We start from the raw sequence: 72,089 nt of genomic DNA, 5'->3' as shown, positions 1-72,089 counted from the left end.
CCACTTATGACCAAATTTAAAAATATTATCTTCTAGATTCACAAAACAAGTTCTAAGATTCACAAAACAATATCTGAGATTCACAAAATAAGAAAAAGAGCAATTAGGTGATTTCAACAATTTATGACCAAGTTTCGGAATATTATCTTCTAATTTCACAAAACAAGCTCTAAGATTCACAAAACAATGTCTGAGATTCACAAAATAAGAAAAAGAGCAATTAGGAGATTTCAACCACTTATGACCAAGTTTCAAAATATTATCTTCTAGTTTCACAAAATAAGCTCTAAGATTCACAAAACAAAGTCTGAAATTCACAAAAAAAAAAAAAAGAGCAAAATAGGTAATTTCAACCATTTATGACCAAGTTTCGAAATATTATCTTCTAGTTTCACAAAATAAGCTCTAAGATTCACAAAACAATGTCTAAGATTCACAAAATAAGAAAAAGAGCAATTAGGTGATTTCAACCACTTATGACCAAGTTTCGGAATATTATCTTCTAGTTTTACAAAACAAGCTCTAAGATTCACAAAACAATGTCTGAGATTCACAAAATAAGAAAAAGAGCAATTAGGTGATTTCAACCATTTATGACCAAGTTTCGAAATATTATCATCTAGTTTCACAAAACAAGGTCCGAGATTCACAAAAAAGAGCAAAAGACGTAATTTCAACCATTTATAAATAATTTTTATAATATTGCCTTTTAGCTTCACAAAATATGCTGTAAAATTTACAAAATAAAATCGATGATTCACAAAATAAGAAAAAGAGCAAAATAGGTGATTTCAACCACTTACGACCAAGTTTCGGAATATTATCTTCTAGTTTCAAAAAACAAGCTCTAAGATTCACATAACAAGGTCTGAGATTCACAAAATAAGAAAAAGAGCAATTAGGTGATTTCAACCATTTGTGACCAACTTTCGGAACATTATCTTCAAGTTTCACAATATAAGCTCTAAGATTCACAAAACAAAGTCTGAGATTCACAAAAAAAAAAAGAGCAAAATAGGTAATTTCAACCATCTATGACCAAGTTTCGAAATATTATCTTCTAATTTCACAAAACAAGCTATAAGATTCACAAAACAATGTCTGAGATTCACAAAATAAGAAAAAGAGCAATTAGGTGATTTCAACCACTTACGACCAAGTTTAAAAATATTATCTTCTAGGTTCACAAAACATGATTTAAGATTCACAAAACAATGTCTGAAATTCACAAAATAAGAAAAAGAGTAATTAGGTGATTTCAACCATTTATGACCAAGTTTCGGAATATTATCTTCCGGTTTCATAAAACAAGCTCTAAGACTCACAAAACAATGTCTGAGATTCACAAAATAAAAAAAAAGAGCAATTAGGTGATTTCACCCACTTATGAACAAGTTTCGGAATATTATCTTCTAATTTCACAAAACAAGTTCTAAGATTCACAAAACAATGTCTGACAATTAGGTGATTTCAACCATTTGTTAAAAATTTCGTAATATTATCTTCTAGTTTCACAAAACAAGCTCTAAAATTTACTAAATAATGTCTGAGATTCACAAAATAAGAAAAAGAGCAATTAGGTGATTTCAACCACTTATGACCAAGTTTAAGAATATTATCTTCTAGATTCACAAAACAAGTTCTAAGATTCACAAAACAATATCTGAGATTCACAAAATAAGAAAAAGAGCAATTAGGTGATTTCAACAATTTATGACCAAGTTTCGGAATATTATCTTCTAATTTCACAAAACAAGCTCTAAGATTCACAAAACAATGTCTGAGATTCACAAAATAAGAAAAAGAGCAATTAGGTGATTTCAACCACTTATGACCAAGTTTTAAAATATTATCTTCTAGTTTCACAAAATAAGCTCTAAAATTTACAAAACAATATCTGAGATTCACAAAATAAGAAAAAGAGCAATTAGGTGATTTCAACCATTTATGACCAAGTTTCGAAATATTATCTTCTAGTTTCACAAAACAAGCTCTAAAATTCACTAAATAATGTCTGAGACTCACAAAATAAGAAAAAGAGCAATTAGGTGATTTCAACCACTTATGACCAAGTTTAAGAATATTATCTTCTAGTTTCACAAAACAAGCTGTAAGATTCACAAAACAATGTCTGAGATTCACAAAAGTGGAAATTTCAACCATTTATGAATAATTTTTATAATATTGCCTTTCGGTTTCACAAAATATGATGTAAAATTCACAAAATAAGATATATGATTCACAAAATACGAAAAAGAGTAAAATAGGTGATTTCAACCACTTACGACCAAGTTTCGGAATATTATCTTCTAGTTTCTCAAAACAAGTTCTAAGATTTACAAAATAAGATTTGAGATTCACAAAATAAGAGAAAGAGCAATTAGGTGATTTCAACCATTTGTGACCAAGTTTCGGAATATTATCTTCTAGTTTCAAAAAACAAGCTCTAAGATTCACATAACAAGGTCTGAGATTCACAAAATAAGAAAAAGAGCAATTAGGTGATTTCAACCATTTGTGACCAAGTTTCGGAACATTATCTTCAAGTTTCACAAAATAAGCTCTAAGATTCACAAAACAAAGTCTGAGATTCACAAAAAAAAAAGCAAAATAGGTAATTTCAACCATTTATGACCAAGTTTCGAAATATTATCTTCTAATTTCACAAAACAAGCTATAAGATTCACAAAACAATGTCTGAGATTCACAAAATAAGAAAAAGAGCAATTAGGTGATTTCAACCACTTACGACCAAGTTTATAAATATTATCTTCTAGATTCACAAAACATGATTTAAGATTCACAAAACAATGTCTGAAATTCACAAAATAAGAAAAAGAGTAATTAGGTGATTTCAACCATTTATGACCAAGTTTCGGAATATTATCTTCCGGTTTCATAAAACAAGCTCTAAGACTCACAAAACAATGTCTGAGATTCATAAAATAAAAAAAAGAGCAATTAGGTGATTTCACCCACTTATGAATAAGGTTCGGAATATTATCTTCTAGTTTCACAAAACAAGCTCTAAGATTCAAAAAACAATGTCTCACAATTAGGTGATTTCAACCATTTATGAAAGATTTCGTAATATTATCTTCTTGTTTCACAAAACAAGCTCTAAAATTTACTAAATAATGTCTGAGATTCACAAAATAAGAAAAAGAGCAATTAGGTGATTTCAACCACTTATGACCAAGTTTAAAAATATTATCTTCTAGATTCACAAAACAAGTTCTAAGATTCACAAAACAATATCTGAGATTCACAAAATAAGAAAAAGAGCAATTAGGTGATTTCAACAATTTATGACCAAGTTTCGGAATATTATCTTCTAATTTCACAAAACAAGCTCTAAGATTCACAAAACAATGTCTGAGATTCACAAAATAAGAAAAAGAGCAATTAGGTGATTTCAACCACTTATGACCAAGTTTCAAAATATTATCTTCTAGTTTCACAAAATAAGCTCTAAAATTTACAAAACAATATCTGAGATTCACAAAATAAGAAAAAGAGCAATTAGGTGATTTCAACCATTTATGACCAAGTTTCGGAATATTATCTTCTAGTTTCACAAAACAAGCTCTAAAATTCACTAAATAATGTCTGATACTCACAAAATAAGAAAAAGAGCAATTAGGTGATTTCAACCACTTATGACCAAGTTTAAGAATATTATCTTCTAGTTTTACAAAACAAGCTGTAAGATTTACAAAACAATGTCTGAGATTCACAAAAGTGGTAATTTCAACCATTTATGAATAATTTTTATAATATTGCCTTTCGGTTTCACAAAATATGATGTAAAATTAACAAAATAAGATATATGATTCACAAAATACGAAAAAGAGTAAAATAGGTGATTTCAACCACTTACGACCAAGTTTCGGAATATTATCTTCTAGCTTCTCAAAACAAGTTCTAAGATTTACAAAATAAGGTTTGAGATTCACAAAATAAGAGAAAGAGCAATTAGGTGATTTCAACCATTTGTGACCAAGTTTTGGAACATTATCTTCTAGTTTCACAAAATAAGCTCTAAAATTTACAAAACAAAGTCTGAGATTCACAAAAAAAAGAGCAAAATAGGTAATTTTAACCATTTATGACCAAGTTTCGAAATATTATCTTCTAATTTCACAAAACAAGCTCTAAGATTCACAAAACAATGTCTGAGATTCACAAAATAAGAAAAAGAGCAATTAGGTGATTTCAACCACTTATGACCAAGTTTAAGAATATTATCTTCTAGGTTCACAAAATAAGTTCTAAGATTCACAAAATAATGTCTGAGATTCACAAAATAAGAAAAAGAGCAATTAGGTTATTTCAACCATTTATGACCAAGTTTCGAAATATTATCTTTCGGTTTCACAATGTCTAAGATTCACAAAATAAGAAAAAGAGCAATTAGGTGATTTCAACCACTTATGACCAAGTTTAGGAATATTATTTTTTAGTTTCACAAAACAAGATCTAAGATTAACAAAACAATGTCTGATACTCACAAAATAAGAAAAAGAGCAATTAGGTGATTTCAACCATTTATGACAAGTTTCGGAATATTATCTTCTAGTTCACAATACAAGCTGTAAAATTCACTAAACAATGTCTGCGATTCACAAAATAAGAAAAAGAGCAATTAGAGCTTGTTTTCAACCACTTATGACCAAGTTTAAGAATATTATCTTCTAGGTTCACAAAACAAGATCTAAGATTCACAAAATAATGTCTGAGATTAACAAAATAAGAAAATGAGCAATTAGGTGATTTCAACCACTTATGACCAAGTTTAAGAATATTATCTTCTAGGTTCACAAAATAAGGTCTAAGATTCACAAAACAATGTCTGAGATTCACAAAATAAGAAAAAGAGCAATTAGGTTATTTTAACCATTTATGACCAAGTTTCGGAATATTATCTTTCGGTTTCACAAAACAAGCTCTAAGATTCACAAAACAATGTCTAAGATTCACAAAATAAGAAAAAGAGCAATTAGGTGATTTCAACCACTTATGACCAAGTTTAGGAATATTATTTTTTAGTTTCGCAAAACAAGATCTAAGATTCACAAAACAATGTCTGAGATTCACAAAATAAGAAAAAGAGCAATTAGGTGATTTCAACCATTTATGACAAGTTTCGGAATATTATCTTCTAGTTCACAATACAAGCTGTAAAATTCACTAAACAATGTCTGCGATTCACAAAATAAGAAAAAGAGCAATTAGAGCTTGTTTTCAACCACTGGTGACCAAGTTTAAGAATATTATCTTCTAGGTTCACAAAACAAGTTCTAAGATTCACAAAATAATGTCTGAGATTCACAAAATAAGAAAATGAGCAATTAGGTGATTTCAACCATTTATGACCAAGTTTCGGAATATTATATTCCGATTTCACAAAACAAGCTCTAAGATTTACAAAACAATGTCTGAGATTCACAAAATAAGAAAAAGAGCAATTAGGTGATTTCAACCACTTATGAACAAGTTTCGGAATATTATCTTTTAGTTTAACAAAACAAGCTCTAAGATTCACAAAACAATGTGTGAGATTCACAAAATAAGAAAAAGAGCAATTAGGTGATTTCAACCATTTATGACCAAGTTTCGGAATATTATCTTCTAGTTCACAATACAAGCTGTAAAATTCACTAAACAATGTCTGTGATTCACAAAATAAGAAAAAGAGCAATTAGAGCTTGTTTTCAACCACTTGTGACCAAGTTTAAGAATATTATCTTCTAGGTTCACAAAACAAGCTCTAAGATTCACCAAATAATGTCTGAGATTCACAAAATAAGAAAATGAGCAATTAGGTGATTTCAACCATTTATGACCAAGTTTCGGAATATTATATTACGATTTCACAAAACAAGCTCTAAGATTTACAAAACAATGTCTGAGATTCACAAAATAAGAAAAAGAGCAATTAGGTGATTTCAACCACTTATGAACAAGTTTCGGAATATTATCTTTTAGTTTAACAAAACAAGCTCTAAGATTCACAAAACAATGTGTGAGATTCACAAAATAAGAAAAAGAGCAATTAGGTGATTTCAACCATTTATGACAAGTTTCGGAATATTATCTTCTAGTTCACAATACAAGCTGTAAAATTCACTAAACAATGTCTGCGATTCACAAAATAAGAAAAAGAGCAATTAGAGCTTGTTTTCAACCACTTGTGACCAAGTTTAAGAATATTATCTTCTAGGTTCACAAAACAAGCTCTAAGATTCACAAAATAATGTCTGAGATTCACAAAATAAGAAAATGAGCAATTAGGTGATTTCAACCATTTATGACCAAGTTTCGGAATATTATATTCCGATTTCACAAAACAAGCTCTAAGATTTACAAAACAATGTCTGAGATTCACAAAATAAGAAAAAGAGCAATTAGGTGATTTCAACCACTTATGAACAAGTTTCGGAATATTATCTTCTAGTTTCCCAAAACAAGCTCTAAAATTTACTAAACAATGTCTGAGATTCACAAAATAAGAAAAAGAGCAATTAGGTGATTTCAACCATTTATGACCAAGTTTAAGAATATTATCTTCTAGTTTCACAAAATAAGCTCTAAGATTCACAAAATAATGTCTGAGATTCACAAAAAAGAGCAAAATGATATCCAAACGATGTTTTAATCCTAAAATTATTTGAGTTCAGCTCATATGAATCACCGATTAAAAACGTTAAAGACAAGTAATATTATGGTGAAAATTTTACGACAAGAGATTTTTCTATCAAAGGAACTACAACTGATTACAAAAACCCAAGTTATGGGCATTGTTCAAGGTGTACCTATGTAATCGTCACATGTAAACTAGTAGAGATATACGGCATAACGCAATCAGTTATACATCACTCTCCATATTCTGCTTTCTCTCCCCAATTCTTGTTCTATTGAAACTAAGCATTTATTACATCATAATGGTGACTACATGCTACCAACCATAGTTGTTACACAACAGCTACTTTTTATACTAGAAATACAAATACGTATTGGGAATACCAATACATATCTTTCTATTCTTTTTTCATTTGCTCTTCATTAACGAATATCTTATCATATATTCATCAATAAGGTGCAAAACAAAGAACAAAAAAAAAACAAGAATGGTATCTCTAATACACATATGTATTTTCGTATTTAGTATTGAACCTTTCAAAGATTCGAATACATATCTTTCTATTATTTTTTCTTGTACTATAGAGAGACAGTAAAGTATTATAATTTTTGTGCGTTTATTTTAGATAGAGAAAATATTTGGGCTAAATGAAAAGTTAGGAATGACCCCAAATTTCCAGCCCAATGAACATTGAAAATCAGTCCAATGAAGGAATTTGGTGAGGTCGGCCGCCTCGCCATAATTAACGGCCTCACCGGATCCGGCTATATATATATATATATATATATATATATATATATATATATATATATATATATATATATATATATATATATATATATATATATATATATATATAAAGCGAGTAATTATCTCAGAAAAATAAGACTACCATTAAAAAAAAGTTCGAGAAATATATGATGTATGAGATCAGTATAAATTAATACAGGAAACATGTGGCGTATAAGGACTTGGAAAGGAGGAAAAAAAAAATAAAGTACATTTTTTTTAAATTTAATTTTGTTAGTTTTGAGAAATAAAAGTAGAATCATCAATTTGATACTTCTACTTTTGATGATCAATTTTAACTTTCGAACTTTTTAAGAACCATTTCCATCATCTCTAATACTAGCGTTAACTGTTCATTATAATAAAATATATTTATAATTTTACAAATAATTTATAATTTTAAAACTCTTTTTTATTCTATATATGTACTACGAAAAAAAAGTTTATCTCTAACTTTTCCTATGCAAAAGAAAAAAAAAATATTTCTAGTAGTGTAACATGTTATTTTTTAAAATTCATTCAAATCTTTCATGTGAGCGTATATCAAGGAATGCATGAAATATAGGGCTGTCCTAAGTGTAAGGATTAATCAAAAAAACATTTCCTCAAAACACCCTAAAAATAGCATAAGCATTTAAGCTACTAACGACCATCATATTTCAAAATCAACGAAAAAATGAAAACACCTGAAACCAACTAAAAAGTAAAATTGTAATCATTAGCGCAGATAGAATGTTTATACTTTCTTTTTTATCTATTCCTCATTATTAATTTCTTAAAATTAGATTAACTTGAAATCTTTGATTCTTGACCTTTTACGAGCATTTACATTTATCGTTTATAAAAAATATTGAAAATTGCCAAGGAAATAGAGTTGGGAGAGCAAAGGGTAGGAGACGCATTTGCGTCCCCTGTCCAATTGCCTTACTCTCATGCATATAAAGACATAAAAAATGAACGTATGGAGGCTCCGGTAATGGGTTTTCGCCACGTCGATGATAAATGCCCTACGGCTGAGCTCCACTCAGCACCATCGGGTATTTTAATGGCGGGGGCTGACGAAGGAGAGGGTGACTATCCACCTATAAGGACCTTTGAAGATTTTAGGTACTTATGGTGGATTGAGTCTACAAAGTTGTGGGTCATTGCTGGCCCAATTGCATTTAATATACTTTGTAATTATGGTATCAATTCTTTCACCAATATCTTTGTTGGTCATATTGGAGATGTTGAGCTCTCTGCTGTGGCTATTTCTCTTTCTGTCTTTGGAAGCTTTGTATTTGGTTTCATGGTGAGTTTTTCATTTACATTCCATTTGTCTTCCATTTTCAACTATGAATAATATTTGAACTTATTTCTTAGAAATGCGTAGACTTGATAAAACTAATTTGATTAAAATGAGATGATCTAAGTAACACGACCCAAGTTTGATTCAAACCTAAAAGAACAATCCAAAGTGCATTCCAAAATTATGGATATGAGAAAAAACAAAAACAAAAAAACATTGACAACGATGACCCGAAATTGATCTTTAAGACGTTAATAAAAAGGTCGACCCATATTTGAAATGATCTAGATTTATAAATACATGTGAATCCTCTTTGTTCCGGGTGTAATTCCGGAGCAGGATTATGACCACTTAAGCTTGTAGAATGACGTCGTTGGCTTGTCTCTTCCTTTCGCTCTCTCCTGTAAAGATGAACAAACTGAGGGCTCGGCTACTGAGCGTCTTTCTCACTCCGACGCTCAAGTCAGTGAACTTAAAGAGATAAGTTGTGTGTTAACTTGGCAAAGTATATTGCAGAGAGATAAGGGAGTTTTATACCAGATTAAGATGATATTCGGATAGTTTGGGATCCTTTTCTCAATGAGAGAAGTGGAGTATTTATAGACTTTCACCTTTTGTCACGTAGTGGCCAAGTGGCTAGCAGGTGGAAAGACTATCTTACACTTGGCCGAGGGACCCATGCCGGGACGGCAGGCCTGGTTGACTCTATGCCGAGGAGACTGGATGTGAGTACGCGGATATGCCTCTCGGCCGGCTAGTTGCCGAGACCGAGACCCAAGTGACAGGCCGACAGGCTTTGTCGGTTAGGTTGTTAATATGTTGACTTGCTGTCTTTTATCTTTGGCCTTCTTTCGATATGTTGACTCGGTCAATGGTCTGAAAAATATGCCCCATCACTCTTTGAATTACCTACTTTCCAAGTCAACTCACAAGTATTAAACTTTCATCTCTTTATCAACTAAAGTAGCTGACATTTTCAAGTAACATTGTGTTTATGGCCAATGGCTAAAATTTTGTGATGGCAAAAATCCCCAGTTAGGTATGGGAAGTGCATTAGAGACATTATGTGGACAAGCATATGGAGCAGGGCAAATCCACATGTTAGGAATATACATGCAAAGATCATGGCTGATCCTCTTTGGAGCATGCTTCGTACTCTTGCCTCTCTACCTATACGCGACTCCAATCCTCATTCTCCTAGGACAAGAACCTGACATAGCCGAGCTTGCAGGGAACTTCAGCATCCAATGCCTCCCTCAAATGTTTTCTCTTGCCATTAATTTCCCAACTCAAAAGTTCTTACAAGCTCAAAGCAATGTGGCAATTATGGCATATATCGGATTTGTAGCCTTAATAATCCATATAATCATGCTTTACCTTTTTATAGAGGTGTTTGGGTGGGGGATTACTGGCGCTGCTGTTGCCTATAATCTCTCCGCTTGGGTTATCGCGATTGCTCAAACTATATACATTATAGTTTGGTGTAAAGATGCTTGGAATGGATTTTCTTGGCTTGCTTTTCAAGATCTTTGGCCCTTTGTTAAGCTCTCTGTTGCTTCCGCTGTCATGATTTGCTTGGAGATTTGGTACTTTATGAGTATCATTGTACTTACTGGCCATCTTGAAGACCCTATCATTGCTGTAGGGTCACTTTCTATTTGGTATGTTGCTTCCTAGCTATTCAGATCTTAGAAATAAAAAACTTGCGTAGGACAGTATGGTCATAATGTTACAGTTTGAATGGTTAAGTTTCGAGAATACTCGGCATTTATTCCAATGTCGTATATATTAATCTTGAAAGGTGATAGGTTTAACCAAAACAGTAAATGGAGAGTCTGATTCCAGATAACTTATTATAAGCTTCCTTAACTAATCTAACTGACACATCTTTTGCAGTATGAATGTAAATGGGTGGGAAGGCATGTTGTTCATAGGGATTAATGCAGCTATTGGGTAAAGCATTTCCTCTCTTATGTTATTTAGTACAATATTCTTGATTAAGACCGTCTTTGATTAAGACTACACGCACAACTGATCTGTAGAAGGATTAAATTAATTAATTAAATAAGGGTTGTAAGAGATCTTAACCCAAGACGAATTTAAGTGCGACTTATTATTACTTATCTGGTTTTGTTGCTTATGAGTTTAACGTCATAAATGATTGTAATGGATGATTTTACTAGTTAATATGGCTGCTTGATAGTCTAGTTGGCGTTACCAAGTGCCAAAATTTTAAGCTTGAGGATCCTTCTACAAAATTAAATTGCGATTCTTGACTTTCCAGAGTTCGAGTATCCAACGAGCTTGGATCAGGGCATCCAAGAGCAGCCAAGTACTCGGTTTTCATAACTGTCACGCAGTCGCTTTGCATAGGGATCCTTCTTATGTGCACCATCATGCTCACAAAGAACCATTTCGCGGTAATATTCACTGACAGTAAGGAAATGCAAAGAGCCGTTTCTCATTTAGCTTATCTTTTGGGCATCACAATGGTACTAAATAGTGTTCAACCAGTTATATCAGGTACTCTAAATTAAAATAGACTTCTTCCATTCTTGCTAAGATTAGCTCATCTTCTAATTCTTTTTGGGGTCGTCTCATACTTGATATTAACTCAAAGACTTATGTACATATGAACCGGTGGGGTTAGCAGACTGATCTTACATTTAAGACCGTTTTAAAAATATATTTGTTCCAAATAAATTGATGAAGTTATATAAATGATTTACCTTTTTAGGTGTGGCAGTTGGTGGTGGCTGGCAAGCGTTGGTTGCTTACATTAATTTGTTTTGTTATTACGTTGTTGGGTTGCCTCTTGGGTTTCTACTTGGTTATAAAACTTCCTTAGGCGTAGAGGTAAATATTAAGTAGTCTCATATAAACACTCTATATATATATATATATATATATATATCATCTATTTATCAAATAATTTATACAAGTTGTCGTAAATTTGGCAGGGAATTTGGATAGGTATGATTTGTGGGACGCTTCTTCAAACAACTATCCTTGTTCTCATAGTGTATAGAACAAATTGGAATAAAGAGGTAATTAATTAACATGCAATTTTCAGAGTAACTAGTATTTTTGGTTTATCTTAAGATGATTTTGTTAATATTACAAAGAGAATATGTTGAATACAGGTAGAAGAAGCTTCAGAAAGAATGCGTATTTGGGGTGGCCAAGCAGAAGAATTGCATGATAATGACAAAATGTCTCTTGCTATGGTTGCAGTGGAACAATTATCACCCAAATAGTGTAGGATTTTTCTAGGGGAATTGTTAGCTCATGTGATGATGTAGGAAAGATACAGTGTAGTTAGATAAATGTCACAAAGAAGATTATCCGAAGATAGGACCCAAACATCTATACATTATAAAAAATCGATAAAAAAAAAGAGCGATAAATTCAAAAAAAATTGTATTCATGAAATCAATCCTGGGGCAATTATTTGTTAATTATTATATTTTTACGTAATTTATTTTCGCAGTACACATTTTACTCAATACAGTACTTTTTGCACAATATTTTCCATTAATATGCCCTTTTGATAAAAATGAGTGTTAATCAAATTCTCTCTAATTCCACCTCTACAAACCCAAAAATCTATCAAAAAAATTCTACTATAGATCCCAATTTAATTGAAGCATATATTTGATTTGTAAATTATAGTTATGGTTGATGAGCAAGTAGTCGGTCTACGGCGTGAGGTTTGCGAGGGCTTCGTGGATGGCACTGATGGTCATGGGGAGGGGGATGAAGCCAGTGTTTGGATTGGATTGATACCAGTGCATTGACGTCGAAAGATCTACGGACAGCGACTTGGGGGTGGTAGGCTGGGTAGGATGGTGGTGGGTGGGGGACGTACTGTGTACATCTTCCCTTTTTTTATTGAAAATGTACTATGCAGTACAATTTTGTGAATTTGATTTCATTTTCTTTGGATGCAGTACTACATTATACATTTGATTTCATTTTTTTCTCAATATAATACAACAATATGTTTTGGTTTAAATTTGTTTTCCTAGATGTAGTACTGAATCATTTAGTGTAGAACTTTTGTTCAATGGGAGGAGAAGAGAGGAGAAAGGAGATGAGAGGTAAAATTAGGGGAGGAAATAAGAGGGGTAAAATTGTCAAAATGTACTGTATTGAGTAAAATGTGTACTGCGAAAATCAACACCCTATTTTTATTGTAATACGAAGCGGACTTATTTAAAAGGTTTCACTAATGCCGGAATAGAAATAGAAACTTTACTAGATGTTTACATTACTCTTTTAGGTCCTCTCATATAAGACGTAAGCCAACAGGTAAGAAATTGTTATTGGCATCCCGGTCCTACCAATAAGAAGGAAAAAAAATGAGTTATTAGAAAAAAAAAATAAAACACACTATATTACTCCTTTACTAGTTTGAACTAGACCTAACAAACAGATTGGGTCGTGTCGTGTTTGTGTTAGATACGCGTGAACGGCAAAACCCTCTAATTCAAACCCGACCCAATTAAATATCGTGACGTGTTCGTGTTGACCCACTTACATAAATGGTCATCAAGGATCAACCTTAACCCGTTAATTTTGTGTTGTGTTTTCGTGTCGTGTCCATATTTGGAAAGTTTAAGTATATTTATGTGATGGAGGATCGAGAAAAATTAGGATTAATTTAGTAAACAAGTCATTAAGTGTCGGGGTTCGTGTTTAGAGAGTTCAATCCAACCCAATCTAATTAAATATCGTGTCGTATTAGGTAATTTGAGCCACTTACATAAATGAGTCATTAAACCTCAACTCGAACCCATTAATTTCGTGTCGGGTTAGGTAATGGTTATGGTTTGCCAACTCTATTTTGAACGCCTGTGCGTTGCAACGGGGTAATTAACTTAGCTATAGTTATTAGAGTAAATTAAAAATACCTCCCTTTTATAATTCGGTTTTTTAAAATTACTTCCTTATATAATTTTTTTCCTAAAATTACTCCCTTAAGATGCACTTTTATCAAAAATTCTTCAAAACTCCAATTTCGGTGACTTATTCCTTATGTTTATGAACTTATTTCATTTGTAACTTAGCCAACTTATACCCTGACAGGTGGAACAATGGAGAATAAATTCAAAATCATACGGAACAAGTTACCTAAATTTGAGTTTTGAAGCAATTTTTTTATAAAAGTGTAATCTAAAGGGGTAATTTTAGAAAAAAAAAATATATAGTGGGGTAATTATAAAAAACTGGATTTTAAAAGGGAGTTATTGTTATTTTACTTTAGTTACAATGAAAAAAAAAGTTATAAGGGCATCCTATGTCTAATCATCCATTTATGTATAATTAAAATAACTCTTTCAACAAAAATAAAAGATAATAAATACAAGCATGAGATCAATATGATAGAAAACACTTTGTTAATACTTTTTTTTTTTCAAATGAACGCACTATGTCGCGGGTGATTATGCGAAAGGAATAAATAATAAATTTCACTATCGTAGAGATAATAATACAAACTTTTAAGAGTTCTCTAAGACAATATTTAAGAGACTCAAAAGATTTTGATTTGTTACTTGTATTCCAAGGATGACTCCTATTTTAATCATAGGATCATCCTACCTTATGGGACAACTATACTATTTATACATAGTATATTAATATAAATATTTACGTAATACAGGCACAAGAGGGTTTACAATACAAGCACAAGAGGGTTATATCAAGTATGAGACGGTCCCATAAAAAATTATACCATGTTAAATTCAACAACATGCCTCATCTCTTAACCAAGTGGTTAGAGGTTCGATTCCCGACTCTTCCAAATGAAAAAGTCAAACTTGGGAGGGGTCAACCCATTAAGTTGTCTTCAGTAACCCGAAGAAGATTGCCCCAACTGTCGGTAGGGATACTCTTGGTCAATACCAAAAAAACAACAGGCCTAGTCCAAACCCAAACGGAGGAGAAAAAGTCCACAATATAGGCACAAAAGAGTTCCACTTTAAAACCAATTGAAAATAAAGAAAGTAGCCCCTTGTCTTATATAGTTGAATGTTCTTCTTTAATTCTCAAATGTCGGATCCTGACATTTTCAAATAATTGGAGAGTACTAAAATGAAATTAGGAAAACATATAAACTCGAGATACAAAAACATGTTTTAGGAAGAACCTCTTGACACAAAATAAAAATCTTGTTGCAAAATCGTAATCTTTTTTTTTTCTTTTTAAATGAAGTATGAGATGCATATTGCATAAGTCATAACTTCAACAGTTTAATGCCTCTCATGGTTTACTTGCTTGCTTCATATATTTAGGCAAAAACAAAAGAAAGCTTTGGTTAATGAATAATTGGGTGTTTGACCTTAGTAGAAAATAAATCTCATGAAACAAAGAACAAAAGTAAGTTTATACGGAGTACCTATTTACACGCCACTTTAGTAAAGAAATCGTCCACCGAAAATGGTGTGAAAATAGGATTATGGAAGGTTGATTGGCACTTTACCATTGCTTTAAGCATCCTTGAGTAAACATTTTGTAGATTTGTAGATTCTTTTCTTGTCAATTATCATTGAATCTATAGCACCTCTGCATTAACACTACTACAGATACAGGCTATAACAACGGCTAAAAACCGTTGTTATATAAAATAGCGGACGTTGTTAAAGCGTCCGTTGTAAAAGGTTTTAACAACGGTTGGTTTTCTTAAGCAACCCGTTCTTAAAACTATTAACAACGGTTAGTTTTCTTAAGCAACCCGTTGTTAAAACTATTAACAACGGTTTTAAGTATCAAAACCCGTTGTGGAAAGTGTGACTCAATTTTGGTGGGAAAGTTATAACAACGGTTAATTTACAAAGAACCGTCGTTATAACTAAAGACAACGGTTGTATCTACATAACCGTTGTTGTTTGTTTTACAAAATTAAAAAAAAATTAAATATTACTAGATGCATGCATAATTACGGGGCCCGTTAATTCCGATGCATGCATTATTACTTGCCATCCCCATCTTGTGCATATGAATGGACAATATATAGAATGAGAAGGGTTTACATTAGATTTGAAGCAGGGAGATATGATGATTATGGCACAACTTCCTAAACATGCATATATTATATTAATTAAAAAACAACTCAAATGACACATTACTTAGTATAAATACATACATTATCTCAACCACCATTCCATTATCTCACTATCTTCAAACCCTAACTGCTAAAACAATCTCCAACCCCTAATTAATCTTTCAAACAACTCCAAAGTTCATCAACAAAATGAACGATTATATCCTTAAAACTCTTACTATGACCGAGAACAACAACAGCTTCATCCGCCGGTTGCTCCACATCGAGGACAGTTTTAGGAGCTATCTTGTGGATGCTCAAGCCGCACTCAAGGGCGCCAAAAGAAATGGCTTGACAGAGCGGCGAGTTGTTGCGGCTATATGACGATATAGCAATCGGCGAACGAAACCTCCAAATAGCTAAGGAGGAGAGGAGGGATATCATAGAAGAGAATAAGACTCTCTATGAAAATATAAGAATTGCATTTTTAGAAATGTAATTCTTTTTTAATTTATGTATTTATATATATATATATATATATATATATATATATATATATATATATATATATATATATATATATATATATATATATATATAGAGAGAGAGAGAGAGAGAGAGAGAGCAAAGTTCTTCTAAGTCCCTTTTTTTTGAGTCCATAAGTCCTCCCACAACCCTTGGATCATGCATGGTGGAAGGTTGAGATTGAAAGCAAAAAACACACTTAACACTAATTAATTCACTTCTCTCTCTAGTTTTAATAATACATTCACTAATTCATTATCATACATAATTACCACCATATTTTGTCTTATACTTCAAAGTTTATGAAAAATTTGTTAACATTTTTCCCGTTTTTACGTTTTTTTTCGTTTTTTTTTTTTTCGAGACAAGTTTTCGACTGTTTCGTTTTTTTCGTTTTTTTTTTTCGAGACAAGTTTTCGACATTTTAGGATTTTACGAGTGTAATTCTTACAGCAAAAAGTGTAATTTTAAGGAATATTTTCGAGAATTTAGCGTTTTACAAGTTTAACTTCAATCTTTTCCGAGTGATTTTAATGAATAATATTTTGAATTTTTGTCATTTTATCACAAGTTATTGTAATTTAGCATTTTACGAGTGTTATTTTAATGACAAAAAGTGTTATTTTAGTCCAGGTAAGTGTAATTTCAGTCAATGAGATTGTTATTTTTAGTCAAGGAGAATGTAATTTTAGTCCGAAAAGTGTAATTTTAGTCCGAAAAAATATAATTTCAAATCCATTTGAGAATATAATTTTAGTCCATTGAGAGTGTAACATTAGTCCAATAAGAATATGAGAATATGACCAAGTCCATGGAGAGTGTAACATTAGTCCAATAGAGGTAAGTGTAATTCTAACCGAAAAAAGTGTAATTCTAACAACAAAAAGTGTAATTTTAGCCGAAAAAAGTGTTATTCTAGCAAAAAAAAAGTGTAATTTTAACAGAAAAAAGTGTAATTCTAACAACAAAAAAGTGTAATTTTAGCCGAACAAAGTGTTATTCTAGCAAAAAAAAAGTATAATTTTAACAGAAAAAAGTGTAATTTTAACAACAAAAAGTGTGATTTTAGCCGAAAAAAGTGTTATTCTAGCAAAAAAATGTATAATTTTAACAGAAAAAAGTGTAATTTTAATGGAGAAAAGTGTGATTTTAACAGAAAAAGGTGTAATTCTCACAACAACAAAAAATGTAATTTTAGCAGAAAAAGTGTAATTTTAGTCGAAAAAAGTGTTATTCTAGCAGAAAAAAAAAGTGTTATTCTAGCCGAAAAAAGTGTTATTCTAGCCAAAAAAAGTGTTATTCTAGCCGAAAAAAGTGTTATTTTAATAAAAAAAAAAGTGTAATTTTAATGGAAAAAGTGTAATACCTTAAAAATAAGACTATATTTTAAATATATCTAAGATTAAAATCAACAAATAATCTTAGATCTATTTTGTACATCTAAAACTAAAATAAAAATATCTCACAAAATAAAAATAAGAACTAAGAAAAAAAATATAAAGAAAATATTTCATATTTAGTAGATTTAATATTAAAATAAAAATATAATATAATTTATAATAACAATTCACAACAACAACAACAACAACAAAACTTTGAGATCTGAAATTTTTAAAACTAGATATTATGTGAGATCTAAAAATTTAAAATATCTAGTTCATAATGAAAAAAAACAAAACATGTAAAAACAAAAGAAAAAAAATCAGAAAAAACAAAAAAAAAACGACAGACAAACCTAAAAACAAAAGACAAAAAAAATCAGAAAAAACAAAAAAAAAACGACAGACAAACCAAAAACACACACAAACGAACAAAATTGAAGAAAAAAAAAATAAATAAAAAAGAGATCTGGAATTGAAAGACGGAAAAGAAAAAGAGAAGAGGTGTCGGTGAGGGTGGAAGCAGTCGGTGGAGGTGCAGCCGCAGATCTGGGGTGTTTTCGGTGTGGTGGTGGGTGGGCGTGTGGTGGAGGATGAGACGTGGAAGGAGGGAGAAAAGGAGGTGGTGTCGTGGTGGGATGGTGGCGCTGAAGCGGGTCGTGGTGTGGTGGCCGTGAGTGTCTGGTGGTCGTGAGTGGTGTGGTGGCCGTGAGTGGTGTTGTTTGTTATGGCTGGTGGCGATGGGTGAGGTGGTGTTGTGGGGTGGAGTTTGTTGAGGTGGGCGACAGTAGGAGGAGGGAGGCGGAGGAGCCGAGGAGGTGATTGGTGTTGGCGAGGGGTGGGGAGGTGGTGTCGGTTGTGGGTGGTGTTTGTGGTGCGAGGTGCGAGGTGGAAGGAGGCGGTAGTGGGGTGGTGAGGTAACAGTGGTGGTGGACGAGTAGGCCGGTGGTGGTGGAGAGGAGCTTTTTTGGGTTTTGTTTTAGTTGGTTTGTTTGAGAGAGAGTATGAATAAAATGGAGGGAATTTTTTTATTTTTTAGATTTTGAATTATTTGGGTTTTTTAGGATGAGAGAATTATTTGGGATTTGAATTAATTTGGGTTTTAGAGAGGGAGTAGAAAAGTGAATTGTGTGAATGAGAGAGAAGTTGGTGGAAAAATAAAGGTTATATAGTGGATTAATATTTGATTAGTGTGGATTAGTAAAGTAGAGAGGGAGAGTGTTTTATTAGGCATTAATCCTCCTTTTTTTGCTTCCAATCTCAACCCTCCATCTTCCTCATCCAATGGCTCTAAAGGGAACTTATGGACTCAAATGTAAGAGGTGGACTTAGATGATCTTTACACTATATATATATATATATATATATATATATATATATATATATATATATATATATATATATATATATATATATATATAGGTCGAGATCCAAAGTGAGAACCTATGATATAATGAGAACCATGAGAACCTCTGAAGCATCTGAGACCACTAGATCATACGCGATCCAATGATTGGGATTAATCCTATCTTTGTATCATTAGGATCAGACAAAATACTTTATCAAACTTGTCCCCCCCTCTCTCCCTGCGCTTCTTTAGCTTCTCCATTACTGACCACCGTAATTTCTCTGTCGCCACCGTAAATAAAGGTAAGTTCTTGTTCATATCTATTCAATTTTGTAATTTAGATTATATCATTTTCGTATTATTGTAGTAGTACAATGAGTTTATGCAAAATTTATTTGATTGATTTCGTTTTCAATCGAATTTGATGCGACATTAAATTATTGTGTGATATGCATTCAATTAGGGTTTCATAGAAAGTAAAATCTGGAAAATTAAGCTTTCCATCGTTGTTTGTAGTTATTAGTCCCAAATCTCTCTCTCTCTATATATATATATATACCATAACAGTTCGTCTTCAGAAACATTAATCTGACATACAACATGTTGGTGGTCTTGATGTTGTTGTGTCCGAGCTTGTCATCATCTGGGGAAAGTGACAGAAAGATCAATCTACAAGGTTCGGGTGTGTATGACCGTATGGGGTTATGAAGTGGTCCAAGTTTTGGTGATCAGTTGGTGTCTTTGAATTGAACTAGTTTGTATTAATCAGTTTTTTGTAACAACTATTTTAGTGAATGCTATAAAACAATTCAATTCATTCATATTCGTCTTTAATATTTGTCATTTGTTATTGTTTTAGTAGAATAATTGATTTGGACAGTGGATACTGCTGCAAAAGTACCTGGTAAACTGATCAGTCACCAATAATGCTAGTCCTGGATCAGTTATATATCTCGTCTTTTGAATGATTTAATTAGCCGTGCAATTAAGAGGTTGACATGCAATGATACAAAGATGACGATTGACATGTAATGGTGCTAAATCATACTACCAGCTATGCCAACTTGTACTGATAGGCTCTAGTTGGATAATTTTGATATCAATGTATCATTACTTCTGAAGTTTGTTCATGAGCCAACATGTGTTTTGTTAGCCTTTCGGTTGATGTATCTTTGCGAGTATAAGACTACTTATTATAGTCATAGATAGTCTTTCATTTTAATCATTAAAGTATCTTTTATTCCAAATGCTTTCCTCAATGGATGACTTCAATATATATCCTTCTCATGGATACATTAAGTGTTAGTTATTTTAGACAAATGATTATTTTGTATCTTTTTGTTGCGTTTGTCTTTTTTAATGACAGGAACCATGAGGAGATCCCATGGGGCCAGACTGTAGCCGATTTTGTTGGTGAGTCCACTGGTATTTTTACTGACAAGGCTGCTGCTCACATGAAGGTACTTAATTTGATACCATCAGTCATGGTTGTGCTTATGAAGTTATCTATCTATCAAGCTGTGAAATGATCCAACGGAAAATAAAAATATCCATGTCAAAATCAACAAAGTTGTTATCCTGAATACTTTTGTTCCAGAATATTGTAAAACAGGCTCTTAATATCTGTTACTTTGAACTTTTGATTGCCATCTTGCCTCTTGAGCTCATGTTGTACACTTGTACTTCCCTGACTTCAAACAGATTTAAATCATTCGAAATTTGATGTCCTCCTAACTTTCTGATAGTAGTATACTTGTTTTGCTGTCAAGAATGCATACATCATTTGGTGGCACATCATAATGTCCATCAGTGGTACTGCCAAATTCCACAAAAATTATTTATCATCTTTGCGCTTTAATTTGAATATTGATGTTTGTCATACGATCCACCGGCCAACGAAAAAGAAAAAGGGTCCATCGATAACGCGATGAGAAATTGCTTCCGCCGGACATACCTGGTACATGGAAAGCAATGGAGGGTCTTTATGATTCTGGCAAGGTTCGAGCTATTGGAGTCAGCAATTTCTCAACGAAGAAACTGCAAGACCTTTTGGAAGTGGCGCGTGTTCCCCCTTCTGTAAACCAGGTTGAATGCCATCCAATGTGGCAGCAGGAGAAGCTGCACAAATTTTGTCAATCAAAAGGCATTCATTTATCAGTAAGAACAGGCGTCTGCCACTGATATTTATCCTGCAGATACGTCACTGCTGAAGATTTTTGTCAATCAATAGGCATTCCTTTTCACTTTCGAGAGCCAATTAGCTCAAACGGGAGAGCATTGTGCAGTGCACAAGATGTGGGTTCAATTCCCACATTGGCTAGCAAATACCGGTGTTTCTTTTACATTCTTTTACATTGTAATTGCCATGGACTGGTAGTTTCTATGCATAAGCCTAAAATGCCTTGAAAAGGCCGATAAATATATTAAATCTCCTTCACATACATTTTCCTTGTTTCATGCACATAGAACCTTATTCCATGCACATAGAACCTTATTTCATGCACATATAATCAAAATTAATGTCCTTACCCAACAGTAATTAGTAATATAATATAACCAACTGGTGCAACTAAAGAACTTTTTAATGCACATAGAACCTTATTTCATGCATATAGAACCTTATTTCATACACTTATAATCTTATTTCATACCCATTAAAATTAATGTCCCTAACCAATTGTAATTAGTATCATAATAAGTACTTTTTCATGCACATATAACCTTATTTCATGCACATAGAACCTTATTTCATGCACATATAATGAAAATTAATGTCCTTAACCAACAATAATTAGTAACATAATATAACCAACTACTGCAACTGAATAACTTTTTAATACACATTAAACCTTATTTCATGCATATAGAACCTTATTTCATGCACTTATAATCTTATTTCACGGCCATGTAAAATTAATGTCCTTAACCAACCATAATTAGTATCATAATAAGAACTTTTTCATGCACATAGAACCTTATTTCATGCACATATAACACTTATTTCATGCATGTACACTGATGACTATCCTAAAATCACGGGATTTTTTATTTATTAGGTTATATGGGATTCGAACCCATACCTTTGTGCAAAATAAGCACATCGCTCTACCATTGAGCTAATAACCTTTACAATACGCTATAAATAAGTTAAGTAGTCAAGTAACCATATCACTATATCAGTATGATGAAAAGACATCCGAGTATCATATGTTGCATGGTCTTGCAAGTCCTGAATTAAGTCCATCCCTGTACTGTCAAAGATTAAATTAGGTAGCGGTTAGCTAGTGAAATGGAGATGTAATCACTCAGAAGAGATAAGCGTCACTGCGGAGGGCATCAACAACATAGTTACGCCAATCTAAAAATGTGCTGTCGTAGAGTGAGACAAATATTATAGACAGATTTTTTAGCACAAAATTTACTTGCATAGGGAGCATAACCAGACGACTGAGACAGACCAAATAACGAATAGTCAAGTATGTAAGCAAATGGGTGAGGCCGAGAGGGAGTACGAATCTTGGGCACACGTAGCATTTTTTGGGAGAATGAGAGGCCCAATATCTCTACCTCTCCCGAAATGAGGATACAAATTTATACACACGATCAAAATGGTTCTACCTGCACCTAAAGACCCGGTTGCAAGTCTATACAGACCCTACTATAAGCGGAACCTTGCTGTTATTTCCACACAAAAAGCTGAAAGCAAATAAGACAGATGATTCGAGAATCGGCAGGAGAGCCCCAGAACATTTCAAAACTTACCTCGCAGAGCCCCACGCATATTTGATAGCAAATTTCTAGCATCAACAATAACTTCTTCTAGAATATCCGTAAAGAATTCTCTAGGAACACCTCCAAAATGGAGCAGAGCGATCAAAAATCTTGAAAAATTCGGCTGCTTTGGGCGATTACTGGTGTCCATAAAACACTCGTCAAAATCTTGATTTGAATCCATCATTTTAATTGCAGATTTCCACAATTGAGTGAACAAATATAGTAAACTAAAAATGCATGATTGATCAACTAAAGTTCATCAGATGTACATGTATATCTATCTAATCCAGCTACCAACTTACGGAAGAAACATGTATAAGTTAGATACCTGGTTGTCACAATTTCAAATGAGTTGACATTGGAGCAAAGAATAAGTTGAGGATCAATCTTTACTTTCGAAGCATTGTGGAAAGAAGTAATGAGCCGTGCTTTGACAAAGAACCAAGACCTTATGACTAAAGCCTAAACTATAAGACATTGCCTAGTTTTGAACAGAACGTCTAGATACTTCCTCTATGCCAAGAAAACAGCTCAATAGCTTGGGAAATCATCTACAAATCGTAAATTGATCTTCTAAATGAATTTGAAAACAACCTTCAGTACTATCCCAAAATGAAGACCCTAATCAAAGCTTTTCAATAGAAACTGACTAGTAAACGGGAAACAAATTTGAGCAGAAACGTTCCCAAGGAGAAAGAGAAGGTATAAAATTCAACTACCGCAATATTTTGATAGTTGCCAGATGGATAGAGTATTGGGAGTAAAAATTTTCGGGTGTATTCATTTTTTTTCTTTTTATAACTAGAGCAAAGAAACATCAGAGAAGAAGACCACAACAGTCTGGAAAAAGCCATTAGTTCACAATTAACATTTCAGTTTCAGGAACAGCACCATATCCCCTTTGAACTAACCAAGCTAATTAAAATATTGAACTATGGTGCAATTAAGACAAAAAACCGAACTAGAATGTTGGAATAACATATGAAAACAAACTTCGGCAACAATCGAGAGGGAGAAGTCAATGAACTCTCCAACAGTAATCACCAAAAGAAACTCCCTGAAGGCAAAATCAGACGCCTAAAAGATCAACAGATGAATTTGGGTGAGGAATTCCTTACAGTCGATTAATCACTGCCTCCACTTCAGAGGGAGAGTACAGGTGGTAGGTTGGAGAAACCCTTGCAATATCGACATTGTTTGGAGTCACCTACAAAAAATACCGAGATTCAATTACAACCGCAAGTAACTTGTCAAAATCTAAAACAGATATCAGAAAGCACGAAAAATGGCAGTTTAATCGAATTAGATGAACGAAAATATGATTTGGTTAACGATAATCGGAGAGGACGATCGGAAAGGACGCCGGAGAGGACGATGGTCGAAGAGAGAGAAGGAGAGATGAGTGAGAAAGTGAAAACGTGAAAATGAATGAGATTGAAAGGTTTGGGTTTACGCGTAGGCTTCAAACAAAATAAACTCTAATGTCGTCTGTATTATTATTATTATTAGTGGTTCTCATGGTTCTCATTATACTAGTGGTTCTCATAGGATCCCAAATATATATATATATATATATATATATATATATATATATATATATATATATATATATATATATATATATATATAGAGAGAGAGAGAGAGAGAGAGAGAGAGAGAGAGATTTAGGATCCTATGAGAACCCCCTTCCCCATGAGAACCATGAGAACCTCTTGTTCAGAACTTTTGTTCCAAAGGTACAACAATATTATATGACGGTTCAGCACTTTTGTACTAGAGGCACAACAATACTATAAGTCATTTAGTTGTACCAAATCCATCTACCACCATTATCAGGTGTCGCCGACGACCCACCAACATACGTCGGCGACACTGCAACCACCCAGATAACATCGGCGCAACGACGTCCGTCATTGCCTACTACACATCTTGTCGGCGAATCTATCGCGCCTTCGACCACCACTATGCACCACCTGAAATGCCCACACTCCACCATTACACTTCTTTTGCTGCCTTCAATTACCACAAACAAAACTACCCTAACAATGCATCACCAAACCTTCCTCAACAACTCAACAATTGCGTCAACAACTCTTACAAATCGCGACACACAAATCTGCAAAAATGTCCCAAACTCCTCTCCAGATTCGTTGGCACTTTCATCGATTTCACCGTCAGCGGCAACATTTTTCTACCAAACCTTAAAACCCCTAATCCCCCAATTCAGACACACTATCCACCCCAAGTCTGTCTAATCGCTATTGGAGACATCCATGGCGACCTCGAGAAATGCAAGCAATCATTCCGTCTCGCCGGCGTCATCGACGTCGCCGACAATTGGTCTGGTGAAACCTCCACTATCGTAGAAGTTGGCGACATCCTCGATCACAGAAATGAGGAAATCAAGATTCTATATTTTCAAGAGAAACTCAAAGAGACAAGCGGAAAATTCGGGTCGGAAATTGATTACAATGAATGGTAATCATTAGACTATGAGTACGATGGCGATTTTCAATACGTTAAAAGGCGGGGATGTGAGGAGTTTATAGATTGGTATTAGAGTGATGTTTGAGATTGAGTAGGTGGGACTTGGGGTTATGCGTGAGATTAAAAATGGGTTTGGTTGTGATTTGTATTATCAGATGTCCCGGTACCTTTGGTATAAATATTCTGGACCCTTAGTATAATATTATTGTACTTTTGGTACAAAAGTTGTGAACATGAGGTTCTCATGGTTCTCATGTGAGGAGGGTTCTCATAGGATCTCAACCCTATATATATATATATATATATATATATATATATATATATATATATATATATATATATATATATATATATATATATATATATATATATATATATATATATATATATTAATGAATTATTAATTAAGTTTATCATGCATTCCTCTCTATCATCTTGCTTCTTCTTTGTTTTATTTTATTTAATTTGTTTTACGAGCTAATTAAGCGAATAATAACATAATAATGATCGATAAAAACCCATCATATATACATGCAAATGAAATAATTAAAAAAAGAAAACAATGACGATGAAAGACGATGAAACCAACAGTGACGGCGAGATTTACCTGATAATTAGAGAAACTAAGAGACGATGAAACCAACAGTGACGGCGAGATGATAAAGCGACGATGAGAAAGAGAGAAAGAGACGATGAGAAAGTGTGTTTGCTGTGTTTGTATTTGTGTTTGTCTGTGTTTGTGTTTGTGTTTGTCTGTGTTTGTGTTTGTGTTAGGTTATGTATGTGTTTTGTGGCTGTAGCTGATCTGTGTTTGTGTGGTTTATAGTATTGAAAGTATTGACAACGGTTGTTCAACAACAACCGTTGTTAAATAAGTTTTAACAACGGTTGTAAATCAACAACCGTTGTCAAATAAGTATTAACAACGGGTTTAAAAATACCCGTTGTGATTACTTTTCACTAACTTTGCGCCAATTTTGCGCCAAATTATTAACAACGGTTGTGCAAATTTAACCCGTTGTTAAAACTTATAACAACGGTTATATAACCATACCCGTTGTAATTAAGTTTAGTAAAAATCGCGCCATACATTCTACAACGTCTATTGTGATTTTCGTGCATAAATGTTGTTAAAGGGGCGTTGTAGTTGCCTGGATTTGTAGTAGTGTAATAGAGGATCTTCGTTATATCGGGCCGAGGGTTCGGAGTCGTGACTAACATTTAAATTTATATACATTTCATTAAATAAAGTATTATTCGATCTCTCTTAATTTAGTAGTTGAATTTAGTTATATACCTACAAGACTAAGATTGTGTTCATTTCAACTTAATTTTAAATTATATTTAGCTTAATTCAATTCAGTTCGGTTCAATTTCATTCATTCTAGCTCTATTAATTTTTTTTTTGTTGTTGTTAGGTTTCGGTTTATTGAGGTTAGTTTAGTTCACCTCAATTATGTACTTCTGTTCAGCTTCATTCACTTTAATTCATCTCATTTCAGCTCCATTCCGCTCTCTACAATTCAGTAAAGCTTCATCTAAGTTGTTCCGGGTGTAATTCCAGAGCAAGTATTGTTACCACCCGTGGCTTGTAGAATAATGTCTTGAGTTGAATCCTTCCTTAGTTGTTCCTCTCGGCCTCTCCTGCAACAATGAACGAACTGAGGGCTTGGCTTTGTGCCAAGCGTACTCACTCCGACGCCCAAGTCAGTAAACTTAAAGGATTAAGTTGTGTTACTTGGCTAAGTATGTATTGTAGAGAGATAAGGAAGATGTTACCAGATGAATAGTGTATTTAGGTTAAGTTGTGGATCCCTTCCTCAATGAAGGTTGAGGAGTATTTATAGACTTTCACCTTTTGTCACGTAGTGGCCAAGTGGCCAAGTGGCTAGCAGGTGGAAAGACTGATCTACCCCTCGGCCGAGGGACCTATGGCAGGCCGGCGGGCCTTGTTGACTCACCGCCGAGGGGTCTTGGATATGAGTACGCGGGTATGTGTCCCGGCTGGCAGGTTGCCATGCCGAGACCCAGGCTGACGGGCCGATGGGCTGCATCGGCTAGGCTGTCTAAGTCGTTGGCTTCCTGTGGGTATCTTTGACTTTGCTCAATATGTTGACTTGGTTAGCGGTGCAGAATATGCCCCATCAATTTGCCCCCAGCGTAGTCTATGCCGTGGTATGGGCTCCGATGTACGTTTGAGCGTATATTCTGCGCAAGTAATTTGTAAAAAATTTTCTGCATCGGCTTCTTCTACTTCGGCCTGATCATTCGTAGGCCGTACCATATCCCCCCTCCACATGGATGTGTAAAGGGCATCCGATGTGGAAAAGGAAGTGACGCTGGCCGAGACCGGGGTTGAGAGTGCCGGTTGTTTTTGATTGCCCCCGGCCGGCGCTAACTAGCTTGGTTGATCGAGTGGCCGGCGGGGAACAGGTGCTTGGGAATTTTGTTGAGGAAGGTGAATAGGCGGAGAGATATGAAGGGGCGTGTTGAAGACGCTTGGTCACTGTTGCATTGATTGACGTTCAACTGTTGCGACGATTGACATCCCGTGGTTGCATGTCCGACACGTGTCTGTTCGCTGATTGGCTGACGTTTCATGGGCTGTGTCCTGATTGGTCCCTCTTCATGGGCTTTTTCCTATAAATAGGGCAGTTATTCCGTGATTTTGGCCTCCATTTTTATTTTCTCAAATTTTCTCCAAAATCCTCATCTCTCTAAACTTTCAAGGGCTGCCTTTGTCTTCTTAATCTTCAGAGTATTTGATCCGGCGAGTGTTTTTTCTTTTAAGGTAAACAAACAAACTTTTTCATTTCTTATTCTGTTACGTAATCATTGTTACCATGTCTTCTGCTGACGCCGGTACTAGTACTTCTGCGCCGGGGGGTTCCCCGTCGCGTCGTGATGAGGAGGAGGTACTAGAGGCCATCCCGATAAGGTTTGGGGGCCCTAGGTCTCCTTCTCCCGTAATTGATCAACCAATTTTAGAGGAACGGGAGGATGAGGATGATGATGCCGATGATGATGGTGTTGAGAGGACTCCTTCTGGTGGTAAGAGGCAGACCATCCCGGATCATGGCGAGGCCTGCGCGACTGGTCTCGACCGTGTCTGGACCAATAAATTCGCCAGCTGCTCCGGTGGGACTCTTTTCGGAGGTCATTTCTCCTTCGGTGAGGGGTACAAAATCGTTATCCCCGAGGAGGGTCAGGCTGTCTGTTGCCCTCCCCCGGGTCATATCGGCGTATATATCAAGCACCTGGAGTATGGGCTCCGGTTCCCTTTGAATGAACACGTCATGGCCATTATCAAAGCTATGAACCTCGCCGTGGCCCAACTGCATCCGTTGGCCATGAGGACGATAGTCGGCTTTGTGTGGCTCTGTCTATATGAGGGGGAGACCCCTACGGTTAACTTATTCCGTCGACTTCATAGTCTTCGGCCGTCAATCGCCGGTAAGGTGGGGTGGTACAGCGTGCAGACGGAGCCAGGATATGTCTCCGTGAACAAGCTTACCTCTTGCAAAGACTGGCAACAGCGATGGGTATACGTCCGAGTGCCGGAGGACTATCCATTGCCTCGGTCTTTCCAGAGCCCCGTTCACTTGCGGTGTGAGACCCGGGAAGAGTATGAAAAATGTATCTCCCGGGGTAAGGTCAAGATGGACGCTTCGTCGGTCCCTCTCACTGCGGATGAGAAGCGGGCAATGCAGCTGTTTGATGCTGAGAAGGGATGGCTCCCCCCGACTCAGATTATTCTTCAGGATGAGCTGTTATGCCGCGTCGGCCTCATACCGGCCCTCAACTGGGGTGAGTGGGGTCGGTGTGAGGCCCAACCTTGCTTGTTATGTTCCTTTTTTAAAGCTTTGTTTTACTTCTTTTATGTAACTCTTGTTTGATTTCTTGCAGATCGGTTTGGTCAGGACCTGTCTGAGAAGGACTTGGAGAGGTTAGGGCTCGATAAGGACGGGAAGGTTGTCCAGCGGCGTCCTACGGCTGACTTTCGCGATCGTAGAGTTTCTCCCAACGAACTTATGGAAAAGCAGACGAGGGCGTTGGATCAGGAGACGGCTCAAGCACGGGTTCTCGGAGGCGTGCCGAAGAGGTCAAAGAAGGCAGCGTCCCAGTTGACGGCGACGTCAGTGTCTGCTCCCTCTTCGACCCCGGTGGTGCAGAAGGCTCATGTGGAGGTTATCGACATCATTGAGGGGGAGGTGACCGTTGCTAAGGATCCTTCTCCTCAAAAGAAAAGAAAAGAGCCACCGTCTGCTTCCACCGTTGGCGGGGAGAAGCCTGCCTCAGCCAGCCCTTCAACTAAGAGGGTCCGAACTGGTACGGATCTAACTTGTGGTTCGGATTTAGCCGGTTCGTTGGACATTCCTGATGACAGACTTTCTGATGTGTCAATGCATGGTGACATGGATGCCCTGTGTAAATTTTTTGTAGATCCATCATTGGCAGTCGGCGTTCCAACTGAACGGCAATCAGGGACGCAGCCTGAGAAGGTTATTGAGAAGGCGGGTGATAGAAATATCACCGTTGACTCCTCAGCTCAGAAAATTCCTTCCACCGAGCTCGTGGCGGAGGGTGAGAGAATATATAAGAGGTTGGCGAAGTGGATCCGTCTAGCCGGCTCCCACGTTATGGAGCAGGAAAAGGCCATGGCCCACTCTGGGCCACTGATCGCAAAGCTTAAACTTGATCTCTCTGCTGCGAGGGGGGAAACCGGGAAGGTTAAGCGGGATCTCCTTGCCGCCGAGAAGCGTGTGGAGGAAGCTGAGAAGCTGCTGAGGGCCGAGAGGGCCAAAGTTGAGGATGCTGATGGCGCCACGACCAAGATGATGGAGGAGCGGGACAGGTATAAGGGTGCCTACGACGCTGTGGTTGCCAAGAGGGACGAGTGGGAGGATCTGTTCAATAAGCAGGCGGAGGCGCTCAGGGACACACAGGCTATCCTTGCTCAAAAAGAGAAGGATATTGAAATGCTTCAAGATGATCTCCTCCCTAAAATGTGCGTCCAATTCCGGGACCAGGCCGAGGAGGCGACCAGGGAGGCAATCAGAAAGCTCATCCCCGACGGCTCCTTCCCGTGGGATAAATTTGACCAGCTCCTGGATGAGATGGCTGATGCTGCGGAAGCAGCGGCTACGGAGAAAGCGGAGGCGGCGAAGGCGGCTCAGATAGCTGAGGCCAAGGCGGCCTATGATGCAAAGGTGAGGGAGGATGAGAGGCTAAAGGCGCTTAAAAATGTCGAGCCTTCTTCAGAGCCGGCCACCGAAGATGCTGCTGCTACTGATGGAGGGCAGCAACAGGCATAGGGAGACGGGCGGTCGTCACCAGACTCACCCGGCATCTCGGATAGCTTTAGCTGTTCGGGGGCCAACTATTGAGCCTTCTCTCCCTGCCATCTTTTGGCGCTTCAAATCCCAAGTCTGTAACCTTTTGTTTTTTTGTTTCCTAGCTTTTTGTAAAGCTTTGGTAGGTAGAGTTTAGGCTATCCTTAAGGGGACGGCCGTCGTCTGTACTCTCCTTGCAGTTATTTTCAATAAAGTTTTATCTTTTTGGTTCTCGGCTTGGCCGGGACTTTGATCACGAACCTTTATCTTCTTGCGTTATTAATTGAGTGCCTTCGTTTTTACCGTTGGCATGGCCGAGTCAGTTAGAATGCGTATCTCAACTGCGTAACGTCTTTAGCACTTCTTCTAGCGTATCGGTCATTGTGTCCCCGTCGCTCTCGGCTAAGGCCGAGGTAATCGGGGTTATGGCTCGATAGCAATTCTTCTAGCGTATCGGTCATTGTGTCCCCGTCGTTCTCGGCTAAGGCCGAGGTAATCGGGGTTATGGCTCGATAGCAATTCTTCTAGCGTATCGGTCATTGTGTCCCCGTCGCTCTCGGCTAAGGCCGAGGTAATCGGAGTTATGGCTCGATAGCAATTCTTCTAGCGTATCGGTCATTGTGTCCCCGTCGCTCTCGGCTAAGGCCGAGGTAATCGGGGTTATGGCTCGATAGCAATTCTTCTAGCGTACCGGTCATTGTGTCCCCGTCGCTCTCGGCTAAGGCCGAGGTAATCGGGGTTATGGCTCGATAGCAATTCTTCTCTTTGAGTGCCCGCCTGGCGGCAATTTTGTGGAGGGAACAAACACTTTGATGGAAAACTTGGGTGATTTATTTGTTTGTTATGATCGTGCGTTGGGGTGTCCACAATGGGTTTGGACACCTCCGCCGCTATACAAAGTATTTCCTCAAGTTATCGGTGTTCCAATGGCTCATCAAAGGCACACATCCCATGTCTGTCAGCCGGTATGTACCCGGCCTCATCTCTTCGACCACTTTGTAGGGACCCTCCCAGTTGGCCGTCAGTTTACCATGAATATTTCCTTTGTTGGTGGCAGCCGACTTCCTTAGGACCAGGTCTCCCACTTTTAAGTCCCTTTTGTGGACTCTTCGGTTGTAAGCTCTTTTCATCCGGTTTTGATATACGGCCAAGTTGAGGCGTGTCAGTATCTCGGCTTTCTTCGACCAGTCTAAGGAAGCTTTCGGCCTTCCTCGTTTTCAATCAAGTTAAAGGTGGCCGTTCGAATGTTGGCACCGTTGCCTCAATTGGTAGGATCGCCTTGGAACCGTAGACTAGGTGGAAGGGGGTGTACCCGTTTCTTCTTTCTCTCGTGGTTCGAAGGGACCACGGGGCCGGTAGTTCATCGGCCCACCTTCCCTTAAGGTCTTCGACTGTCTTCTTTAAACCATTGAGGATTGTTTTGTTGGCCGCCTCCGCTTTGCCCGTTGCTCTGTGGGTGGCAGACGGAGGAGTACGCAAACTTGATGCCAAGCTCTTCTAACCGATTCATTATCGTCGCTCCAAAACTCTCGGCCGTGGTCAAATACCATAACTTGGGGTAACCCGGCGAGTTATAACATTTTCCCGGACTACCTTTCGACGCGGCCGTTGTGGTCTTCGGCCGGCATCGCTACGCTTCAACCCATTTGGTGAAGTAATCGACGGCGACGATTAAGAACTTCCTTCCTCCGGAGGCCGTTGGGAACGGTCCTAGCATGTCCATCCCCCACTGTGCGAAAGGAAGGGGACTAAGCACCGGTTGTAGGTCCCTGGAGGGAGCGTGTATCACCGGGGCATGCATTTGACAGTTCGTGCACTTCTTGGTTTTTGTTCTGGAATCTTGAAGCATGGTGGGCCAGAAGTAGCCAGCTCGGAGAGCTTTGTGGGCTAGTGTTCTTGCCCCCATGTGGTGTCCGCAGATTCCTTCATGAATCTCGGTTAGTATCAGTTCTGCGTCGGCTGGACCGACACACTTCAAGAGTGGTCTTATTACGGATCTTCTGTACAGTTCCCCTTCGAGCACCAAATACCTGGCGGCGATCCTTTTTATTTTGGCCGAGGGATTGCGGTCCTCCGGCAATTCACCTGTAAGTTTGTATTTCATTATCGGAGTCATCCACGTTGTCTCGGTCTCTATGTTACCCACCATGCCGACGGTCTCAGTGATGCTCTTCGCATTCCTGATATCTACCAGCACGGTTCGGCTGACATTCTTGATGGTTGAGCTGGCAAGTTTGGAGAGGGCGTCGGCCCGGTTGTTCTCGGATCTGGGAACGCATTGGATTTGGAAAGATTTCAATTTCGCTATGTCGGCCTTTACCCTCTCTAGGTACCTTACCATTCCGTCGTCTCGAGCCTCAAACTCCCCTCTGATTTGGTTAGTAACCAACAGTGAGTCTGTCTTCAACACGATGTGTTCTGCTCCGGCAGCCCTAGCTAACTCGACTCCGGTTATCACCGCCTCGTATTCGGATTCGTTGTTCGAGGCCGAGAAGGTGAATTTCAAGGCGTATTCAAACTCGTCCCCGTTTGGGCTGATGATAAGGATGCCGGCTCCTGAGCTGTTCGTCGTGGAGGAGCCGTCGGTGTAGACCTCCCATATGCCTGGGTTTGGCTCTTCCTGATATGTGCATTCGGCCAGGAAATCTGCAAGTGCTTGCCCCTTTATCGAAGGCCTTGGTTTGTACTGAATGCCGAAACCAGAGAGTTCCACTGCCCATTTGATGAGCCTGCCGGATTGTTCGAATTTTTCCAAAGCTTTCTCCAATGGCTGATCGGTTAGGACCGTCACGGGGTGTGCGTCGAAGTAGGGTTTTAACTTCCTTGTGGCAACGACGACGACGGCGAAGGCTGCTTTTTCAATTAGTGGGTAATTTCTCTCGGCGGGCAACAGTGTATGGCTGACAAAGTAGATTGGGTGTTGCTGTTTGTCTTCTTCCCTGACGATCACGGCGCTGACCGTGGCCGAGGTAACTGCTATGTATAGGTATAGCGTCTCCCCCAGTATTGGCCTGGACAGAGTTGGGAGAGTCTGAAGATGAGCTCTCAGTTGCTTGAAAGCCGTGCTCTGTTCCTCCCCCCAGCTGAAGTCTTTATTCCCTTTCAACACTTTGAAAAATGGGGTGCTCTTGTCGGCTGACCGAGAGATGAAACGGGCAAGGGCCGCCATTCTCCCGGTCAACATCATAACCTCTTTTCGATTCCTTGGTTCCGGCAGGTCTAGGATTGCTTGGATTTTGTCTGGATTTGCATCGATGCCTCTGGCACTGACAAGTACACCGAGGAATTTTCCTGCCCGGACACCGAAGTTGCATTTCATTGGGTTGAGCTTCATCTTGTATTTCCTTAGTGAACAAAATGTTTCGTGTAAATCGGTTAGGTGCTCGCTGTCAGACTTGCTTTTCACAATAGCATCGTCGACGTAAGCCTCAATGTTTCGCCCTTTTTTATTTTGGAACACTTTGTCCACCAGTCTTGTATACGTTGCGCCGGCGTTTTTCAAACCAAACGGCATCATTTTGTACATGTATGTGCCGTTAGCGGTGATGAATGCGCATTTGGGCATGTCTTCCTCAGCCATGAATACCTGGTGGTACCCCGAGAAGGCGTCTAGCAGGCTCAGCATGGTGTAGCCTGCCATGGCGTCGATTAAGCTATCTATTCGAGGCAAAGGATAACAATCTTTGGGGCATGCTTTATTAAGATTGGTAAAATCTACACACATTCTCCATGCTCCCGATGATTTCCTTACCATCACAACATTGGCTAGCCACTCAGGGTAAGTGCAAGGCATAATAAAGCCCGCCTCAAGTAGTTTATCTACCTCGGCTTTGATGGCCTCATCTTTCTCGATTGAGGAGTTCCTCATCCTTTGCTTGACGGGGCGAGCGGTGGGAAGTACGTTTAGCTTGTGAGTAATTACCTCCCGGCTCACACCCGGCATCTCGGCCGCTGAGTAGGCGAAGACGTCCTTGTTTTTCCTTAGCAGGTCCAGGAGTTCGGCCCTGAACTTCGGTTCCAGGTTGACACCGACGGTTACGGTGCGGCCTGGATCGATCTCCACCTCCTCTGTCTATGCTCCTTCAACCATACTGATGGTTCGGTCGTTCTCGGACCTGGGAGTGTGCTGTATCTGGAAGGATTTTAATTTTGAAGCGCCGGCTTTCACCCTCTCTAGATATCCTGTCGTCCTATAGTCCCGAACCTTGTACTCTCCTTTGATCTGGTTGGTCAATAAGAGCGAATCTGTTTTCACCACGACATGCTCCGCCCCGGCGGTTCTGGCTAGCTTGACTCCTGTTATCACTGCCTCGTATCTGGATTCGTTGTTTGAGGTTGAGGAGGTAAGCTTCAAGGCGTGCTCAAACACGTCTCCGTCCGGGCTAAAAATAATGATGCTGGCTTTCGAGCTATCCGTCATGGAAGGGCCGTTAGTGTGTACCTCCCATACGTCGGGATCCTTCTCGTTCTTCGAGACGGTTTTATGTGCTTCCCCCCGGTCCGAGACGTATATCAATGTCAGGGCCCGGATGGATATCACAGCGTCGATTTCGCTCAAAGTGACCCGACCTATGAGAACGTTGTAGGCAGACGTGCCGTTGATGACTACGAATTCAGACATAACATTCTTGGCTGCCCCTCCCTCGCCGAACCTCACCGGCAATCTGACTGACCCCAGTGGTACCAGCCCGGCCCCAAAAAAGCTGTACAACGGGTTGGTGCAGGGGCTCAAATCTTCAATCCTCAGACCGAGGCTGAGAAAGCATTCTCTGTACATAATGTTCGTGTAGGCGCCTGTGTCAATCAGGCACCTCTTCACCAAGTGGTTGGCTATGTTCAGGCGGGCTGTAAGTGGGTCGCTATGAAGAGCGATGACTCCTTCGTAGTCCTCCTGTCCGATGGTCATATCGGGGATGCTGGGAGCGGGGGTGGCTGTGTTGGGCACAAAGCTGATGGCCTGATATGGTTCATTCAAGTGCCGTTTGTGCCCATGAGCGGACCCATCGTTCCCGTTGCCCCCGTTGACAACATGGATTACTCCTATCCGTTCAAAGACGGACTTGCTGTTTGACCCGCCGGCATCTGGTTTTGGGCCTCCGGCAACATATTTGCCGAGGCTCCCCTTCCGGATCAGTTCTTCAATGGCGTTCTTCAGGTGTCGGCAGTCGTTGGTTAAGTGTCCGGTGTGGCCGTGGTACTCACAGTACTGGCTCGTGTCACCGTCACTCCTTGGCCGAGGGGGTCTTTCCCATTTCTGGCCCTCGTTCTTGCTCAAAGCGAAGACCTCGGCGGCCGATACGACCAGGGGGGTGTGGTCATCGTATCGCTTTTTGTAGTACGTTCCCGAGCTCCCCCCGGCGTCCGCCGAGTTCTGTTTCCTGGCAGACTTGTCCGACCGTGACCTATTATTCTCACGGCGTCTTTCATCGGACCGTGACCCGTTGTTGTCACGGCGTCTCTCATCCGGGTTATCCTCCCGGCGGCTCTTCTTTTCTGAGTGCTCGGCCTCGCTGGGGCCTACCCAGGTCTTGTGGTAGTCCTCTACTTTGATGGCTTGGTCAGCCATCTTCCGGCGGCGTCAAGCCCGGCCTCCGTACTTGATGAGCTCATTTTTTAAGTCTCCCCTTGGGAGGCCTTTCATCAGCGCGAAGGCCGCCAATTCGGGATTAATTTCTCGAATCTGCTGGACCTTTCCGTCGAACCTTTTCACATAGCTTCGTAGAGACTCGCCCCCCTCCTGTTTGATAGTTAGGAGGTCCGACGTCTCCACGGCCCTCCTCTTATTGCAAGAGTACTGGGCTAGAAAGGCGTCCCTTAGGTCGGCGTAATAGTATACCGAGCCGTCGGGAAGCCCCTTGTACCAACTTTGAGCCATCCCATGCAGAGTTGTTGGGAAGACTCGGCACCAGACCTCATCGGGCTGCTCCCATACCGACATGTAAGACTCGAAAGCCTCAGCGTGGTCGGCTGGATCACTATCTCCTTTGTATGATAGAGGTGGTAACTTGAGCTTGGTTGGCACCTGGATTTCTAGGACGTAGGCGCTGAGGGGCTGTCTGACCACGTGTCGAACGACACGCGGCGATCGGCTCCTCGCATTCCTAATCCGGCTCCTCCCCTCGTAGCGGGAAGGACTCCTTCTTCGACTCGGACTTCTCCTCCAACTTTGCTGAGTCGGACTCCTCTGGCTCCTTTGGGGTAAGCCTCGTTCGTGCTGCGGGGACGCTGTCCTCCCACGAGTACGGGAAGGACTTAGGTCTACCACGCCCACTTTGGGCTCCCCCGGCGACTTGGCTGGGTCAGCTTCTCCTAGTGCTCCGTTCAAATTTCTCGGAGTCACGTTTTGGGCCCTGGTCTCCTGGACGGTCTCCGTCGCTCTTGTCGGCGTGACAGTGTGAGCAGGCGTATTACTAATTAGGTCCAGGAGCATTTTCGGTTTGCTACGTCAACCACATGTCCCGTGATGGTGACTGGTTGGTTAGCGGCGGCGTGTCTGGCATTATTGGCATCCCGAATTCCGGTTGGATTACTCCGCCGGTGGAGGGCTGCACGACTCCAGAATTGTTGAAGGTATCATCTTGGTAGAGTGCGGTTTCGTCAGTCACGACTGCGTCTTGTTGTTTCGACATTTTCTTGGCTTTTTGGGTGGGTTTGTTTTCGTGTATTTTTGTTTGGGAATGAATGTGACTAGCTTCTAGTGTCTATCCCCACAGACGGCGCCAATTGTTCCGGGTGTAATTCCAGAGCAAGTATTGTTACCACCCGTGGCTTGTAGAATAATGTCTTGAGTTGAATCCTTCCTTAGTTGTTCCTCTCGGCCTCTCTGCAACAATGAACGGCGAGGGCTTGGCTTTGTGCCAAGCGTACTCACTCCGACGCCTTGAGTCGGTAAACTTAAAGGATTAAGTTGTGTTACTTGGCTAAGTATGTATTGTAGAGAGATAAGGAAGATGTTACCAGATGAATAGTGTATTTAGGTTAAGTTGTGGATCCCTTCCTCAATGAAGGTTGAGGAGTATTTATAGACTTTCACCTTTTGTCACGTAGTGGCCAAGTGGCCAAGTGGCTAGCAGGTGGAAAGACTGATCTACCCCTCGGCCGAGGGACCTATGGCAGGCCGGCGGGCCCTGTTGACTCACCGCCGAGGGGTCTTGGATATGAGTACGCGGGTATGTGTCCCGTGGCGGGTTGCCATGCCGAGACCCAGTGACGTGATGCAGGGTCGCATCGGCTAGGCTGTCTAAGTCGTTGGCTTGCTGTGGGTATCTTTGACCTTGCTCAATATGTTGACTTGGTCAGCGGTGCAGAATATGCCCCATCATAAGTATCTAACTCACTTCAGTTCAGTTGAACTACTTTTAACCCAAAAGAGCATAGCCTAAGTGTCCAAATATAAAGCCTCTCAAGATCCAGCACCACTCATAGTACTTCTAAAGTTCTAATCTTGATTTATTAATGAAAAGCTTAAATGAGTTAGGTTGGGGTTGAGGTGTATGACATGTTTAAGTAAATGAGTTACCGAGTTAATTAGGCTTGAGGGATGACACATTTATATGTGAAACGAACACGAATCCAACACGACAAAACTTGTTTACCATTTCTAGTACAAATGGTGTCATGAATGTACCCGGCAATTTGAGTGATACTCGATAATATTATCGTTAAACGGATTCATACAAAATTATTATATTAAGATAGTTGATTTTGAGTCAGTGGCTTATTGGTTATGGACTAGACCTAAATCTCTTACACTTTATCGATGGATAACTAGAATTAAATTGGTCATTCTCAAATAATTGAAGTGCTAATTCTTATTTAAGATAGTTGTAACTTAAAACGATTTTGATATTCAATTGAAATTGAGTTATAATTAAGAGGAGGTTGTGATAAATCATAAATTTAAACGATTTAAGCAAGATTAGTTGCAATTTGAGATGTTTCTATAAAAGACCATCTTAAATACCAAACGATTTGATATCTCCTTTTGTGTTGCTTATAGGGATAAAATAAAACAATGTTGGAATTGAAAGCAATGGGATAACCAAAAGTGTAAAACAATAATAAATGATTGCAATGTGGTATCATCATGTCCACACAGTCGACAAAAAACTAATGATAGACAAGGTCATATAAAGACGGAGTATTCATCAATTGGATCAACCTTGATTAATTTATGGTCCTCCATATAAGATGCATTCCTCCTAATCTTGACAAAAGTCATGCACATACACTTTAAACTATTTCCATATATACTCAAATATTTCATCCTTTACATTTGTAGATAAGATTCGAGATCAAATTATCTATGTGCTCTATCTATCTAAGAATTTGTTTTGTACTTCTCCACCATCCAAAGCATATTTTAGGAGTGGTCAAAATAAAGGAGTATAGCATACGAGATATGAATCATATGAAATAGAGTTTAATATTTAAACGAGCACGAAACAAAATGTGAATTTTAATTTCGATTAATTGGTTACGAATAAGTTATACGGACATAATTTAGAAACAAAATGTGAATTTTGATTTCGATTAATTGGTTTTGAATAAGTTACACGGACATAATTTAAAATAATTGAAGGTGGGAGGATGGTGAAGGCGGTGATATTGATAATGATTTTGTTCCTTTATTAAGGATGGCAGGATCGTGTGGATAAACAGATAACGTAGAATGTGTAAGAGTGTACAACTAATACTAAGTTAAGTTATGCTTGAATCGTAGGTATCGAGTGATTCTTTTCGGGAAAACAACCATTACACTAAATAGGGGGAAATCGACAGGATGTCAACAGATATACTATCAATAATGTCTTTCAACCTATATCTACTCACTATGTCAAATTTCATGAAAATTTTCGAATATTATCAAAGGCGTGAATTTATTAACCTTCATTTTTTGACGAAGTGGTTATTAAACATTGCTTACACGAGGCTAAGAAAGTTCTCGACTTTATAGCCTCAAATAGACATTCCCGTCAAACTCTATAAAGGTGGTTCAACTCACCTTTGTATCCGTAGGCGACCAATGAATTATAGAGGTCTTGTTCAAAGTATTCGGTGGAGGCCCTAAATTACAACCACTAAAATATTAATCATCCCTCTTTGCATTAGAAATGACCCTTTTTCATTTGCATGCACTAAAACACAATTACATTTGAGAAAATATATCGAATTCTAAAGCATAGACGTGATAGATTTGAGATAGTGACCCTAAAACTAAGTCAGTCGGAGAAAATTTATCAACTATATTAATCAAAGAAACCGAGAAAGAAAACAATGAAATTATGCAACCCTTAACAAATAACGAAGTAACAAAGAAACCAAAATATAGATTATTAAAGAAAAATTAATACCGTAAGACCAAAACCAAAAGAAATAAAATTGGAATAAGTTATACTCCTCTCTGTCCCTAAATTCGTTTGTTTACCTTCGGTTTTGGCGCAAATACAAGTGGATAATTAAATTACCCTTCAAAAATATACCAAAATTAGAAAAGTAAGCAAATATAAGACACTCATAAATAGAACACGTAAACAAATAATGGGAGAACGAGTATAATTATTCTTCTACGGAGTAAGAAAAGAGGTTAAAGGTTGAAGATGAGAGAGAAAAACATAGAAAATAATGAATAAGGAGAAGTCAAATAGTCAGAATATGGTGGTATTGGGTTTGATGTAGGCCATATTTGCGGAACAAAGAGATTGTTATTAGTGTATTATTTTGAGCCACAATAATTATGACTAACCATGGTTATTTTTCATTCTACATGTTAAAGGGTCGAACCCAAAAATTTAGAGCCCTTTATCTTATGGGCCCGGGTGCGATGAGCTGGGTGAGCTGAATTGCTCTACCTATGGCCGCCCCTGTTTGTATCCAAATAGAATTTTTATTACCATAGCAAGCAAAAAAAAAAAACATATCCGCTCCCACACGGGTAAAATAGTCTACCACTCAACCGGCGGAAAATAAGCTAATACAATAGTCACGACCGCTTGATTAAATACACCGAAAATTTACAAAATAAAATAAAAGCCTCTCCTAGCTACGCGTAAATAATTTGATGACAAGGTTGGCATTTGGAAGGGAAGTATAAAAAATGTTACTGATGGGGCATATTCTGCACCCGCTGACCAGTCAACATATTGAGCAAGGTCAAAGATATCCACAGCAAGTCAACGGCTTAGACAAATTTAACAAGCGCGCACTTCGGCTGTCTCTTGGGTCCGGCGGGGCAACTAGCCGGCCCGGGGCACACATCCGCGAACTCATATCCAAGACCCCTCGGCGGTGAGTCAACAGGGCCCGCCGGCCTGCCATGGTCCCTCGGCCGAGGGGTAGATCAGTCTTTCCACCTGCTAGCCACTTGGCCACTATGTGACAAAAGGTGAAAGTCTATAAATACTTCTCAACTCTCATTGAGGAGGAGATCCACAATTTAACCTAAGAATCACTATTCATCTGGTAATATCTTCCTTATCTCTCTACAATATATACTTCGCCAAGTAACAACAACTTATCTCTCTAAGTTCACTGACTTGAGCGTCGGAGTGAGTTCGCTCGGTCCAAAGCCGAGCCCTCAGTTTGTTCACTGTTTCAGGAGACCGAAAGGAGGATTCAACCAAGGACGTCATTCTACAAGCACGGGTGGTAACATATAACTGCTCTGGAATTACACCCGGAACAGTTACAAATTTTCAACCAATACAAATAGAACACCACAAAATGTGTTTTTAGTACTTTTTTCCGTTTCTAAACCATACGAAGTACTCGGTATATGTTACTCTCACATTTCGAATAATATCTTACCCACTATAAAAAGTACGGATTAAATTATGAAATACTGTATATGTTTATATCGAGTCTCTTTTGTTTAAAAAATACTCCCTCTTATCCACTCTTTTCTTCCCTATTTCCTAAAACAGATTATTCAGGTTTTCTTCCCCTTTCCTTTTTGAGAAAGTTTTTATTAATATTATACTTTTACCTCTTTACACTCATCAAACTCCACTATATACTTTATTAATATTTAATTCTAATTATTCTTACCTCTCTCCAATAACCAAACCACACTCATCTCCTTTATTAATATTTAATCATAATTATTCATACATTTCTCCAATTATCAAACCTCACTCGTATCTTTATCAATATTATACTCTCCACCCTTAATCTTCATGCCCACTTCAAAAGGGAAGAAAAGGGTGGATGGGAGGGAGTATTAAGCATGGTTTTATCATTTTTAAATGAATAGATTTTTGTAAACGTAAAGTAAGAGAGTCAAGTTCAAGCAACAAAATAGTCATATATATAAAAAAACTAGAGGGAGTAATAAAAAATCATTAAATTTTGCTTAAGATTCCTGTTCTTTCTGACTAATCTCAGACCATGTTAGTTTAGTTCAGCTCTATTTTATTCAATTTTATTTCAGTCAATTTTGTTCAGCTTATCTATTCATAAAATTAACTCTTACTTTGAGCTCCATTCACTTTAGTTTAGCAACATTCAATTTAGCTCAATTAAACTCAACTCATTTAATTCAGTTGAACTCGTTGAAGTTAAAAAGAACATTGGCTAAGAAGGTGTTTAGGTAAAAGTAAAACCCCTCATAACCTTCTTTTATTTCCAACATTATTTAACTATTTATAAATTTCGTCTTCACTTAAGACGGTTTTAAGCGGGATTTTGCATAACAAAAACAAATAATACTGTAATGTTGCATTATTTGGACCCCATCAAATTTGCCAATTTGATTCTTCCTTCCTTTCCTTGATTCTATCCTCTTATTTCTCCCACTCATCATCATTGATGTTTGCAAACTTCACATTTCTTTACTTGCATTCTTTTCTATAAACAAACACCTCAACTTACCTCTTTCTCTCTTCTTTGTCTCTCCCTAATTTGACAATCCTAGAACCTTTGTTTACTTGACAAAATCACCATGTCTTCCCCTAGCAAAAGGAGAGAAATGGATTTAATGAAACTGTAAATTACCCTCTTAATTAATATTCATCTTATTATCTCAAAGTTTTCATCTTTTAAATAATTTGTTGAAAATAATTTTATTGATTTCTTGGATTGATGGTTTTTTTTTTTTTGAATTTATGTTTGTGTTTTCAGGATGATGAGTGATTACAAAGTTGAGATGATTAATGATAGCATGGTTGAATTCTATGTTGAATTTCATGGCCCTAATGAAAGTAATTTCTTTTGCTTCTTCTTGTTATTGTTCTCGCACTTGTCTAGGATTAAATTTACTCAGTCCGTCTCAATCATTTGTTTACCTTTTGATTGATTATAATACCCGAATAAAAAAGGTAAACAAATGATTGAGAAGTAGGGAGTATTGATTTTTCTTGCTTGATCATCCTATATCTATGTTTAAAGAATTTTTTAGTTTAGCTATGAGCCTATGAAGATACTGCTTTTTTTTTTTCTTGATTAATTGTTATTGATGTTTGTAATCGAAGGAGTTATGTCCGTTGTCCTATTAAATAAACCCGGTTAATACTACGGACTGTTATGTTCTTCTAGGAGCGGCCATCGGTTTGACTGCTTAACCTGGTTGATTGAAATGATATTTCTGGGATTTTTTTTTTTCTTTTTTTAATGTTGCTGTAGAAGTTACTGTATGACTTTAGAACATTCAAATTTATGATTCATTTAATACTTTTTGCTGTGTCATAATTGAAAGCTCTACAAGTTTGTGGTGAGTAATCACCTAACTTATCCTTGAATTCCCTGTTTTACGCCTGTATATTTAGCAGCCTTTGACTACAATTATCGGGTCTTAACGAGATAATTAGTCTCGTGAGGAATGGTCTCGTATCAGTGAGACTAACCCAATTTATATAAAATCTCCATCATATTTCCTAATTCCTCCTATTAACCTACAAGAACTGAAATAAAAGCTACTCCTTTATTTGTTTTTTAGTCTCATACAATTAGCAGAGGGGGATTCAATTTTTTTTACCTTAATGTACCTCGTCCGTCCATTTCATCCATTGGGTCCAGGCTTGATTGCGAGTGGCCCATTTTGCATGAGAATTATGATGATGTGCTGTATACTAGACCACACATGTGATTTAAGAATGACGTTTATGAAGTTAATGGTGAATTGAAGATGGTTTGTGGCAGGTCTCTATCAAGGAGGTGTGTGGAGGGTTAGAGTGGTGCTTCCGGACGCTTACCCTTACAAATCTCCATCAATAGGTTTTCTAAACAAACTATACCATCCAAATGTCGATGAAATGTGAGTTGGTGCTCTTACGTGTACGTTGCTTTATAAAAGTCATTTAGTGGTGGTACGGAGTACGGACGAGACGAGCCACAATTTGGGTTCGAGACCCATCAACATTAAAAGTTAAAACTGCCTTTGTGGGCTCCATTTATATTAGTGTCGCTATTGAGCTTCGGTTTTGTTAACCATAAGGTAATTTGCAAACCTCATTTTTCAGGTCGGGATCAGTTTGCCTCGATGTTATCAATCAGACATGGAGTCCAATGTTTGGTAAGGCAGAGTTTTGTATATCTTCAAAGAAGTTGCCAACGTGTTATTTGTAGTACTGTTTAAGAACAAACTTACGTTCTGCAGATCTGGTGAACGTGTTTGAAGTGTTCCTCCCACAACTCCTTTTGTACCCAAACCCATCTGATCCTTTAAATGGGGAGGCTGCTGCTCTGATGATGCGCGACCGAGCTGCTTATGAGCTAAGAGTCAAAGGTATTGGCATTCAGTCTTTCTCTTGGTCGTGATAGTGGTGGTTAAAGTTGATTTCAAATATTGCTTCATGTTTCTGTTGCCAGTTTTCACATTTCGCTGCTGTAACTAATGTCTGACTTATATGTTGATGATTTGGGTTCGAAACCTGTCATCGTCAAATCCACCTTGTAGCTTCCCTTGCACAAAAAAGATCCGGCTTCTGTTGCAACTGGCCCTTGAACCCTTCAACCTTTTTTCGTGTGGGCACATCACATCCGTTGCTTTTGTTTTGCGAGATAGGTTTCACTGTGAACTTTCTTCGGCAGAACTTGATTCAGCAGAACCCATGTTACTCATTTACCCGTGCCCAACAGTTGGACATGGGTATAACACTTGGGCACCTCATTTTAAGCCAAATTAAGCAAGTATTTCAGAAAAGTAGCCGAGTTTGACACTTGGACACGTACCCGTGTCCGATCCTTCTAAACGATAGAGCATAACAATGATCATTTGGAGATTTCTGTGAGTCAAATAAATAATTTTTTGACGTAGAAACTGTTGTAGATGTGACCTTTTTATTGTTCTTAGTGTCGGTGCACATAAATTAATTTGACCTCTATGTTGCAATTGAACGTATGAGTGTGTTTCGTCGGCAACCTTATCAGCATAGTAGTAAAATATCTTGAGCTGATTTCTTGAGCATTTATTGGTGAGTTTACAATGATAGGTTGTGAGATGAGTTATTGCTCCAAAATGTGCAATAGTAAGAATAGTTTTACCCATAATGTGCACTACTTGGAATACAGCGCGGACAATTTAGCAAATCATAACAAGTCATTTTTCCTAGTTCATGTCAAAACATGATAAAACAAAGGGTAAATTGATAACTTATACCTTAAGTAACAAAACTTTTTAAATCTTACACCTAACATAATTTTTTTCTAAAACTTATACCAGAAATGCCCAAATCTTATATACTTAATACCAAGTGACAATTCTGATGGAAAAAACGAATGGATTCCGGCAGAATTCAAATTTTACCCAGTCAATGTAATATTTGTTTCCAAGATTACCCTTCTTGTTGTTTATATAAAACACTATCTATTTATGATTCTATTCATCTATCTACTCTTCATTTCTTCTTTCTCTTTCTTCTTCCCAAATTTATTCACTACTTGAATAAATCAATCAAAGATTTGGTCATAATAACCCACTTCATCTTCCACTATTAATACTTTCCTTCACTCTTGCGAATTTGGTCTTATTTGACCAAATTTGCACCAACGATGAATGACCATGAATGACAAAATTTGATCTATGTATACACTCTCCAACCTGGAATAAATGACCATGTTTATCCGGCTTTCATATGGGTCAATTATATTTCACCAACAATAAAGAACACTAATTTGGGTCGTAATTAATCAAAGTAAGCAAAACTAAAATCATATTTGTACAAACGTAATTAATATTGACCAGAATTGCGCGATATAAGGAGCGGAATTGTAGAAGCTTTATTAGTAAAGTATTGATCAGATTGAAGTAGTAACATTATAGAGGATTGATTTATGTCCTAGAAATTGATTTGGGGTTTTAACCTGGGAAAATAGAGGATTTCTTAATTTAGGGATAATGAAAATGAAAATAAGTGAGGAATTAAGGTAACTGTGAGTCTGTGAGTGAATGTTTACTAGAAGGGCAAAACGGTCTCTTTCTAATTTTTCTCACCGGAATTGTTAGTTGGTATTAAGTATATAAGATTTGCACATTTCTGGTATAAGTTTTAAAAAAATATTATGTTAGGTATAAGATTTGAAAAGTTGTGTTACTTAAGGTATAAGTTATCAATTTACCCTAAAACAAAATGCATAATGGTAATTTCTTCATGGTATTGGGCAGAGTACTGTCAGAAGTACGCGAAACCAGAGGATGCAGGAGCTGTCCCGGAAGAAAACACGAGCGATGAAGAACTGACTGAAGACGAAGATGCTTCGAGTGATGAAGAGATGGTGGGCCAAGCAGATCTCTAGTTGCAGACCACCACTTGATTATGCCTGCCATTTAATTCGACTTGTATCTGTACATTATGTATTACTGTAATAGGGTTCTGGTTAAATTGTTCCCCATGCTTTATTGTAAAGACTCTACTGTGCTGGGGTATGCATTTCTGGGAGGATGTATTTGTCCCCCAACTTCTCCTTTAATTTGTTGAATTCTCTGTAAATAACTGTTTATTGTCGTCTTCTATGCAAATGTAACTTGTTTGTTTACCCATTGAATTCAAGCTTACTTTGATTCCTGATTCGTCTAAAAGATGAACCACACATCAGGAATTCAGTTTCAATCTCATACCACCCTCATTTGATTCTTGATTCCAAACCGATACCCCATTGTTTCAGAAGTCTTCCGAGAAATCGTAGAACCTCATCATAATATTATCATACAACCGTCTTTTATAAGAATTATTAGTGTATTTCCGCCTTTCCTCATTTGAGCTCTATTACGCTAGTAATAATTATGCTATGTGAGGTAATTGTAATCGCTAGCACATCATATTAACTGAACATTTGGTAGACATAATCATTCAAGAGCATCCATTACAGTACACAATCAAAAAATTCAAAATCTATTCCCAGATGTTCGAAAAACAGTTGTATTGATGCAATTTGTTTTGGCTGCCTCACATGAGTCTATTTTCACAACCGATAAACGAGCTAAGAGTAAAATTAGTCTCTAGGAAAGTCGAATGAATAATGAACACAAAGAAACTATAGGGAGACGTAAAGGAAAGTAGGGCAAAATTACGAAGATGATGAGATTTACGCGAAGAATAATTCATTAACAGATGATGATATCTAAGCAAAAGAAACTAGAGGACACATTTGAACTATCTATTCATTATTTTAAATGGTTAAAGAAAGACCCTTAAATCACATCAATCATAAAATCTCCACCATTAATACAAAATGGACCTATCAAAGAAAATTAACATTATCTTGAATCACAACAAAAGCTACATATCCTTCCCTCTTACGGCAATACAATACCCTCATATGCCGGTAATAACTAATAACTCCTCCATAGACCCCCTCATCACCCCCCACAAACATTATTTTCCTTCGAGTTAACCAGCAAATCAATCACCACCGTGAGCTCTAAGAAGAGGGACATGGCATTTGTTAAACAATAGCAGCAGTAAAATATACAAGGGACTAATCATGTTTTATACTATTAAGCAAGTACTATAAAAGTACCAAGGGTCCGGGCGCCACATCGTAAACAATAATGCCTAGTCCTTAATGACTTTTACATACCACCTAGCCTAGTTTGTGTTTCAGGAATGATAAGATCAAATTCAAATGTAAACTCACATAAAGCTAGACCTCCTCTTCCCAGCATCTGTCCTCAGTCTCTTTACAGGGTTGGCCCATCCCATCGTTCCCCCGCTACTGCTACCATTACCCTGTTGGGCCGGCTGGTTAGACCAGACTTGTTGTCCTGATCTAGGGGTCGAAACTGAACCGGGGCTCCTTATACTACGCCCCATGCTAGGGGGCGAGACAGGCCCAGCTGATCCAGACCCAGACCTAGTATTCACAGTCGGCTTCTCCCGGTCTTTTCTCTTTTTCTTGCAAACCACCAAATCCCCAGGGTGTGTTAACCGAGGAGACTCATGAGGTGGGTCGCGGCTGCTGTTGCTGATTTTGGATTCCTTCATGGCCAAATGGGATCTTGTCCTTGAGTCTTCATTAACTGTAGCTGGGGCCCGCAATGATTGTTGCCTTGGGGATGTGCTCATCTCCCGGTCAACATCATTCATTAATCTATGTTTTCTTAACTGCGATGGAGCGGATTTCACGGCAGCAGGAGCTTGAGTAGATGTGGAAGTAGGACCCAAAAAGGACACCGAATTTTTGGCCTCGTGGAAATCCATGTCGGGAAAGGTCATCTTCAATACTTCGAAGAAGAGATCATGGACCTTCCTTGCCTCACATCGAACCTTCATATATAAACAGTGGCCAACATTAACTTCAGTAAGGTCACTTTCAGAGACATGATTAACTATTACAGACAACTTCAATCAAAATATTTCTCGCATAAAGATATCTTTAAGCTCATGGATTAAAAGTAGTAAGAAAAACAGAGAGGTCGGGCTTAAAATCTATGTTAATTCGACTCTTCATTTTTTGGGGCCATATCCGGCGCGTCCAACGCGGCAATCAAGGATATGGATATACGAAATTCATATCCAATCCTTAACATTCCCACAAGTCTCCTACAAGAGAAAAATAAAGGCGTGCATGACAAAAGTCTAGGAAGACACTTGTGTATGGAGCGTTTGGTATGATATTTATTGATTTAAACCATATTCTCTCATATTACTCTATTTCACATAAGAAAAACACTTCAATTCCCTGCACCCGTATTCTCATATTAGAAGGGGTCCTTGTGTCTAAATAATTGAGTCATGCAGAAGGTTGGGAGATGTACCTCATGAGAAAAACCAAAATGTTGCACTGCACTTTTCAACATTGATTGCACGTCATTGACAAATTCCATTACTCCATTATAGTGCAACTTGTCTATCCGATGGTCAATCTTGCGAAAATCCAAAACTTTGTTTCCAGCGCCAGAACCTGAAGATTCAGTTTTCTTCCATAAATCTGTCAAAAGAGGCACGATCTGACTGCCTTCCTTATCTATCCTCCTCTGGACCTTGCTGAGCGCATTCTTACACTACAGGCAGAAAACAAAACCCAACTTAATTATAGACTGCTAACCACTAAGGCACTGACGATAATACTTGCTAGTAAAAATGTATGTAGATTAAGGAGACAGTAAATCGCAGTTTCAATAACCCTTATTTGGAATATATATTTTGTTTTGGGTTGTGTTTTTGTTATCTAAAAGACCAAAATGGCCCTGACCTCACTTGCACCACTTTTAAAGAAAATAAAATTAGGACATAGTAATCTACTTCCAAAAAGGATCCATAATTCGACTACAAAAATAGATATACGGCTACGGCTACGGCTACGAACTATAGTTAGATCATAGATAGCAATCATCGCATTCCCCTGCCTTCACATCTATAATAAATAAAATATACTCCCTCCCATCCAGACCAAAGGTTACAGTTGCTTTTTGGCACTATTCATGATCGTAGTGAATCTGATATTATTCTTAATCTATAAGACAAAATATAGTCATGTGAGATCTTGTTTGATTTATCGTCATGAATGCTACAAGAATATCAATTTTTTATAATTTTTAATAACGTGTAACTAAAGATACGCACGTTACAAAATGTGCCTCGACAAGTGTGATAAAGCAACTGTAACCTTTGGTCTGGATGAGAGGGAGTACTCCCTATTAATAACTTTTAAAAGCACCTATGTATAAGGAATGTAGCATGAGTAAGTGAAACGTACCCTCCTCTGAATGATGTCAGACATCTTAGCACCATAACTGCTATTTGCAGAGATATCAATATCTTTATTACCATCCCAATTGTCCCTGGAGCTCTCACCAGCTTCATCATGGGGATTAGACAAGCTATTCAATCGACCAGGCTTTATAGAAGCATGGAGCTTTGACGTACTCTCCGTCCTTCTAGAAGGTCCGCCACGACGAGTCTTTGTCTCGCTCCTATCTTGCTTGAAAGCAGCAGAATCACTCACCAATTTGCTTTCAGGTTCAATTTTTGGCTGAGAACTTATTTTGGTTTCAGCAAAGGATTGAGTTTGAAATGAGTCTCCACGTTGAAGACACGGTTTTTCATTACTGTATCTCTCTTCCCTTTCCATTGTGTGACGAGGTCGAAGTCTTGTGCTACGTTTTCCTTTGATTTTGGGCAGCTGCAGCACCTGCTCATCTTCACCTTCTTCACGTTCATGATTCCAACTTCCTGATCGCTGGATATCCAAATGTGAATCCCCTGAGACAGCAATCTCTCCTTCCTCTAGGTCATCAGCCTGAATGAACAAATAAACAGATCAAAATATATAAATATGGAGCAATAGATGGACTCCCTCCGCCCGTTAATAAACTTCCTGGTTTGTTTTGCCGCAGAAACTAGCATAGTAAGACGCGGGGATAGAAATAGAAGTTGATATCACAAGTCACAACCAACAAAGACCGCAAATAACATACTCCGTTTGTAATGGAGTGATGTTCCCACTTTCCATTTTGGGATGTGAATTGTGAAAACAAGCATATGGGATAGGCCTATGGGGAACCCCAAACGCACTCTATCGCACACAACTTGCTTAAAAAGGATAGGTAAACCATTGGTTGGGACAGACCAAAGAAGGATACATAAACTATTGACATGAGCGAAAAGTAAGGTCTTTTTTGGTAAAATTACTAAAGTTGTCCTCGTAAACATTTCAAGATATATGAAAAAGAGAAAAAAAAACATCATTGGTAAACCTAATCTAAGCCCCGTAACAAATTTAATCAATCATTAATCATACTAAACTTACTGATTAACCAACTAAACAACTAACCCAATCTTCTCTTCTTCTCCGACCAACCACCAGAAACACCAACTCACCTTCCTCATCCCCACCCCAATCTCTTCCAACTCCCATTCCCAAACATCCCCAAACCCGACCTCCCGCTTTAGTCCACTAGCGACTTCCCCACTCAAAGAGGTCCCTTTTCACAAGCTCCCCACCGCAACCTCTCCTAACCGGCCAACTCCCATTCACAGCCTTTGAAGATCTTCTCCCATGAATGACAACCTTCCTCCATTTTCGACCTTCCTCAGACACCACCAACATACACTCAATGCCATACCCCCAACAGGCCGACCTATCTGCTACCTCCGGCCAACTTATTTTGGAGAGTAGAAGCGGTCAAGGTTGGATGTGAAGGTGCGTTGAGGTTGGGGAGTAGTGAACTCTAATGTGTGGTTTTCAGTTGAGGTTAAATTTTAAGTAACTTGATTTAGCTACAATTATTAATTGAAACCAGGAAACAAGGAAGTTCATTAACAGACAGAGGGAAGTAGAGAGACAAATCTGGGAAAAGATAAAGAGGCCCACCAGTCGTTTTGAGCCAGAACATGGTCTGGCATCTATTGCAGATAAAGTGGTGAATTTCTGAGAAGATAAAGAGGGGGAGACTGGTTGTGTCATCCTTTGACTATCAGAGGATCCTGCGGGGGATCCAGGGTCTTCAACCACATGAGCAGATCGAGGATAATCATATCGTTCATTACTAATAGGGACATCCTCTTCTGTTTGCTCCTTTATGGGAACCACTGTTGCGTCATCATCTTCATCTTCATACTCTCCGACCTCACCATCCTCATCTGGGACTAAATCTTCACGTCTGTCTTCAGAACCTTCATCTGAGGATTCTTCATTGTCATCATCCACATCCACCTCAGTGTATACAGGATTTTTCTGCCCTTTCTGCCGGCCCCTTCTCTTTTCAGGTAGACTGGGCCCTGCATCGACAGTGCTAGTAAATATGTCCTTCGATGGTTTTTTTGACAGAGAATTAACGGTAGAATTAACTTCCTTTGTACTGGCACGAAGCCAATCCGGCACTTGATCATAGCTCGTCATCTCCTCAATCCAGTCAAACTCTTCATCCATCTGGTCAAACAGCTCAACTTCTTCTTCACTACGTGCAATCAGTCGATTTACCTGCGGGAGAGAAGGGACATCATGAACGGTCTCTTGATATCTCTCCTCATCATGTAACAATGTCTCTAATGTCATTCGTCTCTCCTCATGTGTTGTTCTCTGATCAAAACGCCCTGCGTTGATTACTTCATCGGCCATGTCAATTTTGTATTGTTGAATATTGTTTCTAATTAGGCTCTCAATTGAACCAATATAACGGTCCTTTCCCGCAAGATCATCCTCTAAGTCAACTGAACCCCCACTTCTAAATTCATCCTCCTTTTGGTGGCTAGGTATCTTGTCAACAACTGCTTCCATGTAAATGACTTTGACTTCTCTCTTTTGCCCAATGCGATGTGCTCTGGCAACTGCCTGTTCCTCATTTTTAGGGTTTGGATCAGGATCATATATGATAACGGTGTCGGCACTTTGAAGATTTAAACCACGTCCGGCAGCACGAATGCTCAGCAAAAAGATAAAGCAATCTGTTTGTGGGTCATTAAAGTCCACTATGGCCGATTCTCGATCCTCTAAGCTAGTAGTTCCATCAATTCGCCGATACAAGAGTCGTCTCCATTGCAAATATTCTTCCAGGATGTCAAGAAGCTTGGTCATGGTACTAAAGAGAAGTACCCGATGCCCGGATCTATGAAGCTTCATGAGGATCCTATCCAAGATCCATAACTTCCCACATGATTTTACAAGAAAATCCTTTGAGAAGTCATTGAAATATGGGTAACTAAGCAATGGATGATTGCAAACTTTACGGAGCTCCATACACCGGTTATTTAAAGTTCTAAAAACTCTAGCTTCATAATAAGGATTTCTTTGAACTTTAAGCTTCTCATCCTCGGGGTCCACACGGATAGTACCAGTTGTTTTAACCCAATCATAGATAGCACCCTGGAGGGCGGACATCTTACATTTCAAAACAAATGACACCTGCATCAAAGCTAGACTTCAGAACGCCAGAAAAGGCAATAGAAAAGCTTTTAACAATTAACAAGGTGATTGACAACATGCATTACCTTTGGTGGAAGGGAGCCTTCCACGTCTTCAACACGACGCCTGAGCATAAATGGCTCCAGAATCTGATGTAGCCTATGGATAATGATAACCTTCTTTTCAGTCTCGAGCCAATCATCCTCTGCATTATGCACAACTTCCTTTTGAAAAGGTTGTGCGAACCAGTCGTGGAATGCTTTACGATTGTCAAATACTTCAGGGAGAAGTAAATTCAACAAAGACCAAAGCTCCTTCAAATCATTCTGAAAAATAACAAAGCCTGCCATGAGAGATGTCTACAAAGAAAACGCTCACAGAAAACATTATCCATAACGAATACAGAAAGGAATGAGCATTTCAAGCTCCCTATTGTTAATTATCTGCAGAAGGCACCATCTTTCTCTTTCATTTATCATTGTCAAAAACAGTCAATATTTAGTATAGACCTTGAAAATTAAAAATCTCCTAGGGCAAAGCAGTTCCAAAGAGAGAAGCTTACAAGTAACTCAGAACACCTTGACAAAGCAAAAAGCTCATAGGATTGCACTTGAGTTTTGCTAATACTTAATGACTTTATTTCTTTGATATATTGTCTTTTTGTCTATCAAATTTCTTATGCTCATAATTAGCTTTAAAATAACAGCAACAATGACTAGAATTAAAATATAAACCACTAAACAAAACTAAACCAGAAAGGATCTCCCGTTCAGTAATGGAGGAAAAAAAAGGATAATTGATGAAGCAGACTCGAAGTAATACGGGCAAGGTTAGAAGATTTGGTAGGAAAAGCTCAAAATTTCAAGTTAACTTAAGAGCTCATCCAAACACACTGAGACGACAGATTACTAATCTGCCATAAGAGTCAATAAAGAGAAAATCAGTATGCGCAGATGACTACTCTGAACAGTAAATAATATATAAATCTCAAATGCCAATATGTGCACACAATGGTGGATCTTTGCCGAATATCTTGGGCCCCGGAATATCGTAATACAAAAAGGAAATTGTGCATTTTGCTCAATTATGGTGTTGATATATTTCATAATTAATAATGTTTTTTATGATTTTCAATATGATAACGTAACACCATAAAAGACATTTTTTTGACAAACCTGTAAAGGCGTTCCTGTGAGCAGCAGACGCCTTTGGCAACGATACCTATCCAAATCACGCGCCAAAACTGATTCTCTATCCTTCATTCTTTGTGCTTCATCAATTACTATATACTTCCAGTCAACTCTAGAAAGTTTTGAACGGTCAAACATAATGAACTCATAGGTTGTGACAAGCACATTAAACTTCATCGCACATACTTCCTGGGAAATCAGTAAAAGAAGGATGTTTAGTTAGCAGCATGCATAAGATTTCTCTATTTATAGACAGGTTATAATGATACTTACTTGTGAGAACAGCTTGGATCTCTGGTCCTTGCTACCAACATAGTAAATGCAAGACACGGATGGCAGCCAGGTGCGTAACTCACTCTGTCAAAAAAACAAATATTGTTAGCAAAGCACATGAGTAAACCAGCTAGGCAGCCAGAAAACAATGTCAATGTGTACAGTGATGCATACCTTCCAATTAACCAAAACAGCATTAGGCACAATTATCAAATGGGGGCCATAGTTCCCTTTATATTCCATCAAGTAAGCAATCAGGGCCATCACCTGCATGCAAAGGCAACACTGAAAAATTGCACCAACTTTTTCTTTTAAAGTTGATAGTGGAACTTCAGCCAACTGCCTAAGAGAGTCCCCAAAATGGCAGGGGCAAGGGGGTTGGATGAACGCAGCATTACCTCAGTGTTAACACAGAAAATATATCCGGATGCCTAATGTCCCTTTATGAAGACTTGTGTTGAGAATTGCATAGAATGATTACTACTACTAATAAAAAGATGTGGGCCATTTTAGTGAGCTATTTTGGTTGATTCCATCATAATCTAGAACCATATAACAGCGGGTCTTTGGCTCCATAGAAAATGGAACTGTGTTTTTCCCCTTTTGAGCATTAACGATAATTTCAACATAGAAGAGCAAGTCAATGTAAAAAAGGACCAAGGGGTCCTAGGCAAAAGGACGATGACACTTTTACGTGGTTATAAAAGATAGTCTCGGCAAAAACCTCATTGGGAAAATGTGTGGCACAGAAAGTAAGATAACACACTCTTAATTGCATACGTTATGCATTCATGGAGTCTGACCATTCTAATTCATTTGTGAAGCAAAAGCCAGTACCATATGATAACAGAAGCAAAAAAGAAAGTATCCATCATGAACTATTTATGCTCGGAAAGGAGGCTACAGAAAAAGCAATTACCTGTACAGTCTTTCCAAGACCCATCTCATCTGCCAAAATTCCATTTAACTTGTTGTTATACAAAGAAAGCATCCACTGTAGACCAACCTACCATTTCAGACGTGACTCCCATGGTTAGTAGCCAGCCATCAATACACACACAGTAGTAACAAGAGATCTATAATAACACAACTTACAAGCTGGTAATCTCGCAGAGTTCCAGCCCTTAAAATTGAAGGCTGTCTGACAACTCTTTCATTTATTGCATGTGCAAGACTGTAATACCTGTTAAAATGATAAAATTATAAAAACATCCAATATTTTCCAATATAATAAATTATCACTGATGAAGGATGTCAGTACTCAGTAGTAAGCAGTCTCAGTATTGTTTTTAACAAAGAATTGAAAATGAAGCACGGTATCGCCAAATCCTTTTTTTTAATAAAACATATTTATAAAATGACAGAAGTCACCCGACAAATAAATGATGCATGGACACATAGCACAGTAGAAACTTATGCTAAAGCGAATGATAAGCATACTTGTTCACTGATGAGTTATCTCTTGGTGCATTCATCTCCGAAAATTGATTCCTTATCATCACCTCATCACCAGCACAAGCTGCTGCAGCTCTCACTTCTTCTTCTGATAAACCCTTTTACCCGACAATGCACAAAAAGAGACAAGATAACAATCAGTAATATAATTACAACATGTATTACAAGTAACTTTAAAAGGCTACCCGCCGTAGAAAGTTCATAGGGTACTCATGGACACATGGTATCAAATTTAGGCCGTACATTGAATCAAGAACGAGTTACCAAGGTTTTGCAAGTTATCGCAACCGCATTTAGAGGCGGCATTGGCTGGATTTATGGCGCAACAACAAAATACGGCTATGATTCCAAGATCAAGTCTCAAACCAAGATTTAGTAACATGCATGTAGAACAACATTCAATAACAGCTACTTCACACAAACTTGAAATGTTGGAGCTTCGCCATATCCCACCATACCTGAGCTCGGGCAGCAGCAGCAGCAGCTGATGCCGCTTCTTGGACCTCCTGCTGACTTTTTGTAGCAGTTATTTTGCTTCCCAGTTTGTGAAGGTATTCTTCAGTTTGAGTCAAAAAGGTTGATAGAACATTATATCTCTCAGCAGCATCACCCGAAATGTTAGTTTGCTGCTCGAGCAGCATTTCCCTGTATCTCTCGACGTCATTATTCTTCAGTGCCTCCATTCTTTTGTTTCTATCGTCGTCTTTTCTCTTTGAAAACTCCTTGAGCATCCTCTCATGATATTTTGCAACACCTCTGTTCCGTGCAGTGCGTGCATCACGAATAGCCCAATGGGCCTCAAGTAGTTTCTTGCGCCACAGGAATATGGACTTGAGTTGTTTCTCTCTAATAGCCTTCTGGGAAGCCTGAACTTGCCTCGACAGCTCCATACGTTGACGTTCACATGTCCGCACAAACTTCCTATATTCCCTGTCAGTCATGGCCATAATCTCTTGCTGTTCTTGATCAACTTGGTCCCTCAAACGTGCCTGAAGATCCAATAGCTTAAGTTTCTTTTCCTCAATTTGCAGTCGTACAACAAGATCTGGTCTGATTCGTTTCCTCTCCAAATTAACTGCTAACAATCCACCAATCTTCCTCAAATTTTCTGCCCTCTTATTGTTAAGCACTTCCAAGCCTTGCTCAGAGAGGAGATCTTTGATATCATAAGCCAGAGACAAGTTGTTATTGCCCATAACTGTAGACCCAAGGGAATCAGGCTTTCTAGTAAAACAAGGAAAATCAAATAATGGGCCATGATACTTTCGGGTTGATCCAATATCTTTTTGCTGAGGTTTCTTGGCTTGTGCATTTTCTCCAACAACAACCTGTGATACAATAGCCTTTCCCCTATCCGTATTTAAATCATTCCTGTTTAGAGCTTTCTGCATATTGTTCTCCATTTCTTGTTCAGCTTTAACAGCAACAGGAGTAGATTGTTGATCCTCATTTGCATACGATAATGCTGAAGCCTCTCTAGTCATAGAAATTGAACCTCCCGCCATACTGGTTGTTGATGCCATTGTTTTTTTATCACCAGGAGAAGCTTCCTCTTTGACGATGTTTGTTGGAATAGCAGCAGATGGTGGAGCCTGTGAAGCTTTCTCATTGGACACATACTTGGGACTTTCATCAGTGTTCCTAACAACAGATTTTACCTGGTTAGAAGAACCAGAAGGAGCACCAGTCTGCTGTTGCGACTCTAGAGGAGGTGGAGTAATAGCTCGGAGCAGTTCCTGAGGCAGAGTGCCGTCCCCTTTCTGTAGTAAAACCCAGTCCAAGACAAAAAAAAAAAGGCAAAATGAGTACACGATAAGAACACCTTAATACTATTCTGACAAATGTTTTTTCTTTTGAGGGGATTAAATAACCCCAACAAATGTTAAAACAGCAAAACACAATGGTTGTCTACGACAACAAAACGGAGTATTCAATAAAGTCATGCCACAAACATGATGGTAAATTGGTAATACTATCAGTGTAACTAGAGATATCATCCACAATCACTAATGTATACTTCATTAATTTGGATTAACTAAATTTTAATGACACAAATCTTATGAAAGGGGCGAGTGACAAGGGCATATATGTGAATTTGAAGGCAAGTTAAACCAAGTGGATGGACACTGGAACCTCACACTTTTGAGAGGGGTATTTTTGTCATTTCAAGTCCAAAATTGGTCAAAAGTGGAAATGAAGTGAATTGGTTGAATGGCCCGAAAAAGGAAAAGGAAGTGAATTCAAGAGACTGGAGGAAGAGAAGGAATTTCGTCTAGGAATCCGCAACTAACAAACATGAACTAGTCAGAAAATGACTAAATGTGAAGGAAACTAGATAGATGTTAAACCTTCAGGCGTCTAAATGCAAGTATTTGTGCCTTGAGAACGTGCATTTGCTGTTTAGTGAAACCAGATTGCTGTTGTGACGCCTGAGAAGGTTGCTGTCCCTGGGATGGATGGTGACTTCCAGAGCTTTTATCAGCACCCACACTGGCTGATTGAGGAGCCGTCTGGTTCAACTGCCTGAGATACTGCATTTGTAACACTTCCTGGCTAACTGCTGGACCTTTTGTATTCAAAGAATGTTCCAGACCCTGATTCAGGTTAACAGAAGGCCGTGACTGGATAGTCGACACTCCATTCCCCAGTGTGGATGGCTGAACCGAAGGTGATTGGTTCTCTCTATTGCTAGCACTGTTACCTACACCAGAGCTTGAATCTGGGCCAAATTGGCCAGGTGGGAATGTCTGCCGGGCTCTGGTTGGACCTGACTGTCCAGAAACCTCACTTGACGAATTAGCACGAGGAGAACTTTCACTGGCAACCGGTGGAGATGTGACATGTTGCCTATGACCTGGAAGAACAGGAGATAATTGTGAAGCACCTTCATTTGCCTTTTGTTGAGCCATCATTCGAGATTGCATTAGTGGCACAAGCTGTGCCACCAAATTCGCGTTTGCAGGTTGTGATAGATCGATATTGTGCTCAAGTGCCCATGCCCGCAACTGTGCAGCCATCATCTGATTATTTGCCGAGTTTTGGATTCCGGGCTGAACTTGCGGTACATGTCCGGGCCTCATAAGATTTGCACCAGATGGATGACCCATAGTTGTTGGCATCATTGGAGGCTTTGAGTCGATCCTCTGATCAGAGTTTCCCAGTTGACTTGGCTCTATCTGCTTCTCGGCACGACCAAAAGGCTCGGATGATTTATTTGATGACACTGCTTGTGCATGGTTATTTGCCTGCATAAAATTTGCCATGCGAATATCGTGGTCATTTCCAGATGAAGGGCCTCCAAGTGCAAAATTAGCTTGCCCCTGAGGTTGCAAGCCCATAGCAGTCTTTTGCTTTGCAGCCTGCTGGGAATAATGCATGTAAGCTTGATGAACAGGATTCATTGCTTGTTGCTCATGAACAAGAGTTTTATTTTGACCATCTTCACGCAAATGAGAACCATGCTGGTGGGGCATTTCAAGGTGTTTTCTTGACTGAGAAAATTGCAATGAACTAGGCGATGCACCAAAATTGGTGCCACCCATCATACCCTGGACACCAGCAGCTTGGAAGGCTAAGATACTTTCATTTCCCTCTGGCTTCCGCATTAGTTGATGTTGCAATGACTGCATAAGGTAACAATAATGGTAAAAAGAATGAGAACATAGATATGATCCCAAGTTCAATGATATAGCCATTTCATTCAAACTAAAGACTATCAAAGGTGCTGGCTTATATATACATTAAAGAAATGAACATTATCTAACGCCAGAAACAATAGCAACAAAATGATCATTAAAATCCATTAACAGATCACAACCCAGTCAACACTTCGTGTCTATGATGAAAGGTTGAGTCATATAACTAACAGGTCACCTTAAAACTTAAAAGAGAACTTAGGCATGCTGATTGTTTTGCTATGAGCAATGCAAAGCAGCATAAGTGATGTGCTCGGTAGTCGGTATTAAAAAAAGAACTGAAACAAGGAACTTAAAATGAATTCTCAAGCAAACACAGCACACTAGTACAGAATCAATCTTGAGTTCTTAACCGCTACTCAAGCAACCATCAGCAAAAATGCATCAACCAGTAAACATGATCTTAACGCCAATTGGCCGGAAGCTGTAATCTATGATGTCACTCTCTGATGTCTCTTTCTTGAGTTAAGTAAATTTATTTTACAGCACACATATAGTATTTTGATCTAAAGCAAAAATCAAATAACGGACAAATCAAATACTAAATCCTTGAAATTCACAGATATAGAAACAACAGGATATCTTTCATAAACGTCGTCAATCAGATACTAAACACAACAATACTTTTGAACAAAACAGAACTCTGAGAACACTTCTCAACCAAGTCCAATAAGCATAGAACACCTAATGTCAAAGCAAGAGCTGCAAAGCAAGCCTGTAACAGTCGTAAATAGTCGTAATTACATCTACAGCTATGTGAACATTTTGCGCAATCTGCAGCAAGAAACAGTCAGCTCAGCATTAGGAACACTAAAACACCTCAACCAGCTAAGTACAAATCCAATAAATTGACTAGTGGGTACTGACCAACAAAAGAAAAAGCAAAAAAGGCAACCAGGAAAAACACTAGGCCAATCTTTGTTTATGTGTCACACAAACCTCGTACTAAATCAAAAATTGTCTAAATTCAGGTCAACCATACAAACTGAAATACCAGAAAAAGACACAAGTCAAACTCACATGACCCATACTCATTTACAAACAATCAACTGAAAAGCCAGCTCACTTATCATCAACACCACTACTCATCAAACTAAGCAAAAATAATACTCTCCAAAATCATTAATTGAGCTATACCCAACGTATTTCTTCGTAAAAATTGCCAGATTAACAGTTTAACACCACTAAACATTTAATCAAACACTTCGAAACTTCGATCCCACATCCGAAATCCAGAGAGTTTACATTGCACCAACTCAATTTACCAACAAAATTTGACAGAATCAACACTAATAATCACTAAATTAAGCTGAACCCATTTGGTAAAACACAAATTGCTTCCAAACCCACATCTCCAGACCCGAAATTGAGCCGAAAAACAACTCACATTTCCCAAGATTTAACAAATTAACATCACAAATCAACAAATTCAGCTAAACCCAATTGAGAAAACACTTCCAAACTTCAAACCCACATCTCAAAACCCCAACCTGTCTATTCCCAAGCTGATTATGCTGCTGCTGCTGATGGTGCTGAATTGAATCAAACCCTAACTGATGTTGCGATGCACCCGAAGGCGACTGCGACGACGAAGAAGGCGATGCGGCAGCTGACGCCGGGCTCCTCCCACGCGCCCCGGCGTGCTGGGACCCACCGCCGCCAGATTGCATGTTAAAATCAAGCCCCTAAAAAAACCCAAAATTACAAAAACTAAAATTGATTTGCTAACCTAACCCTTTTCACAGTAACATTGAAAATCAAATTTTGGCAACTACCCAGAAAACCTTACTACACAAAATGACAAAACCCCAAAAAAAAGTTAAAAAAAAAAAAGGAAAATTCAAAATTACCCACTTAATAAAGTAACCCTTATTTTTCTCTCTCTATAATATGAGATGTTTTTGCAGCTAAAAAAGGAGAGAATTATGGAGATGTAATTAATCAATGAGGTGAGGGTAAAGTGAAAATAAAATAAAATAAAATAATAAAAGAAGGAGAAAATTGATAGAGATTTTTTTTATTTTTCGGAGAAAAATTGAAATTGTGGGACCAAAGTTTGTAGATCGGAGATGAGGAGAAGAGATGGAATTGTTGGTGGGTTTTGTGTTCGATTGGTCAATGAATTCCAAAATTGATCGGAAATTTGATGATTTTTTTTTTGGGGATTTGAGTATGAGGTTTTTTGGTGAATGATTTTGGGTAATTTTTTTTGTTTTAATTTTTGATGATTTGTCTCACTCACTATCAAACCCTAATATGGTTAGTTTTAGTTTTAGGGGTAAATTGATTGAATTTGGTTTAGTTTTTTTATTTTTTAAAATTTTGGTGGTGAATTTAATGGTTAGTTACTTTATTTGTTTGGGATATGATGATTTGATGTTTGGGGAGTTATTGGGCAAATTGATTGAATGTGGTTTATTTTTTTTGGTGCTGAATTTAATGGTTAAGCTCTGTTTAACAGTACACTTTATGTACCTGATTTGCCTCAAGTATCTTTTTTGTCAAAAAAAGTAGGTGTCTTATTTTTTTTAGAGTGTTTGGCAACTCTTTTTTTTTTTAACAAAAAAGGTACCTGAAATGAAATGTTACCTCATGTAACATTTGAGAAATCAGGTACCTGGTTCTTTTTTGTCTACCGATTTTACCCTTGTTTTTTTAATGTTGTCAACTAAAATCTCATTCAACACCTACTCCCAAATAACACAGACAACCGTTAAATAAAATTCTTCAATACACTCATCGGAAAAAATCGAATATTTTTTTTTGTGTATGACTTTAATAGAGAACTAATTTTGTATTCATAGAATACATTTTTCGATAATATATTGTTTGATTTTTTTTCTTTTACCTAATCGTGATATATTAATTATTGTTTCATTCTCTTTGAAACATGTTGGAGACTTGCGCAAATACATTGAAAAAACTAAAATATGACTTTATTACTAACAATGTCAATGATAATAACACAAGAATAATAGAAAAAACATAAACACAATAATAATCATGCCCTTTTACGTCATTTGATCAAATATCAGCTACATTTTCAGCTAGTTTTCAATCATTTTAATAAAAATCAGCTACTTTATCAGCCAATTAGGATCCCGAGGGTCCATTTCCTATTAAAGGTCAAGATTTCATCTCACGGTAATCTAACGGTCTAAATTTTTGATCGAAAAATAAAGAAAAAGTGCAATGGAAAGAGAAGAGTAATATTTTATTCTAATGTGAGAGAAAATGGACCCTCCATTTCTTTTAGGAAATGGAGAGGATCTATGTTCCTTATCGGCTCCTAATTTTCAGCTACCTTATCAGGTTTCAGGTATTTTTTCAGGTTTCAGGTACCTTTTTCAGCTAGTTTTGTCAAACAGAGCCTTAGTATTACTTTTATGAGACATATGTTTGGGATATGATGATTTGAAGTTTGGGGAGGTGTTAGGGTGCACAAATTCACATTTAACATGATGCATATTAAGTTTAAAACGGGTTAAGTATGTATATCACCATAAATTCTCATTGAAGACGGGTACTATCCGTCACAAGCTGAATACGGGTAGTGTCTCTCTCACAATATACAAGTACTATCTATGGGGTGCTCCATTTTCCCCTCACTTGTCCTCCTACTTGCCTTATTGTGAGAGAGATACTATCCATTTTCAGCTTGTGAAACAAGACGCGTTTTGGTATATTACTTATGTATAAAGGAATACGTAAGACGGATAGTACAGTCTTAACTCTTAAGGGAGACTTGCTAGTTGGGGTATGTTGATTTGGACGAGGTTTTAACCAAGGTTACGTCTTTATGTGGATTATGAGTCCATGATTTTATTAATAGACTATGCAAACAGTTATAGTATAATTGATGGTGTAGAATCCGAGTTTATAATAAAGTTTTCTAGTTTTTGTTTAAAGAATTTGAGTTATACCATAAAGTTTGTGTACTCACCCACCTAAACATAAACAAAAATCACTTTTGAAAACTGATAAGGTTATTTTCAGTCGTTGGTCTATCTAAATAAATCCTAAATTACTATTAACTGATAGTTAGTGGCAAGAAATGGTCGAATCCACAGGGGGGCGAGTTAATTGTTCTATTTGCAAAATTTAAGTTCGTCTTTAAGTAACCGTTTTCTTGAAGGATGATTGTTTGCTAAAAACTATTTGCGATGTAAAAAAAAGATAAATCTATAAATATTATTAAAAGGTTACCCTAAAATGACCAATTAAGTCCACGTAAACAATGCCACGTAGGATAAAAAAAAGTCACGCAGACATTTGAAGCTCACGTCAGCCGCATAACCCAAATGTCACACACACATTCATACCCAATTACCCCGTCTCTTATCATCACTGTTCCTACCGACAACGACAATCCCCCTTTTTCCGCTCATTTCGTCAACCGACATTAATTTATTATTACATGACATTAATTTAATTCATTTATCTATAAAATAATTTAATTCACTTATCTATAATATTAAAAGATATTATCTATATTCTTAAATGATTTTTGTATATTAAATATATTATTTTCCAAAATTTATGTAACCCTTAGAAATTTACATCAAAATTTCATAATTTATAATTAATATTGACATTTTAATTGAAATTTTTGTGATAAAACATGTTAACAAAATTTATAATTTATAATTAAAATTGAAATTTTAATTGAAATTTTTGTAATAAAACATGCTAATAAATTAATTAAAACTCTTCATATTACCCACCATTTTTATTAACATTTTTCCTATTTAATTCATTTTTTTAATTAAACATGGTAATAAATTATTTAAAACTCTTCATAATACTTAACACCCACCAAATTAGTTAAAAGTTTTTCCTATTTAATTAAATTTTATAATATAATATGTTAATAAATTGATTAAAACTCTTTATATTACTTAACAGTTAACACTCGTAATTTTTATTAACATTTGTTCCTATTTAGTTCACCTCTTGAATTTCTCGGCAATCATTATCTAATTAAATAATATCACAAAATAAATTAAAAATAAAATTAAAATATTGGAATTTATGGTTATATAATGGCTATAAAACCTATAATACCTACTCCCTCCAATTCATCATAATGTTCCCATATCAATATGGCACAATACTTAAGAAAGATGATTATAAAATAATAAAGGACAAATGTGGGGTTGGTGTTAGAAGAAAGAGATGAATTAATAAGAGTTAAATAAGGAGTTGTGGGGCCAAAATATTAAGAAAATTAATAAAATAGGAGTAAAAGAGTTGTGTGGGGTTTGATTATAGGAGAGAGAAATGAATAAAATAAGAGAAAAAATTACCAAAAAAGGAAAGGGGAACATTACTTGAATAATCCATTTTGGGAAAGAGGAAACATTATAGCGAATTGGAGGGAGTATAATAGTTTCTATCTATAAAATCTTATTAAAAGGCTAACCTAAAAAATGTGACATTGCAAGTTTAATTGTGATGTGACAACTTTTAATGTGATATGGTAAAAAAAGTGATATGGATTACCAATTTAAGAAAATTAAAAAATATAAGGTACAAAAATTTAAAAAATATAAGGTATAAACACAAAAAAGAAAGAAAAAAAATTTGTAAACCATTAATCTCCTCTTATAATCTTTGTTATTTATTTACCTTATTTATTTAACCATTATTTTCTTTATTTAATGAAATGGCCTATTAACTTTCATTTCATCATTACTATATATACTACGTATTTATGTACCATATTTTTTATTTTTCTTTCATTCGTAAAATTTTGAGAGAATTTGTAATAGAATTTTTCATATATATAACTATTATATTCACCCTAATTTTCAATTCTATTAAAAAAAATAGCACCTAAAGTATACATAGAAAAGTAAACTAATTGTTTCGTTTTTTATTTTTCTTATGTTTTGTACTAATTTGTTATTATTTTTTTTGTTTATATTTATATTGAAGGAGAATGAATTTTCAACTTTATTCAACTACTTTGTAGGTAAACTATACAATCAGAACTAAATTAATTGTTTCACTTTTTATTTTTATTATGTTTTGAATTAATTAGAATTTTATTAGTTATTTTTTGTGTGTTTGTATTAATATTATAGGAGGATGACATACTCACATATCAATAACAATGCATGAGATTCGAAATAATGGCTATGGATCTTCTTTACAGATTTTTTTCTTGGTTTGGATGACTCTTTCATTTTTGTCGGTTTTTCTTTTTTTTCTACAATGGTGTATTTGAAATATCGAATGGTAGCAAAAATCTTTAATAAATTGTTGACATGTTGTTACATTATTGTCCTTCACTCTTTCCTACACTTTAGTCTCATTTGTAACACTTATGTTCTATTTTTATTTTGTCAAACATATTACAAATCAAATTGCTTAGCCAAATTGTTAAAGTACGATGCACATATGTCAATTTGCACATATGTCAATTTGATCTTATCATAGTGTTATAATATGCATAAATAGTAATTATTTAGAAACCGATTCTTATTCTCCAATTCATTGTTCCAATTCCAATACTTTCAAGCCTTTAAATCATTTTTTTTAGTTTTCCATCAAATATACTATTATGTAACTCACAATATTTTTTGGATAAATAATCTTTTTGAATGAATTGTTTATATTTTATTTTCTTCTGAATTTGGAAAGGCTAATATTTCGTATGAAGTATAATAGTATTGTTTTGATTATAATTTTTGATGAATGCTCAAACATGAAGAAGCTATGTTTAGAATCGTATATGCATAAATCTCTATTTATTGCGTGATTCCGAGAAATGTGTAATTAGTTTTGCGCATCTTATACTAATAATAATAATTATTAGAGTTCACATATAAAGTTTTGATCCTTACTTTATTCTCTTACTTTTTGTCTCAAATCTAATCTTATATATACTACAGAGTATATTATTATAACACAAAATGTGATATTTTAAATATATGTAACCTTTCCTTGGAATTATTCGGAATAGTTGTTAAAGTTGCTCACATAAAAGTTCACGACCATTTTTTTGCAAGATAAACATAGAGCCAAGTACTTTAAGATGCACCAAAACGATAATAAAAACAATATCTCCATTCAAGCAATAAAGAAGCAAGTTGCAATGTTTGTTGGTGAAGAAAACCATTTCTATTCTATAATCTTTAAGTCGGTCAAAGCAATGGTTAAATAATAAAGAAGCAATTGAAGAATCACTAATTAAAGAGCCAATTGAAGGACCATTAATTAAACAGGCAATTGAATAATCATTAGCAACTCAGACAAGAAAATTGAGAGTCATTGATTTTCTTTCTATAAAATATCATCAAAATACCAATTCATATTGTCTTATTTGATACCGAGTTACTCCTCCTTAGTTTTTTTTGTTCTCTCTGTAATTTAGAGTATTTTATTGGAATTTTGTGTCTCCTTTTTCCTTTTCTTTTTGTTCATGTATTTATATTTAATAATCTTAATTGGAGGTGTCAATTCAATTAATTAACTTGATAATTTCATTAATGATGTTATTGTAGGAGGTATGTATATGTTAATGTGATCCTAAAATGGATGTGCTTTGAACTTCGCGTAATTATTTTGCATACTCAATAAGAAATATTTTTACAAGACTAGCATAATTATCCATATTGTACAAGTTTTAGGATTTTGACGGGAGTATTTATTTAACTTCTATATCTATATGTGTACTTACTATAAATGAAGGAATAAGAAGGTTATATTTTTGTAGAGAAATAAAGGACAATGAATGAAAAGTAATCACGCTATATATTTCGAAGTTATGAGGTTTTTAACTGCATATGTATAAATTTCAATGCAATTTGTTCATATATGGAAGGGTGACTTCTTTTAATGTTTTGTTTTATTGGTAGAAACTTGTACTCATATTTTTGAATCCTTTGAAAACAGGGGACGACAATGGAGCGCAAATTCATGTTCCAATACTTTTATGGCGTCAAGATTGTCCATAAGACCAGAAGTACTGGAAAATTCAATTTGACGGATTGTGTCCTCACTTCAAAACAACCAAGCTATTCACATTTTGGTTTGCGTATCATCCCGAACCAAAAATTTGGAGTATATTAAATTTTTGTTTTAAAATATCGCTCCCTCAATCGTGTTTATTTATTTACCTTTTTTTATTATTATTTGTGAGTGGTTTTTAATTAAAATTAAATAAATGATTGAGAGAGGGGGACTACTCCATATAAGTTATTCACAAATTAAACACTTAAACACAATCAATTATTAACGATCTCGTGATTTTCACGGGCTCTAAAACTAGTTCAATAATATTAAAGAGTATAGGGATCAAGTTCATTAGGTAGTTATCCGGGGGTCGGATTTAATTCATTAACATAGCCAATTACGTTGTTTAAGGCTATATAATCTGTGACACCCTCATTCATTGCGGAAAAGTAAACACATAATTCTAGATAAAAACTGCATGGATATATTTGTAATAGGTTCATTTGGGTAAAAACCTGTAATTTTTAAAACCTAAACCTGTTATAAAAATATCCAAATGGGAAGGTGTCAAACATGCAAGGTCCAAAATAAATCTCATGAATGAAATATCGCTAAAGTCGCGAAACAAAGTTATACAACCCAAATATGAGAAAAGGGAGACATATGTCCCTAAAAAGTATATGACATAAAAAGTGTTTAAGGGTCACAAAAAAATAAAGCCAATCTAGGTCATAAGGTTACTTTGCTTGCTAGCTCGTCCATTTACCCCATATATGCATCACCTACCTGTCAATCGCATTTTATACAAATACGAAAGCCACAGTCAGTGGAGAGTAACTCCGAGTTCTCTCAGCCACGAAATGTCATAATTAATATAACATGTAAACATAAGAATATGAATATGGATAACACATAGCCTTAGCATATAGATGCTAGACAATCGTGCTTATCATGTGAACAACAATATAACAACGCATAGTCCTAGCATGTGAATACTAGACCGACTCATACTACACTATCATGTGAATCACATAACATCCAGGAATCCAAACTCTATCAACCATAGTCGGCTTGCATCTCACCTTCTATGATTCATAGAATCATCAAACAAGAAAGGACAATATATCTAGAGACAGGCATAAGTTCTTAGGACAGTCAATAGTCACTCTGTAACTCGAGTCTATACCACAAGGTAAGGTAAACATCCTAGTCCTAAACCTGCGCAGACCTAGCGACATGCAGAAAGTACCGCATCCAAGACGACCCATGATCACACACATGAGTACCCCTAAGGAGTCCACCAAAGGGTTAGCTAGTACTTAAGCTGACCATATACTTCTAAGAGTACGTCAGGAGGTCATGCCCTAACTTGGATATAAGCCCACCAAGCTAAGACACAAATGCTATTAAGCTGTGAACATACACTCGTTAAATACTATAAGGGTCTATCTATGACGAAGGCCGAAATACTCACCTAGGACCTAGTCCCAACTTGAATACTTTAGCCCACACCACACAAGACAAGTATGACACCAAATTAACCATAAGAGGGGCAAAGAGTCCAAACTTGCACACACACAAATGATCATACACACCCTAGCATATGAAAGACTACGCAAGAGCATATTCAGCTGACAATCCAACAATATCTTCAATATCAATAATAATCCAAATTCCAGCTAACCAACAGTACAATAATCCATGAGAACAAGCTAAAATGGCAGAGAGACAACAAGACTCAAGCATAAGGCATCCAAAGCATCCAACAACCAACATGTGAAATGATAATTACAAATATCAAGGCATAACATAAAACATCCAATAACAACCAATCTCACCTCAAAGACAAACCCTCGACTCGAGTCCCGCGATGGGTCATCTGTCAAATCAAGGCTGATCGGTTTAAACCTAGTTTGACCAAATTCGTTCGGTCAATCTGGCCCAACTCAGAGTCTTGGCCTACTTTGGCCCAAATCACAAAATTCATCACAATATCATTCTCATGCCATTTCCAATTTCTATCATGTGGAAGACTATCAACATAAGAAAATATATTCCAACTTACAAAATAACTAATTCCACAAAATTCTCGCATAATAAAATAGCATAAATAACCGTCTCACACAAGGGTAAACTTTTCTATAAATTTTAATCGATAAAACGACGCCATTTACTCATACGGACTCCGAATTGAGTGATTCAAGTGGTTAAACCACCTAATTTTTCGATGTCGTTCAATCTGTCATATTTTTGGAAACATTGAAAACCGTCTCGGTCCCAGTCTTGACGCGTTCCAGCAAAACACGGACTTGTCACAACACATAATTCCTCATCCAAATTTGTTCCAAACAATAATATACAAATGGGTAACATAAATTAAACATAAGCATACTCATCTTACTCCATTCATTCATTTATCAACAAGATCGTCTCAAACAACAACAAACAACAACAAACAACAAATACAACTACTAATGTGACATTAATTCGTCGAGTAACTCGGAATAGTTAGCTTAAGTTAAAAAAAGAGAACAATAACACTTGAGAAAGAGCCCTAGAAACCAAAATTACTCATCATCTTCTACAATATATGAGTCACCTAACTCATATTCAAATTTTTCACCTATAAGAACAACAAAAACACAATTATTAAGCTTAAATTCGAAACCCTAAAAAAAGTGTCTTAAACAAAAATTGGGAGAAATGAAAATAAAGTTTACTAGAAGATGAGGATTGAAGAGATGATTCCAAATATATAATTTTTATGAGATTTGGTGGAGAAATGAAGGAATTATGAAGGATTTAGGGATTGTAAAGAGGATTTTTGAGATGAATTTGCTGTTTGATGAAAGGAAGAGAGAGAATGAGAATTGAGGAAATGAAAGATGAAGAGGAGACCCATGGAGGATGGAGGGTGCATGGTTTGGGGTAGGGTGTTTGGGTGAGTTTCCATTGTTTACGTTTTGGTTCGTTTCGACGGAAATTAGAAATATTCATCGAACGCGATTTCCGAGAAAATTAAAGTTCTTAAACACGATTTTACTAAAAGATTAAGTACTCATATGCCCAATATCCAAACTCGTTTACCCAACGACCGTAAGAAATGGGAAATCCCAATTTTACGACTTTTATTCGAAATCTATTTTATCAAGGGAAAATGTTTAAATATAGTTTAAATCACTTTTAAAATTTCTAAACTATCAAAAATAATTACATTTCTTCAAAATAAAATAAGATTATATTTTATCAAATAAATTTTATTTCAAATAAATTAATATAAAATTAAAATAGATTAAAATATTACTTTTAAAATATAATAAAGGTCTTCAAAATTACGGGGTGTTAAATAGTCGGTCGATTCAAAATTCCCTTTAGATCTAATTTAACATGCGGTCACTATCATTAAATTATCTCTCGGTGAAAGTCTCAATTCGCTATACTAGTCAATTAACCCCGCGAAATTAATCAATCATCATATATATATATATATATATATATATATATATATATATATATATATATATATATATATATATATATATATATATATATATATATATATATATATATATAGTGTGAAGTTCTTCTAAGTCCACCATATGCCTTTGAGTCCCTTAGTCCTTCTAAGGGCCTTAGGATGAAGGGGATGAAGGGAGGAGATTGCATCTCAATGAAGGGCTAGAAATGAATCTAGCTAATCTTCCTCCCTAATCATTCCTAATCTCTTCCTCATTCTAATTTTATTATTATCATCCCATTCACTCATCTCTCTTTCATTCATTAAAAAAAAAAACACATCTCTCTTCCTCTCTTCCTCTCATCACCAGACCAAAAAAACCCAAAAAAATTCCCATCAAAATAAAAAACCCAAAAAATAACCCATTTTCTCTAAAATCACAAATCAAAATAAATTCAAAACCCCCACCCCCCACGACCCTAACCCGACACAAACACCCCACCACCCACACCCCACCCGACACAAACACCCCACCTCCCACCCCCTACGACCCTAACCCACCGCACCAGATCCTCACTGCAACCCATCCTTCCTCCGGCCGACATCAACAACCAGCCTCCAACCCGAGCCAACCACCACATCCTCCCACAACCACCACCACCACAACCTCCTCTCTCTCCTTCCACCCAAAACGACCCACGACTACAACCGACACAACCGACCCACGACCACAACCCGCCTCCACTCACGAACTCCCTTCTCCTCTCCCCTACGCCGCCTCTGCCGCACACCCCCGACACCTCTACAACAAATTGTTTTTTTATCTTGTTTTGGTTTTCATTTCAACTTGTTTTCATTTCAATTTGTTGAAAACCGGAAATGAACAAATATTTTAATAGATCTGTTTTTTTTTAGTAGATTTGTTTTCAACTAATATTTGTAGTGATGTTTTGGTTTTCACTTTCAACAAACAGATCTACTAAAATAGATGTGTTGAAATGAAAACAATTTATTAACTAATAGATTTCAATTTGTTATTTCATCACTTTCAACTTGTTTTGGTTTCACTGCAACTCCGTTTCCGTTTTGGTGATGTTTTGGTTTTCAATCTATTTCATCACTTTCTTTTTTTCTTTTCCCTTCCTGTCGTTCTCAGTTATGCGTCTTTTTTTTT

General features: G+C 37.2%; 3 protein-coding genes across 3 annotated transcripts; 2 read left to right on the top strand and 1 right to left on the bottom strand.

Annotated features, from left to right (window-relative positions):
• The first annotated feature begins 8,157 nt into the window (after positions 1 to 8,157).
• Positions 8,158 to 12,196, top strand: LOC141596574 (protein DETOXIFICATION 34-like). The gene is made up of 7 exons (XM_074416775.1): positions 8,158 to 8,723; positions 9,756 to 10,381; positions 10,617 to 10,673; positions 11,005 to 11,243; positions 11,458 to 11,576; positions 11,681 to 11,767; positions 11,864 to 12,196. The coding sequence occupies exons 1-7, from the start codon at positions 8,394 to 8,396 to the stop codon at positions 11,975 to 11,977; spliced, it is 1,572 nt and encodes a 523-aa protein (XP_074272876.1). The 5' UTR covers positions 8,158 to 8,393; the 3' UTR covers positions 11,978 to 12,196.
• A 30,073-nt stretch (positions 12,197 to 42,269) lies between these two features.
• Positions 42,270 to 46,577, top strand: LOC141596573 (ubiquitin-conjugating enzyme E2 4-like). The gene is made up of 6 exons (XM_074416774.1): positions 42,270 to 42,590; positions 42,726 to 42,805; positions 43,743 to 43,857; positions 44,063 to 44,115; positions 44,200 to 44,328; positions 46,207 to 46,577. Exons 1-6 carry the CDS (start codon positions 42,547 to 42,549, stop codon positions 46,335 to 46,337), a joined length of 552 nt encoding a protein of 183 aa, XP_074272875.1. The 5' UTR covers positions 42,270 to 42,546; the 3' UTR covers positions 46,338 to 46,577.
• Positions 46,578 to 47,510: 933 nt separating this feature from the next.
• On the bottom strand, positions 47,511 to 61,940 carry LOC141596571 (ATP-dependent helicase BRM). Its single transcript, XM_074416773.1, has 14 exons — positions 60,990 to 61,940; positions 58,153 to 59,427; positions 56,263 to 57,564; positions 55,790 to 55,902; positions 55,445 to 55,532; positions 55,269 to 55,355; positions 54,524 to 54,616; positions 54,350 to 54,433; positions 54,062 to 54,265; positions 52,973 to 53,212; positions 51,357 to 52,886; positions 49,740 to 50,282; positions 48,799 to 49,044; positions 47,511 to 48,307 (listed from the first exon to the last, which is right to left on the bottom strand). The coding sequence occupies exons 1-14, from the start codon at positions 61,167 to 61,169 to the stop codon at positions 47,675 to 47,677; spliced, it is 6,618 nt and encodes a 2,205-aa protein (XP_074272874.1). The 5' UTR covers positions 61,170 to 61,940; the 3' UTR covers positions 47,511 to 47,674.
• Positions 61,941 to 72,089: the final 10,149 nt, after the last annotated feature.

This window comes from Silene latifolia, chromosome 8, assembly GCF_048544455.1.
Source record: "Silene latifolia isolate original U9 population chromosome 8, ASM4854445v1, whole genome shotgun sequence".
Taxonomy (NCBI): domain Eukaryota; kingdom Viridiplantae; phylum Streptophyta; class Magnoliopsida; order Caryophyllales; family Caryophyllaceae; genus Silene; species Silene latifolia.
Note: the sequence above shows the minus strand (reverse complement) of the source record. Positions and strands in the feature narration are given on the sequence as shown.

What these genes read in the sequence shown, in the direction of transcription:
- LOC141596574 (XM_074416775.1), top strand. Translation starts at nt 8,394, where the DNA reads ATGGAGGCTCCGGTAATGGGTTTTCGCCACGTCGATGATAAATGCCCT. An exon ending in GCTTTGTATTTGGTTTCATG is followed by an intron (nt 8,724 to 9,755) that starts GTGAGTTTTTCA and finishes AAAAATCCCCAG; the next exon opens with TTAGGTATGGGAAGTGCATT. An exon ending in GTAGGGTCACTTTCTATTTG is followed by an intron (nt 10,382 to 10,616) that starts GTATGTTGCTTC and finishes CATCTTTTGCAG; the next exon opens with TATGAATGTAAATGGGTGGG.
- LOC141596573 (XM_074416774.1), top strand. Translation starts at nt 42,547, where the DNA reads ATGTCTTCCCCTAGCAAAAGGAGAGAAATGGATTTAATGAAACT. An exon ending in ATTTCATGGCCCTAATGAAA is followed by an intron (nt 42,806 to 43,742) that starts GTAATTTCTTTT and finishes GGTTTGTGGCAG; the next exon opens with GTCTCTATCAAGGAGGTGTG. An exon ending in TTATGAGCTAAGAGTCAAAG is followed by an intron (nt 44,329 to 46,206) that starts GTATTGGCATTC and finishes GGTATTGGGCAG; the next exon opens with AGTACTGTCAGAAGTACGCG.
- LOC141596571 (XM_074416773.1), bottom strand. Translation starts at nt 61,169, where the DNA reads ATGCAATCTGGCGGCGGTGGGTCCCAGCACGCCGGGGCGCGTGGGAGG. An exon ending in GATAACTCATCAGTGAACAA is followed by an intron (nt 55,533 to 55,789) that starts GTATGCTTATCA and finishes TCATTTTAACAG; the next exon opens with GTATTACAGTCTTGCACATG. An exon ending in CTCTGCGAGATTACCAGCTT is followed by an intron (nt 55,356 to 55,444) that starts GTAAGTTGTGTT and finishes CTGAAATGGTAG; the next exon opens with GTTGGTCTACAGTGGATGCT.